This window comes from Callithrix jacchus, chromosome X, assembly GCF_049354715.1.
Source record: "Callithrix jacchus isolate 240 chromosome X, calJac240_pri, whole genome shotgun sequence".
NCBI lineage: Eukaryota > Metazoa > Chordata > Mammalia > Primates > Cebidae > Callithrix > Callithrix jacchus.
The window spans coordinates 115,426,328-115,487,275 of NC_133524.1; the positions used below are offsets into that span (position 1 = coordinate 115,426,328).

Below are 60,948 nucleotides of genomic sequence, written 5' to 3' on the forward strand. Positions count from 1 at the left end.
AACCGTAACCCAATCCAGAACAAAGCACTGATTCCAGCCTGGCACAAATTCCAGAAGATCCTGCCAGGAGCGGTGGCTCGTGCCTGTAATCCCAGCACTTTGGGAGGCCGAGGTGGGTGGGTCACTTGAGGTCAGGAGTTTGAGACCAGTCTGGCCAACATGGTGAAACCCCGTCTCTACTAAAAATACAAAAATTCGCCGGGTGTGGTGCCATACATCTGTAATTTCAGCTACTCAGGAGGCTGAAACATGAGAATTGCTTGAGTCTGGGAGGCAGAGGTTGTGGTGAGCCGAGATTGCACCACCGCACTCCAGACTGGGAGACAGAGGGAGACTGTGTCAAAAAAAGAAGAAGAAGAAGAAGAAAGAGAGAGAGAGGGGGAGAGAGAGAGAGAGAGAGAGAGAGAGAGAGAGAGAGAGAGAGAGAGAGAGAGAGAGAGAGAAATGCTGATTCCATTTGGTTGTTTTCTAAAGGAAAAATTAATGGTATTTGTCTTAAAACGAAAATGACCGTTTTGGGAAAGTCTAAGTTTACCATCCCTGGAGACTTTAAAGCAAAGGCTGAACGAATATGTGTCTAGGAGGTTACACAGGAAATTCCTATACAGAAGAGAAGGTTAGAGGGTATGACATTTAAGGTCTTTCATCTTTTCTAAACTTGAGGGATGAAGATCCTGTGACTCTGAGTTTCTATAAATCCTATTACTGCACCGTGCACAGTGGCTCGTCTGTGAGTTCAAGAAGAGGGGAATGGGTCTGAGAGCAAATCGACAAATGACCAGCCTGTATTTAGAGGAGGAGGAAATAATCATCTGCCAAATATCACAGACAAGATGAGGACTTGGAATGACCACTGCATTTAGCAATGGGGAGGTCATTGTTGACTTTCACAACCAGTTTGAATGGAGAGGCATAAGCAAAAGCCTAGCAGGACTGAGTTCAAGAGAGAATGAGAGAAGAGGAATTGGAGGCAGTAAATATAGGTGCTTTTTTTTTTTTTTTTTTTTGGAGTTTTGCTATGAAAGGGAAGAGAAATGGAGTGGTATTTGGAGGAGAAGTAAGATTACCAGTATTTTAAAGATGGAAGAAATAACAGCATATTTGAATGCTGATGAGGAAAAATCCAAGATAGAAGTAAAAACTGATAATGCAGGAAAGAGAAAATAACTGAAGCAATATACTTGAGTAGGCAGGAGGGAATGGGATCTGGTGCAGAAGCAGTACAATAATCAGATTTTTTTTTTTTTTTTGAGATGGAATCTCACTCTGTCACCCAGGCTGGAGTGAAGTGACACAATCTCAGCTCACCACAACCTCCACCTCCCGTGTACAAGTGATTCTCCTGCCTCACCCTCCCAAGTAGTTGGGATTACAGGTGTGCACCACTATGCCCGGCTAATTTTTATATTTTTAGTAGAGATGGGGTTTCGCCATGTTAGCCAGGCTGGTCTCAAACTCCTGACTCCAGGTGATTCGCCTGCCTTGGCCTCCCAAAGTGCTGGGATTACAGGTATGAGCCACCGCGCCCGACTTCGTTCCCCTCTTCTGTGCTGCTGTATGCGGCGGACAACTACATTTCCCAGGCTCCTTTCCCTCCTGACTTCCTGATAGGTTTCACCTATGTATGGGAATCTTTGGCAGAAGATTGGAGAGCAAGAGGAGAGAAGCCAGGGTATTTCCTCCCTTTCTCTCTGTTTTAAGTGTCATCTCCAGCACGGACTGTATCTGGAGGTTATCTCTGTGGTTCCCACTGGATAGTCACTCCCTCCATGAACCAAGCTCCTGGTGGGTTGGCATTCCTGCTTCTGCTGGGTGGTCCTTGATCACAGACTTGGGCGATACCATCTTCTGCTTTTGTCCCTCTACCCCCAGAGGTGAAGCAGCTTCCTGCTGTTGCTAAATCTCTGGATCAATTCATCATCCCTTCCTGGAATTCTAAGGTCTTCTATCACCTGAGTACCAGCTCCTCATGTTAAATTGTTTACAATTCTGAATGTTTTCTGTTTTTGTTTTTTTTTTTAAGCAGGAGTTGGTAATGTATTCTTAAAGACTTCACCGGCCGGGCGCGGTGGCTCAAGCCTGTAATTCTAGCACTTTGGGAGGCCGAGGCGGGTGGATCACGAGGTCAACAGATCGAGACCATCCTGGTCAACATGGTGAAACCCCGTCTCTACTAAAAATTACAAAAAGTTAGCTGGGCACGGTGGCGCGTGCCTGTAATCCCAGCTACTCAGGAGGCTGAGGCAGGAGAATTGCCTGAACCCAGGGGGCGGAGGTTGCGGTGAGCCGAGATTGCGCCATTGCACTCCAGCCTGGGTAACAAGAGCGAAACTCCGTCTCAAAAAAAAAAAAAAAAAAAAAAAAAAGACTTCACCTTTGGAACTTAAGCAGTATATTCATTAAAAGATAGTTTACTTTAAAAAAAGAAGTTTACTTTTGCAATACAGGTAGTCTTTAAATTTTTTGTCTATAAAATGTTATTAAATATTCTAATGATCTTAAAATAACCTTGGGAGGCACAGGAAAGGTCAAAGAGACTGAATTTTTATGTCACAGTCTCTGATCAGTGCTTTTAGTACAATCCAGTCAAGTAAATAAAGGTTCATAGAAAAAATTGTTTTATAAAATCATAGTGATGAAAAAAAATTCCAGCCTAGGATCATCCCATCCAAGAAAAAGACTGAGAAAACAGCTTGTAAAAAAAGAAGATAATATAATCAAATTATACTCATAAAACTCTACACCTAAAAACAGGAATACATAATATAAAAATAATTCTTACCATTTATTCCACACCTATCATTTCCCAGGCACTGTACTAGATGCTTTACAATCATTTTTTTTTTTTTTTTGAGATGGAGTCTTGCTTTGTCACCCAGGCTGGAGTGTGATGGCATGGATCTCAGCTTACTGCAACCTCTGCCTCCCGGGTTCAAGCCATTCTCCTGCCTCAGCCTCCCAAGTAATTAGGACTATAGGTGTGTGCCACTAAACCTGGCCAATATTCTTGTATTTTTAGTAGAGGCGGAGTTTCACCATGTTGGCCAGGCTGGCCTCAAACTCCTGATCTCAAGGGATCTGCCCACCTTGGCCTCCCAAAGTGCTGGGATTAAAGGCATGAGCCATCGTGCCCAGCCTACAATCATGATTTCTAATTCTCAGATGGCCAAAGCTGTTTTTTAAATTTTGTGTCTTTTAATTTTTTTGAGACAGAGTTTTGCTCTTTTTGCCCAGTCTGGAGTGCAATGGCACAATCTTGGCTTACCACAACCTCTGCCTCTTGGGTTCAAGTGATTCTCCCTCCCAAGTAGCTGGGATTACAGGCATGTGCCACCACGCCAAACTAATTTTGTATTTTTAGTACAGACAGGGTTTCTCCATGTTGGTCAGGCTGGTCTCGAATTCATTCAGGTGATCTGTTCACCTCAGCCTCCCAAAGTGCTGGGATTACAGGCGTGAGCCACCACACCCAGCAAGTTTTGTGTCTTTTTAAACAGAAGAAAATGAACCTTATCAAAGCTGAATGACTCATTCAAGGCCGTATAGCTGGTAGTTGGCAGGCTGTTTTTTTTTTTTTTGGTTTTTTTTTTTCTGAGACGGAGTCTTGCTCTGTCACCCAGGCTGGAGTGCGATGGCACGATCTCGGCTTGCTGCAACCTCCGCCTCCTGGGTTCAAGCGATTCTCCTGCCCCAGCCTCCTGAGTAGCTGGGACTACAGGCACATGCTACCACACCCAGCTAATTTTTGTATTTTTAGTAGAGACGGGGTTCCATTGTGTTAGCCAGGATGATATTGAACTCCTGACCTCATGATCTGCCCACCTCAGCTTCCCAAAGTGCTGGGATTACAGGCATGAGCCACCATGCCTGGCCAGAACTGGGGTTTGAACCCATTTATCTTCCGTACCACACAGCACTTACTGTATAGAAAAATAGCTGAATAAATTGCTCTTATTTTAGCCAAATTTCATTTGTAAAACTCCACGTGGCTACTATTCTGATAGCAATGTCTATCTTTCATATTAATGAAAAAGAAAATCCATGTGTTCTTATGAGTTTAGAAAACGAAGTGTTATCACAGATAACAATAATTCTTGTTCCTAGTTCCAATGATTTTGAACTTATTTCTTAGAACAAGAAGCCCTCTGATTCAAATATGAAAGAATATTCTATTTTGTGAACCCCCATTTTAAAGCTATCTCTATATACAATAAGAATCCAGCCTGTACTTGTTAGTGACAGAGAATACAGTAAACTAAGAAGTCCCTGGAGAGGTCAGAGTGTTGACAAAATGCAACATGATGGTAGAGTCTACACAAACACAGGAAACAAAGCTCAGCTTCCACACAGCTGCCTGTCCTTGCAACGACTTTAAGTCAACGTCTCTTCATGTCACACGTACGTCCCAATGTCTGCTTGATGAAATTTCACAGTTGCCATGAGGTCACTTTTCTGCAGTCTTGTGTAGATTTTGCTGCCACCCCAAAACCCAAAGGGATGGCTGCCATGGAGTACACCACCACTCCCTGGTACTGAGAAGTATTTTCGGTGATTCGACCCAGACCAGATTTCAACACATGGTTCCCATATAGGAAGGACTGCTCTGCACCTGGCTTTATCCATACTTTATACTTGGCATAAGGTGCCAGTTAATCCAGGCCTGTGATGTGCAATGGAAACTTGTGGGTCTTAGTGAATTTTCCAAAGAAGGTCCTCAGTAACACTGGCCTATCCCCAGAGATATTGGTGGGCAGCTTCATAATCTTCTCACTCATATAGTACACCTGTCATTGTGCAGTCAGAAACAGTAGGTGCCATCGGGCCGGTCCACCAGCAGCTGAAGATTCTCCTTGATGAATTTTGCTATCTTCTCAAACGTGACACGGGTCTCCGCTTCAGTCAAAGGCCCCATTTTCCCACTGGGTTGGAACACGGGATCCTCATGCCTCAGTAACTGGAAATGGAAGTCCTGTTTTGTTTTCTTAACTGGACCTTGAGTCATGTAAAACACTTGCCTCTCTTCGCTCTTAGTTTTACTCTGTCTCATCCAGTCTTAGTAGCCATTCCTCTCTTGACCATTAAATTATGTCCCAGGACTCAATCTTTGGATTTCTTCCTTTTGCTATTTGTACTTACATCTTTGGCAATTTCATTCTGTCTCATGGCTTTAAGTAATATCTATATACTGACAACTTTCTAATTTATATTTCTAGCTACACCTTCCCAGTTGAGCCGCCTACATATCCAACTGCCTACCTGACAACTCCACTTGGATAATCAATAGGCTTTTCAAACATAACATGTTCAAAATGGTGCTTGGCTTTCCCTTGAAAGCTGTTCTTCCCCATCTCAGTAAATGGCACTTCAATTTGCCCAGTTATTCTAGCCACAGTTGAGGAGTTATCCTTGATTCCCCACTTCCCTTCACTTCCCACACCAAAACTATCAGCTGGTCCTGATAACAAAACCTCCAAAACACATCTCAAATCCATTCACTTTCTCCAATTCTTCTTTTACTACCCTGTTCCAACCACTCTCACCTCTCACCTGGACTACTGCCATGGTCTCCTAATTGGTCTCTCTGCTTCACTTCTTGTCCCCCAACAAGCCACTCTCCATGTATCAACTAGACTGACTTTAATTTTTTTTTTGACACAGAGCCTTGCTCTGTTGCCCAGGCTGGAGTGCAGTGGCACGATCTCGGCTCACCGCAGCCTTTGCCTACCCAGTTCAAGCAATTGTCGTGCCTCCGCCTTGGAGGAGCTGGGACTACAGGTGTGTGCCACCACACCTGGCTAATTTTTGTATTTTTAGTAGATGTGGGGTGTCACCATGTTGCCTAGGCTGGTCTTGAACTCCTGACCTCAAGTGATTGTTCTGCCTCAGCCTTCCAAAGTGCTGGGATTACAGGCGTGGGCCACCACACCCAGCCTAAAATTACTTTAAAACATAAATTGGCTGGGCATGGTGGCATACATCTGTAATCCAGCACTTTGAGAGGCCATGGTGGGAGGATCACTTGAGCCGAGGAGTTTGAGACCAGCCAGGGCAACATACTGGGGAGAAAGAAAAGAAAAAGAAAAAGAAAAGAGAAAAGAAAAGAAAAGGGGAAAGGGAAACGAAGGAAAAGAAAATAAATTCTTTCTACAAAAAATAGAAAAAATTAGCCAGGTGTGGAGGCACACACCTGTAGTCCCAGCTACTACTTGGGAGGCTGAGGTAGGAGGATTGCTTGAGCCCAGAAGTTGGGGCTACAGTGAACCATGATAGTGCCACTACACTCCAGCCTGGGCAACAGAGACCCTGCGTCCAAAAAAACCCCCATAAATTATATCATGTTACTGCTCTGCTTAACTGTTCAATCAATAACTTCTCACTGTATTTTTAAGATCCAAATCCTTAATCAGGCCTGCAAGGACCTATATGGCCTGGTTCTGTTCACTCCTCTGATCTCACCTCCTTCTGCTCGCTTGCTCTCTTACTCACTACAACTTTGTCACACTGGCCTTCTTTCTGTTCCTCCAACATGTAAACTTATTCCCTCTGTAGGGCCTTTGTCCCTTCTAATGCCATCATCACCTGGAATGCTTTCCCCTGATCCTTATATGGCTGGCTGATTCAGATCCTTCAGGTCTTATATGGCTCAAGGGTCCCCTCCTCAGAGCCCATCCCTGATTACTCATCACTCTCTATCATATCACACTATTTTCACTGATAGTTTTCTTGTTCACTTGCTCATCTGTCACCCCTGCCCTCAGAATATGAGCTGCTTTGTTTGCTACTATGCCCCCAGCTCCTAGTGCAACATCTGGCATATAATAGATCAATGTATACTAGTTAAATGACTAAAAGGTAGTAGATTCGCCTTAAGTAGGAAGAGGGGGATCTTTTCCTCTGAGATTTGAAAGAGAAAAAGGTGGAGGCAGACGCAACTAAGTGTGCCCTTAAGTTGTTGGTGCTTTGGAGATACCTCTCTAATCATCTGCCGAGAGAGAGCTAGCAAGGAGAGGCTTGAAGAAAGCGGCTGTACACTGCTCCTTAGGGAAATAGGAGAATTGTTGACCCAAAACATACAGAAGGATTGACTAGCTGTGGTGAGAACCCATCTGACACTGGAATCATAAATTCAGTGCCAAATATCCACTCACTGACAAGACATGAACACTCAACTATTTGGGTAAGACATTAGACAAAGTATGTTGTAGGGCTGATTCTAAATTGAGAGTTTGTAGGACAGATGTTACAGTTTTAAAAGAAGGTAAGGTTTACAATAGCACTGGAAAAATGAAGTACTTAGGTATAAATTTAAACAAAATATCTGCAGGATCTATACATGAAAAACAGTAAAACACTGATAAAAAAATCAAAGATCTAAATAAATGGAAAGATACACTTTGCTTATGGGTTGGAAGATATTGATTTTTTAGGTTTGGTTTGTTTGCTTGTTTGTTTTCTGAGATGGAGTTTCACTCTTGTTTCCTGGCTGGAGTGCAATGGTACGATCTTGGCTCACCTCACCGCACCTCACAGCAACCTCCCCCTCCCGAGTTCAAGCGATCCTCCTGCTTCAGCCTCTTGAGTAGCTGGGATTACAGGAATGCGCCACCATACCTGGCTAATTTTGTATTTTTAGTAGAGATGGAGTTTCTCCATGTTGGTCAGGCTGGTCTCAAACTCCCAACCTCAGGTGATTTGTCTGCCTCATCCTTCCAAAGTGCTAGGATTACAGGTGTGAGCCACCACACCTGGCCAATATAATATTGTTAAGATGTCAATTTTCTCTGATGTGATTTTTAGATTTTACACGATCCCAATCAAAATCCCAGAAAGAATACTGGAGATACCAACAAGCCAATTCTAAAATTTATACTGGAGGCCGGGAGCAGTGGCTCACGCCTGTAATCCCAGCACTTTGGGCGGTCGAGGTGGTGGATCACTTGAGGTCAAGAGTTCGAGACCACCCTGGCCAACATGGTAAAACCCCGTCTCTACTAAAAATATAAAAATTAGTCAGGGGTGGTGGCATACACCTGTAGTCCCACTTACTTGGGAGGCTGAGGCAGGAAAATCACTTGAACCTGGGATGCAGAGGTTGCAGTGAGCCGAGATCATGCCATTGCACTCCAGCCTGGGTGACAGAGCAAGACTCTGTCTCAAAAATAATAATAATAATAAAATAAATAAATACATTAACAAAAAAGTCAAATAATCCAATTTTAAAATGGTCAAAAGAACTTGAAAAATTTCTCTAAAGATGATATACAAATGGCCAACAAGTATGAAAAGATTATCAACATCACTAATCATTAGAGAAATACAAAAAAGAAATCTACAATGAGACATCACCTCACATCCATTAGGATGGTTACTATAAAACAAACAAACAGAAAATAACAAGTGTTGGTGAGGATATGAAGAAATTAGAACCTTTGTGTACTGTTGATAAGATTGCAAAATGAGGTGGGGCACGGTAGTTCATTCCTGTAATCCCAGCACTTTGGGAGGCTGAGGTGGGTGGATCACTTGAAGTCAGGAGTTTGAGACCAGCCTGGCCAACATGGTTGAACTCTGTCTCTACTAATAATACAAAAATTAGCTGGGCCTGGTGGCACACACTGTAATCCCAGCTACTTGGGAGGCTGAGGTGAGAGAATCGCTTGAGCCTAGGAGGTGGAGGTTACAGTGAGCTGAGACTGCACCACTGCACTCCAGCCTGGGTGATAGAGTGAGACTCTGTCTCAAAAACAAACAAAAGAAAAAGATTGTAAAATGGTACAAGTGCTGTGGAAAACAGTATATATGGAGGCTCCTCAAAAAATTAAAAATAGAACTACCAGCAATTTCATTTCTGGGTATATATCAGAATTGAAAGCAGGGTCTCAGAGATATTTGCACACTCATGTTCGTAGTGCCACTATTCCACAATATCAAGAGGTAGAAGCAACCCAAATGAACCCAAATGTCCACTGACGGATGAATGGATAAACAAAATGTGTGTGTGTGTGTGTGCACACACACACACACACACACACAAGCAAATATTAGCCTTCCTTAGAAAGGAAGGCATTCTTGTCACATACAACATGATTTAACATTGAGGACGTTATGCTAAGTGAAATAAGTCAGTCACAAAAAGATAAATGCTATACGTTTCCACTTATATGAGATCTCTAAAGTAGTCAAACTCATAAAAACACAAAGTAGAATGGTGGTTAGCAGGGATTGTGGGGAGAGAGAAAAGGAGTTGTTACTTAATGGGTATAGAGTTTCAGATTTATGACATGAAAAAGTTCTGGAAATCTGTATCACAACAATGCAAACATACTTAACACTGTTGAAGTACACAATTAAAAATGGTTAAGATGGTAAACTGGGTTGTTTTTTTTTTAACCACAGTTAAAAAAGAAAAACAAGATGTTCAACACCATCTGTCATTAGGGAAATGCAAATTAAAATGATGAGACACCATGAAGAAACTTACAAATCAGAGACCAAGGAGACATGGGCAGAGTGACAAGGAACTGAAAATGGCCCAGGCAAGCTAGTTTTCTAAAAAGCTTTTCAATTTATCTTAAACAATAAAGTGACATTTCCAAATGTCACTAATTATTAGAGTGAGAACATTTTGCAACATTTTAATGTTTTGTCACAGCTAATTTGCAAAAACAAAACCAAAAATAGAGTAAGACTCTCCCAAATGTCAACATGGCTCTTCATACTAACATTAAAATGCTGTATTTGCTGTTAAAATACAAGTTAATAAGAAAATAGAGAAACTAAATACTAACATTCATGTTATTTTAATAACTATTTCAACATGAAAGAATAAAACATAATGAAGAGCATATGCTTGCTTGGCGCTAATGACGCTTTGCAGTCCTATAGATGAAGCAACATGCATAATTTCAACCAGATGTTGAAATGGTTTAGGATAAGTATCTAAAGACAAGTATTTCAGAAAATATGTAGACAGGTAACCACACGTTTGCTACAGGGCGTCCTCTACGCAAGTGTCTTGACTTTGCAGTTTTCTTGATTTTTCAAAATGAAATTATAATCTGTTCTGAATAATGTATATTTTTTAAATTCATAGAGGCAGTTCAGCATATAGTTAAGAGCTCAGGTTTTAGACTCTGATTTTTGGCTTTATCATTTATTGGCTATGAGATCTTGAGAAACTTAAACTCTCTGAGCCTCCGAGTATTCATTTCTAAAACAAGGATCGTCACAGTTAATCCTGTCTCATAGGATATTGTGTTGTTGAGATTAATACCTGAAAAGTGCTTTCCATGGTATCCAACACATAGTAAGTACTCAATAAAAGGCAGCTAGTATTACTGTTGCTATTCTTACTACTATTTTTCATTATTACTGTTAATCAAATAATCCCCCTTCAAATCTAAAAACAAAATAAAATAGGTTTAGAGGAAGTAAGTGGATGAGAGTAGCAAAGATAGGTTGTGGTCAGAGAGCAGAGTACTGGATTTTGGAGGCGGTGTGGATGACATCCAGGCTGTGGTATGGGAGTTTGTGGCTAAAGTGCAGGAAAGGTAAAGGTCACTGTCTGGAGTTGAGGTTAAGGAACTGTAAGGAGGTTATGGTTTGTCATCCACATGACAGTTCTCTCTCAGAATACAGGAAACGAGGTGGAGAGGAAGAACTGGTTGCAAAGACTTCATTGGATATAGGAAAATAACCGGGCAGATGGTAACACAGCCCCATCCTGGGCCTTCCTGGGACCTCCACCCCTCTTTTTCCCAGTACTTGCTAGCTCATATCTAACCTACTTTGCCTTGCAATTCAGGAGATCAGAAAAAAAGAAAAAAAAAGAAACCTGTTCTACTACCCTACTATCATCTCCCAGTAGCTAGCACCTCACAAACCTGCCTTGGGCACCTACTAAGTGCAACTTAATGTATAAAATACAAAAAGGTCAACACAACTCCTGTCCCAACATCTTTTAATATAGGTGAATGGATAAAAACATAAATACAAACACACGGATATAGGTATCACTGAAGCAGAGTGACATAAAATAATATCTATATATACAACACTCCTCTGTAAATAGGAAATGTAAACTAAAAGATACCCAACAGATCATTTTGTTTATCTCGCTATCATTTCTTAATCTATAACATCTTCCTCCCATGTATGAATCCACACAAGGAAGCGGTACTAGCTGCCTGACTAGATGGTAGCTCCTTTGGGTGACTTATGGAGACCCTATTTTCATTCGGATCTGAGCTGTCCTACCCTCTTCACTGCAATCTGGCTTTCCCTTCTCTGAGTATAAAGTCTGACATGGGATGGCTCACCTATAGCTTCCGTGTTTGAAGCAAAGAAAGCTTTATGCAGATTCTGCCTTTTAATGGGTCTCCTCTGACAGTAGAAAGATTCAAACCACAGCCAATTCCAAGAACCCTTCTAAGAACAGAGACAGAGTCACTTCAAAGGATCTGACTTGCTATACCTAAATATAATTCACACTGCTTTTCTCTATGACACACTATAATATTTTGTCCAAAAATCTTGAAACATGTTATTAACTTTGAAGAAAGAATAAAAGCAGCCACTTTAGAGACTGGAGACACTCAAGCACTGATCTATTCATAAAGTTTCTACACAGCTGAAGAAGTTTGCATCAAATGGACAAAAAATAGTACAGAAAACCTAAGTAGAGAAAAATTTTTAAAACTCTATCTCCTAGAAAGCAGGTCAAATGGACTCAGTTAAAGACCTCACTGAATGCAGGACAATCAATGGGAAACAACGTAAAGACTTCTGCTAGGACATAAATAGGAACCAGTCTATGTAATCAAGAAATTACTTAGCCTCCTGATCTAAATGTTTGCCTCCAGTCTAGGGCTCAGAAAACAGTCTGGTTATTTGAACTGGTTGTCAATCAAGGTCCCCTTCATTTTCGCTTTCTTGGCTTCCAGTTCAGCCTAGAAAGAAAAAAATAGTGTTATGTCTTGACACATGACACGAAATTATGTTCCTTCCTTTTTCTAACCACCCCAAACACTCTTCCTTAATGTTCCTTTAGTGTACAAACTAGAATCATGGTTCCCAAATCATTATATACCTCTAACATCTACTTTCCAACCTTTCTGATTTTATAGCACACATAAAAAATGCTATTTGTAGGCAAAATGGGTAAAAAGACAAGGCTGTGGCCACGGGAAATCAGTGCAGGGATTCCAGCAGCCCCAGCGCCCCCCCCATGGGCTGAGGGAATCAATACTGTGGCATACCAGTATCCTATTCTTGGCAGAACAGGAAGAACACCATTCTAGAACAGTGCTACTTAAAGTTATATGGTCTATGAACTATTTGTTATTGGTCCACACAGAATATGTCCAAAAACTGACAGTAACCATTTAGAAGCTTTTATAGCAATCTGACACAATAGTAATTTTTAAAATCTGACAAAAATTGAGACAATTCATTTTTATTGTATTTTATAAATTACAAATCTGTTCATGCCAAATTGGAAATTTGAGAAAAGGAAAGCACTGGTCTTTCTACCTTTGAAAGGTTGAGAAGCACTGCTCTAAACCACTATGGCAAGGTAAAGCAGCTCCCAGGACCCACCCCTTCTGTTACCAAAAACTCATTACAGACACTAGAAGAGATTGGTATATCTTTTGATGAGACACCAACATAGTGATGTCTGATTCTGATGAAATATTTTAAGTAATGATTAAAAAAAAAACGAAAATATAGGCAACATCATATACAGATGCGTATGCTCTAAGATGAGCCCATGAATAGTGCAGAAAACCACCAGTGCTTTAAGAAGCAATGACCAGCCCCAGTCCTGGTACTGCCAAGGTAACCCTGTCATGTGCCATTACATCCTGGGAGAATGACCAGAAACCTGACCTTGGACCACAAGTAGCAGATTAAAATATCATCCTGGCAGGGCACAGTGGCTCACGCCTGAAATCCTGCACTCTGGGACGCCGAGGTGGGTGGATCACCAAAGTCAGGAGTCCAAGACCAGCCTGGCCAACATGGTGAAATCTCATCTCTACTAGAAATACCAAAAATAGTCAGGTGTGGTGGTGTGCACCTGTAATCCTAGCTACTCAGGAGGCTGAGGGTGGAGAATTCCTTGAACCTAGGAGGCGGAGGTTGCAGTGAGCCAAAATCACATCACGGCACTCCAGTCTGGGCAACAGAGCAAAATTCCATCTCCAAAAAAAAAAAAAAGATAAAATAAAATAAAATATCCTACTTAGGGCTATAACAAATATGATGATTTAGGACTGAGATCCTAGGGTCACTACTACAGAGTAGGGTATACTGACAGTCACAGACCAGGGTTACAAAACCGGCAGCCAACTACCCTAGAAACCCCCAAGAGATTTCCTAAAGGATTTCCCTGCCTGCTGGGAAGGTCTTTCAGACCAAGAAATCCAAACAATCAGGCCCCAGCACCTTGCTACCCCCTGCTACTCACCAGCTCCTGCAGTCGCCTCTTGCTCATGCCTTTGCGCTCTAGCTGTTTTTCAATCACTTTGGCATTCTGTGCATACGAATCAGCAACTTCCCTCTGAAGGAAAAAGGGAGCATCCTTAAAGCAGAAGTGTCACCAAGGAATAACAACAAAGACCTTAAGTATACTACTCAAACCATGAAATCATGACCAAAATGCCAGGACTCTGTTCCTTTTCCATTCTCCATCTTTTCAGTAGGAATCCAGGAGCATTTAGGGTTTTATTTAGTTTGTTTGTTTCTTTTGGGGTGGCGGGCCAGAGACTGACTCTGTCACCCAGGCTGGAGTACAGTGGCACAATCTCAGCTCACTGCAACCTCCACCTCCCGGGTTCAAGTGATTCTACAGTAGCATTTACCCTTTAACCGAAACATACGTAAAACAGCAGATGACATCTCACCATCAATACCATTATACTGAAGAACCATAAAGGTAATTGCTGCTACAACTGATGACAGACTCACAAACTATCACAGCTGGACTGGAAGGAACCTGAAATAATTCAGTCTAGTAGTTTTTCAAATGAAGAGGGATGCCCTATAGGGCATCTCTAAAAATAGTATGGGGGAAAAAAAATCACTGATCTCATCCAACTCCTTCATTTTTATTTTACAGATGTCCCTAAGATTCAAGGAAACAGGAGCTAGCCCACTGTCATAGTTTCTTTTTGTTTTTTTTTTGAGACAGGGTTTTGCTCTGTTGCCAGGCTGGAGTGTAGTGGCATGATCTTGGCTCACTGCAGCCTCCACCTTCCAGGTTCAAGAGATTCTCATGCCTCAGCCTCCTGAGTAGCTGGGATTACAGGTGCGTACTGGATTACAGGTGCGTACCACCACGCCCAGCTAATTTTTTGTATTTTTAGTAGAAATGGGGTTTCACCATGTTGGCCAGGCTGGTCTCGATCTCCTTATCCCATGTCACCCAAAGTGCTGGGATTACAGGCTTAAGCCACGACGTCTGGCCCATAGTTTCTTATCAGCAGAGCAGGGTCTAAAATTGAAGTCTCTAATTTTTCCAGTATTCCAAGGCTCCAGTTCTAGGGTCCCCTTTCCTCGCACCCTTCCCCACCAAATTCCAGTTTCCTTAAGGCCAGAGGCACTTACAGCCTCAATCTCTTCTTCTTCTTCATCGATGGTAGACACAGTGACAGAACTGAACTTGCCCATGTCTTTGGTCCGTTTGGTCATCATCACCTGGAATGCCAGGCACGAAGAAGTCAGTCCGGTTCACCACAAGAGGATCCATGAGCCATGAGTGTGTGCGCACATACCTGTGTGAGGGCTATGGGTACTGGGGGAAACACTACCTCTCTGGGACAGGCTGACCTATTTAAAAGTGCCAAAGTTTTTATTTACATATTTTTCTAAGATTTGCCATCAAAGGCTTTTTTTTTGAAACAGAGTCTCACGCTTGTTGTCCAGGCTGGAATAAAGTGGCACAATCATAGCTCACTACAACCTCGAATTCTGGGCTCAAGTGATCCTCCTGCCTCAGCCTCCCACGTAGCTGGGATTATAGCCATGTGCCACTAGGCCTGGCTAATTTTAGAGACTGGGTCTCACCAAAAAAAAAAAGGATGGAAGGTATAAAGAAGCATCCTTAGCGCTTAATGTCTCAGGTTTGTATCCTAGCCTCAGGCAATCCTCCTGCCTCAGCCTCCCAAAGTGCCAGGATTACAGGTGAGAGACACTATGCATGGCCCATTATGGGTTCTTAAATTTATTTTTAATTAGTTTTTTTAAAAGACAGAGTCTCACTGCCACCCAGGCTGGAGTGTAGTGGCACAGTCATAGCTGACTGTAACCTCAAACTTCTGGGCTCAAGTGATCCTCCCACCTCAGTCTCCTGAGTAGCTAGAACTATAGTTGCAGCTATAGAACACCCAGCCAATTTACTTTTTATTTTTGTAGAGATAGAGTCTCGCCATGCTGCCCAGGCTGGTCTCAAACTCCTGGCCTCGAGCGATCCTCCCACTTCCGCCTCCCACAGTGTTGGGATTACAGGCATGAGCCACCGTGCCCAGCTTGGAATACATTTTTTAATTAGCCTAATTCATTGTTTTTAATTGTTTAAAGAAACCCATTTGTAAAATAACGGATGACATCTCTCCATAAAAAGAGGAAAATTTGAAGAAAATTAATGTGAGTTAAAAACCATACAATTTCTAATCTTACTCATAGGGCAACTGTAGAAAAGAGAAAACACATAACAGGTGTTACAATCACATAGCGTCTGTTTATACACAAAATGGCACCCCATTAATAAAGAATGCATTAATATATATGCTCAAGGGAATGAATACCCCATTTCCCATGATGTGACCATTACACATTGCATACCTGTATGAAAATATCTCATGTACCCCATAAATATGCACATCTATGTACCCCCAATTTTTAACTTTTAAAATATAAAGTATAAGAATATATCCATAAAGAGCAGTTTCTCATGCACTATAATCTTACTTCAAAACGTGAGCTAAATCTGTAGCTATATTAAGCAGTCTCTCCTTCAGTGATAATTACCTTCTTAGGAGGCTCTTGTTTCTGAGTATATATGTTCGTTTTTCCAAAGCCCTGGCCAAACTTGACTACTGCTCCATCCACGATGAAGGTAACAGGAGCATTCTTTGGCTGGGATTGGTAGAAGAGCAGCAGTCCACACCTGCAATGGCACAGTGAATCTCTGGGATGTCTCATAATCCAAATTCCCAAAATAGCAATTTGCAAAGTGTGCTTAGACTCGGAATATTCGTGCTTGTGGTGTAAACTAATGATTGGCTCTTCTGAGTGTTTCCCAAAACTACCTCTACCTAATAAGAATCACTTAGGCCGGGCATGGTGGCTCACGCCTATAGTCCCAGCATTTTGGGAGGCCAAGGCGAGTGGATCACCTGAGGTCAGGAGTTCGAGGCCAGCCTGGACAACATGGTGAAACCCTGTCTCTACTAAAAATACAAAAAATTATCCAGGTGTGGTGGTGGGCGCCTGTAATCCCAGCTACTCAGGAGGCTGAGGGAGGAGAATCGCTTGAAGCTGGGAGGTAGAGTTTGCAGTGAGTGGAGATCGCGCCACTGCACTCCAGCCCAGGCAACAAGAGCCAGACAAGAAAGAAGAAAGAAAAGAAAAGAAAAATTCATTTTTCTGGCCAGCTGGTTGAAGATGTAATTTTGACTAGCCTCTTTGGGGAACATATTGGTATTTGTGCATAGTTGAAGTCTGAAGGCAGTTGAGATTATAAGGATAAGGACATAATAGAGGCCGGGCACGGTGGCTCAGGCCTGTAATCCCAGCAGTTCTGGAGGCTGAGGCAGGCAGATCAACTGAGGTCAGGAGTGCGAAACCAGCCTGACCAACATGGCAAAATCCCATCTGTACTAAAAATACAAAAATTAGCCAGGCATGGTGGCATGTGCTTGTAATCCCAACTACTAGGGAGGCTGAGGCAGGAGAAATCGCATGAACCCAGGAAGCAGAGGTTGCGGTGAGCCGAGATTGCACCACTGCACTCCAGCCTGGGTGACAGAGCAAGACTCTGTCTCCAAAGAAAAAAAAAAAAAAAAGACATAATGGAGAGTTGTATCCAAATAATTATTTTCCTAGCACATGCCTCTACTTGTCTATGCTTGGAGAAACCCACATTGTTAATACTTACTTTGCACATTTCTTCCTGTACTGTCGTTCAATGCCTTCAGGTCTGCACAGAAAATGGAAGTTAAAAAATTGTGAACAAATCTCACAATGTATCAACCTTATTGATACTATCCCATTTCTTCAAACCTTGTTGATACTATCCCATTTCTTCAAATGCTAAGAGGGCCTTTCAAAAGTTTTCATTTCATAGATCAACTCATTAAATATTCCCCACTTCCTGCAACAAACATTTACAGAGCCCCTGATACAGGTCAGGTATCTCCCTGACAAAGGAAGAGGAGGAGGAGCAGCGGAGTAGTCCTAATTATAGGTAGCAATAGTAGTTGTTGTAATAACAACAATAATAGCAGGAACCACTTATAAACCTTTTACTATGTGCCAAGAGCTATTCTAAAGCATACATGTTAACATTAACTCGACTGGGCACAGTGGCTCACGCCTGTAATCCTAGCACTCTGGGAGGCCGAGGCGGGTAGACCACTTGAGGTCAGAAGTTCGAGATCAGCCTGGCCAACATGGAGAAACCCCATCAATACTAAAAGCACAAAAATTAGCTGAGCATGCTGGCAGGCACCTTGTAATCCCAGCTACTCAGGAGGCTGAGGCAGGAGAACTGCCTGAACCCAGGAGGCGGAGGTTGCAGTGAGCCAAGTTCATGCCATTGCACTCCAGCCTGGGTGATAGAGAAAGACTGTCTCAAAAAAAAAAAAAAAGTATACATGTATTAACTCATTTAATCGTTACAACAACTATGTGAGGTAGGTCATATTATTATTCTCACTTTACAGATGAGGAGCCTAGGCCCAAAGCATTACATGGCTTGCCCAAAGTCGTGGAGCTAGGAAGCAGAAGTTGAATTTAAGCCCAGGCAGTCAAGCTCAAGAGCCCACACAATACCACCTTAGGCACCAAGTCATATACACAAGGACTCAATTCCACCTGCACAGCTGCTTAACAGAAACCTGGGACTCATCCTTGATTCTTCTCTTTCCCTCATCTCCCACACCTACTTCATCAGCAAATCCTACAGATTTTATCTCCAAGAAAAGACCTTGAATCTGTCTGCTTGTGTCCACCTTCCTGCCACTATCTTGGCCTAAACCACCAGTATCAACTCCCTGGACTACTGTAAAAGCTGGTCCTGACTGGTGTCCTCACTTCCCCTCCCCTTGTTTCAACTTTTTAATAGACAATATATGCATATGGTATACATAAGAGTATAAAACAAAAAATATCATCCCCATTCATCTTCCACCCACCCAGTTCCCTTCCCCAGAGGCAAATACTGTTTCTGGTTTCTTCTGTTCATCCTAGAGATAGCTGACACATATACAAGCAAAGAACTCTGATTGGTACATAAAGAAAATATTTTTTTCTTTTTTAGACAAATGTACACTGTTCTCTACTTTCCTTCACTTAAAAATATAACTTGGTTACATATAATACATTTAGATATTCCATATCAATAGATAGAGAGCTACTTCATTCTTTACAAGGACCACATTGTATTCTTTTGTATAAATTAACCAAAATGTCTTTTATGTGTTGAATAAATTCCTAGAAGTGTGTACATTTTAAATTCTGGTAGATGCTGCCAAATTTCTCTCTAAAGAAGTTGAACCAATTTAGACTCCCACTACCAATTGAGAGTTCCTGTTTCTTTACAGTCTCATGGACACTGTATTTTGTTAAATTGTATCACTGCTATTCTCACACGTGAAAAATGGAACCTTATCATTTGTATCTCTTTTTTTAGGATTAAAGTTACACATCTTTTCATACATTTAATAGTCATTTGCATTTTCTTTGTTTTGAACTGCTAGTTCATATACTTTGTTTATTCGATTACCTTTTAATTTCATATTAAGGAGTCTTGCAAATAATTAAGGGGCCTTGTTTCTTCTCTTGTCATTTGTCTTTGACTTTTTCCACCATGTGGAAATTTTAGGTTTTTCTGTGGTCAAAGCAATCTTCTTTTTTCACATAGTAATTCATACAACTCAATAGCAAATAAATAAATAACCTGATTTTTAAATGGGCAATGGACCTGAATAGACATTTCTCCAAGATATACAAATGGTGTATGAAAAGACTAATCATTGGGGAAATGCAACTCAAAACCATAATTAGGGCTGGGTGCAGTGGCTCACGCCTGTAATGCCAGCATTTTGGGAAGCCAAGGCGACTTGAGGTCAGGATTTTGAGACCAGCCTGGCCAACATGACGAAACCCCTTTTACTAAAAATACAAAAATTAGCCCGGCATTGTGGCATATGCCTGTAGTCCCAGCTACTTGGAAGGCTGAGGCAGGAGAATCGCTTGAGCCTGGGAGGCAGAGGTTGCAGTGAGCCAAGATCACATCACTGAACTCCAGCCTGGGTGACAGAGAGCAAGACCCTGTCTCAAAAGCAAACAAACAAACAAAAAAACCATAATGAGATATTCCCTCACTCCAGTTAGAATGGCCATTATCAAAAAGACAAAAGGTAAGTGTTGGTAAGGATGTGGAGAAAAGGGAACTCTTACACACTGCTGGTGGAAATGTAAATTAGTACAGCCATCATGAAACACAGTATGGGAGGTTCCTCAGAAAATTATAGAACTACCCTATAATCCAGCAATCCCACTTCTTGGTATATATCCAAAGGAAATCAGCTGAGCACGTCAAAGAGTTATGTGCACTCCCATACTCATTGCAGCATTATTCATAGTAGCTAAGATATGGAAACAACCTAAATGTCTATCAATAGCTAATTGGATAAAGAATTATCCACGTACACACAATGGAACATTATTCAGCCTTACGAAAAGAAGGAAATCCTGCCATTTGTAATAGTATGGACAGACTTGGAGGACATTATGCTAAGTGAAAATAAGCCAAACACAGAAGAACAAATACTGCATGATCTCACTTGTTTGTGGAATCTAAAATAGTCAAACTCATAGAAGCAGAGAGTAGAATGGTGACTGCCAGGGGCTGAAGGTAGAGGAAACGGGAGGTTGTTCAATGGGTATAAAGTTGCTGTTACGCCAGATGAGTGAGTTTTGGAGATCTGATATACAGCATCATGACTACAGTTAACAACCTTGTATTGGACATTCTACATTTTTTAAGAGGGTAGATCTTAAAGTATTCTCACTGCCTACACACACAAAGAAAATGCTAGCTGTGAGGTGATACATTAGCTTAACTGTGATGATCATTTCACAAAGTATGTCAAAATATCAAGTTGTATACTGTAAACACATACAATTGTCAATTATACCTCAATAAAGCTGAAAAATTAACACATCATAATAGAATAAAAGAGAAAAAACATAATCATTTCAATGGACACATAGAAAAAGCAACTGACAAAATTCAAAGTCCCTTCAATATACTAAGAATAGAAGGGAACTTCCTCTACCTAATAAAGGGCATCTCTGAAAATCCCACATCTATTAACTCACATGTCAGCGCATTTTCTGTTGCTGTAACATTATACCACAGTGTGGATAATTTACAAAAAGAACTTTATTTCTCACAGTTCTGAAAGCTGGGAAGCATCAGAGCATGGCTCTGGCATCTGGCAAGGGCCTTCGTGCTGCAGCATAACATGGCAGAAGGGCAACTGAGTGTGAAAAAGCTCGGTTTTGAAACAAAGCCATTCCTGCAATAACAAACCCACTCACATGACAGCAACATCAATCCATTCATGAGAGCAGAGCCTCATTAATCCATTAATCCATTCATAGGGCAGACAGATTAAGTTTCTAACACATGAACTTTCGGGGAACACATTCAAATCATAGCACCACATAAACTAACATCATACTTAACGGTGAAAGACTGAAAGTTTACCCCCTAAAATCAGGAATAAGATAAAGACGCCGCTCTCACTACTTCTATTCAACACTTAGAATAAATTTAACAAAAGAACTGTAAGAAATGTAGACTGAAGGGAGGGATAACATTAGGAGAAACACCTAATGTAGATGACAGAGAGATGGATGCAGCAAAAAACTATGGCATGTGTATAACTATGTAACAATCCTGCACGAGTTGCACATGTACCCCAGAACTTACATAATAAAAAAATTTTTTAAAGAAATGTACACTGAAAACTAAAAAATATTATCAAAAGAAATTAAGACCTAAATAAATGTAAACACATTTTGATCTTCATGGATTGGAAGACTTAATATTGTTAAGGTGGCAATATTCCTCAAATGAATTTCCAGATTCAACACACTCCCTTTCAAAATCCTAGCTGGCTTTTTCACAGATATTTAAGCTGATCCTAAAATTGATATGGAATTGGAAGAAATCCAGTATAGCCAAAGCAATCTTGAAAAACAAGAACAAAGTTGGAGGACTCACACTTCCCAATTTCAAAATTGACTACAAAGCTACATTAATAGAGACAGGGTGGTACTGGCATAAGCATAGACATATAGGTAAATAAAATAGAACTGAGAGTCTAAAATAAATCCATACATATAGGGTTAACTTATCTTCAACTAGGGTGCCAAGACCACTAAGGGGGAAAATCCCAGTCTTTTTAACAAAAGGTGCTGAGACAACTGGAGAGCCACATGCAAAAAGGGGTGAATTTAGCTCCCTACCTCTTGCTATATATAAAAATTAACTCAAAATGAATGGAAGACCTAAATGTAAGAAGTGAAATTATAAAACTCTTAGAAGAAAATACAGCTGCAAATCTTTATATGCTTGGATTAGGCAAATATTTCCTCTTTCTTTATTTTTGAAACAGAGTTGGGCTGTGTCACCCAGTCTAGAATACAGTGGCATGATCCTGGCTGGCTCACTACAACCTCCACCTCTGGGGTTCAAGCAATTCTCCTACCTCAGCCTCCCAGTAGCTGAGTTTATAGGCATGGACCACACCTGGCTGTTTCTTAGATATGACACTGGGCTGGATGCAGTGGCTCACTTTCGGAGGCCAAGGAGGGTGGATCACCTGAGGTCAGAAGTTCAAGACCAGCCTGACCAACATGGTGAAACCTCGTCTCTACTAAAAAATACGAAAATTAGCTGCGCACGGTGCTGGGCGCCTATAATCCCAGCTACTCAGGAGGCTGAGGCAGAAGAATTGCTCAAACCTGGGAAGCGGAGGTTGCAGTGAGCCGAAATCACACTATTGCACTCCAGCCTGGGCGACAGACTAAGACTCTGTCTCAAAAAAAAAAAAAAAAAAATTCTACTTCCTCTGTTTCTCCTGTCCTTCCTAAGTTCCCCATCCAACTTGCCTGGCCAAGGCAGAAAGGAGGGAGGAACGAGGAAGCAGGCAGGCAGGCAGTACCACTGAGACAGATTATCTATTGGTGAATGCCAGCTGTTTGGGAAAAACTCTGTCAAACCGGGTTTTTCCTCTGCTCTCACACCACAGCAACAACCCTCAACACAGAAAACTTCTGCAACCAAATGTGTGGGGGTTTTTCCCACAATCCAATAAATGAATACCAGCTAGGTGTCCTCTGATTCAGTTCTGACACTGTCTACTCGGACATGGTGTCAGACAGTACAAGTTGAGGGCTTGGTCCCCAAGACTGGCCACCCACCAGATACCAGTCACAAGTTCAGACCTCTAGAACTGCTTTTTTTTTTGATACGGAGTCTCGCTCTGTTGCCAGGCTGGAGGGTAGTGGCACAATCTCAGCTCATAGCAACCTCTGCCTCCTGGGAGGCAATTCTTCTGTCTCAGCCTCTTGAGTAGCTGGGAACACAGGCACATGCCACCACACTTGGCTAATGTTTTTTATTTTTAGTAGAGACAAGGTTTCACTATGTTAGCCAGGATGGTCTCAATCTCCTAACCTCAAGTTCTACCTGCCTCTGCCTCCTAAGGTGCTGGGATTACAGGTGTGAGCCACCACACCCAGCTGCCCAGCTAATTTTTGTAAATTTTTTAATAGAGACAGGGTTTCACCATGTTGGCCAGGCTGGTCTCGAACTCCTGACCTCAAGTGGTCTGCCTGCCTCAGCCTCCCAAAGTGCTGGGACTGAGCCACCATGCCTAGCCAGGCCTCCAGAACTTCTGGCCAACCAGCTTCAAGTTTGGGTTCCCAAGACACCCTCTTTGGGTTCAATTAATTTTCTAGTGTGGCTCACAGAACTCAGGGAAATACTTAGTGTTTTACCAGTTAACTGTAGAGGATATCACAAAGGATACAGATGAAGAGATGTGAAGGGTGAGGTAAGGGGCAAGGGGCGTGGAGCTTCCATGCCCTACCTGGGCACACCAAACTTCAGGAACCTCCACGTGTTCAGCCATCCAGAAGCTTCCCAAACTCTGTCCTCTTGGGTTTTTATGGAAGCTGCATTACAGAGGCACGATTGACACATGCAGAAATGTGAATGGACAAAAAGCACATGATCTAAACCCAGCAAGGCCTGTCTGTTCAGACTTTTCTTGGCTTCTGTGCAGCATTCCTTTCTCTAGGGCAGAGGTGTCCAATCTTTTGTACAATCTTACAAACATACTAAAACCACTGAATCATACACTTTAAAATGGTGACTTTTATGGTATGAAAATTATAACTCAATTTAAAAGAAACTAAATCTTGCCCGGGTGTGGTGCCTCACGCCTGTAACCCCAGCACTTTGGGAGGCCAAGGTGGGCAGATCACCTGAGGTCAGCAGTTCAAGACCAGCCTAGCCAACATGGTCAAACCCCATCTCTACACAAATACAAAAATTAGCTGGGCATGATGGTGGGTGCCTGTAGTCTCAGCTACCCAGGAGGCTGAGGTGGGTGAATTGCTTGAATCTGGGAGGCAGAGGTTGCAGTGAGCTGAGATTGCGCCATTGTACTCCAGCCTGGGTGACAGAGTGAGACTCCATCTCAGAAAAAAAAAAAAAAAAAGAAAAGAAAAGAAAAGAAAAGAAACTAAATCTCTGAGGGTAAAGCTAAGGCATTCGAATTAAAAAAAAAAAAAAAAAAAAAAAACCTCCAGATAGACCCAGTGGCTCACAGCTATAATTTCAGCACTTTGGGGGACCAAGGTGGGTGGATCACGAGGTCAGGAGTTTGAGACCAGCCTGGTCAAGATGGTGACACCCCATCTCTACTAAAAATACAAAAATTAGCTGGGTGTGGTGGGGGGGGTCCCTGTAATCCCAGCTACTCGGGAGGCTGAGGCAGGAAAATTACTTGAACCCAGGAGGCGGAGGTCGCAATGAACTGAGACTGCGCCACCGCACTCTAGCCTGGGCGACAGAGCAAGACTCCGTTTCAAACAAAAACAAAAACTCCTTCAGATGATTCTAGCATACAGTGAAGGCTGAGAATCACTTTGCTAAGGTGCACATGAGAAGCAGAATTGCTGAGGCATACATTATGCGCATTTTTAGCTGTACTGGATGTTGCCAAAGTGCTTTCCAAAGTCATTATCACTATTTACGTCCTTCTGGTACTGTAGGAGACTTTCAGTTGCTCTTTGATAACACATGGGTATTATTTTCCCAGTTGAAGGATAAGGAAATTGGGGGCCTAAAAGATTACTCACCCGAAGTCACAAAGTGGTACTGCTTGGGATATAACTATACAGACTGTGCTGACCATCATCTTTAACATTCTGCCTCTCCACTTACCAGTATTATTTATGTCAAAGCTGCTCCAATTCACTGACATCACTGGACCAGGGCACTAACAATATTTTTGGTTCTGTATACCCTGTCTGGTCCCACTGGGAGTAAATTCAACCCCAGACTGAAGGGAGAGATTCACCAAACAAAGAAGGAACTTCTCCTTGAATCCCAAAGTCAGCCAATCCCATAAGTTCAAGTTTTCAAAACACACAGAAATATTAAATAAATGTGGCTCTGTATTTCTCAATGAGTTAAATCTTCAAGTACCAATGACAAACTGAATTTTGTCAAGTTTATAAAAATGTATCTATTTCTAACCATGTGCCAAGAAGCAGGCAAGATGTCTGTCATAAGGGTTTCAGAACTATAAGGCAGGGTCCCTGCTCCCAAAAAGTTCATCTTACTGAAATAATGAGACTTTAATGTAAATGGAGGTAAGGATTTTCAGTGGCATGATTATAAAGAACTGATTGATATGAACTAGATGTTTAAGATAATTGACCCTGATTTTCTTTCCTACCCTGAATCTCAAGGAATATATGAGATAGGGAAGACTCTGTGACCAAAAACAAAACAAAACATTCTCAGCCAGGCGCGGTGGCTCACGCCTGTAATCCCAGTGCTTTGGGAGGCCAAAGCATGTGGATCACCTCAGGTCAGGCCAGTTCGAGCCTGGCCAACATGGTGAAACACTGTCTCTACTGCAGGAGAGAAAAATTAGCCAGGTCTGGTGGTGCCTGTAATCCTAGCTACTCCGGAGGCTAAAGCAAGAGAATCGCTTGAACCCCAGAGGTGGAGGTTGCACTGAGCTAAGATTGCACTACTGCACTCCAGCCTGGGCAACAGAGCAAGACTTCGTATCAAAAAAAAAAAAAAAAAGAATTCTCCATTCTAGCTGTGGTAGCCAGCCTCTAAGACGGCCCCCAATGATCCTTGTACCTGGCACTACACTCTTGTACAGTCACCTCCCACAATGGATAGCACCGACTTGTGACAACAATAACAATAGGACATCACAGAAACGATTGTGTGTGCCTTCTGAGTCATAGCCATAAAAGACATTGCAGCTTCTGCCTTGCTCTCCTGAATCACTTACATTCTGGGAAGCCAGCTGCTATGTCATGAGGATACTCAAGCAGCCTTAAGGAAAGATCCCTGTGATAAGAAACTGAGACTTCCTGCCAGCAGTTAGCACTCAGCTGCCAACCACGTGAGACACCTTGGAAGAAGAATCTCCAGCCCTAATTAAGATTTCAGACCAGGCATGGTGGCTCACACCTGTAATCCCAGCATTTTGGGAGGACAAGGCAGGGGGATTGCTTGAGCCTAGGAATTCAAGACCAACCTGGGCAACATAGCAAGACCCTGTGTTTACAAAAGAATTTAAAAATTAGCCAGGCATGGTGGCACATGCCTATGGTCCCATCTACTCCAGAGGCTGAGGTGGGAAGATCACTTGAGCCCAGGAGTTCAAGGCTGACATGAGCTGTGATTGTGCCACTGCACTCAAGCCTGAGTGACAGAGTGGGACCCTGTCTCAAAAAAAAAAAAAAAGACTTCAGATGACTGTTCACATGGTCATCTTCTTAATCACAGTTTCATGAGAGACCAGAACCACCTAGCTAAGCTTGCTCTTGAATTCCTGACCCACAGAAAGTATATAAAATGATAAATATTTGTTCTTTTAAAAAGAATCAAAAGAGTACAGGAAGATGAGGATGGATAGATCATACAGCCCATTCAGGCTTAGATTTTTTTCTTTTCCTGAGACAGTCTTGTTCTGTTGCCCAGGCTGGAGTGCAATGGTGCGGTCTCGGCTCACCACAACCTCCGCCTTCCGGGTTCAAGCAATTCCCTGCCTCAGCCTCCCGAGTAGCTGTGATTACAGGTGCCCACCATGACACCCAGCTATTTTTGTATTTTTAGTAGAAACGGGGGTTTCACCATCTTGGCCAGGCTGGTCTTGAACTCCTGACCTTGTGATCCACTCACCTTAGCCTCCCAAAGTGCTGGGATTACAGGTGTGAGCCATAGCGTCCAGCCCAGGCTTATATTTTATCCAGCTAACTAGGAGTTTTTTCCTTGTACCCCACAATGATCCCTAACTGAAATCAGATGGGGAGGAGAGAGGAGTCCTTAATGGATTGGGCTAGATTCTTCCCCACTCGGAGTAGCTTTCTGCTTACCAGTCTTATATGTTTATACGCCTGGGTAAGAATTTAATTAAAGAAAGGATTTTTCATTTAAAAAGGTCTGAAAAGGCACTGCTGTAAGTGATGACGAGTCACTAACAGATTTGAAGCAGGTGATTGACATAATATGCATTTTAGATAATTCGGGCAGTAAAGGATAGACTGGAGGAGAGCAAAACTAGAGACCAAAAGACCAGGTAAGAGGCCGCTTCAGTAGTCTAAGCAAATGATCTGGGGTACTAGAATAATGGCAGTGCAGCAGGGCTGAACATGAGGAAGCAGCCACAAAAGAGATTAGACGGCAGAACCGACAGCACATGGTGACTGACTAGATATGTGCAGGGGATGGTGGGATGGTGGGAACAGATGAGACAAAGACCGACTGACTCCCAGATTTCTGGCTGGAGCCACTGCACGAATCCTGGTGTCATCATAGGAAGAAGGAAAAGAAGGACTAGCATTTCGCTAATAGTAATAGAGACCTGACTACAATGGCTTCAACAAAAGAGCTTGTTCTCTCATGTAAAAGACATCAGGAGGCAGGCAGTTCTGAGCACTGGTTGAGACCCAAGGGTAGCAGGACACAGGCTCTGCAATTCTTGTGGCCTCTCCTTCCCAGTCCCAGGCTGGCTTCTAGTGCTCCAATCATCATGTCCATTTTCCAAGAAGCAGGATGGAATGACAAAAGAGTAAAAAAGGCTTGAAGTTGCCCATCAGCTGACATCTACTTCCATCTCTTTTGTTTGGCAAAAGCTAAGACATATTCAGAATCTTAGTTGCTAGGGGGAAGGGGACTGGAATATGCACCCTAACTTTACAATCACTCTTGTACAAGGAGGGTATAGCAGAAGAGTGTTGGAGTGGTGCTGAGTGAATCAATCTGTGGTAGTCTCCACAGTAGAGAAATGATGAGTTTGGTCTTCGTCATGTTGGATCTGAGACGTAAGACAGCAGGTGAAGAGGGAGAGTAGGCAGTTAGCTATACAGTTCTGGGACACAGGAAGGCACAGCAGGCAGATTTAGATTTTATCATCCGCATAAAAGTATAAGTGTAACTAATGCCATGTAAGGTGACGAGAATGGCCAAGGAAGGCATAAAGACAGTGGGGACAAAAGCAAAGTCAGAACCGTGGGGAATACCAATACTTGAGGGGCAGGCAGAAGAAAAAGAATCCAAAAGATTGAGAAGGCCAAAGGAGGAGGAGACTCACAAGAGCATCTTCACAAAAATCAAGTAAAGAGACTACATCAAGGGACACATGGTCAACAAAGATGTGTACAGAAAAGCACTCACTCAATTTGCAACTGGGAGAGTGGTCGGTGAAGGGGAACAGGGTATTAGAGAATGACAGTGTCAAAGGAGGGTTACTTTAGAATGGAGAGCCTTGGAGGTAGAAAGTGATGAGCTCCAGTGCATGTGTTGGGAAATGGCTATTTTCTGTAACTGGTGCTTCCCATAGGCAGCTGGATTTTAAAAAGAGGAAAGGTAAGAGCAGACAAAAATTCCACCCTGACTGACAGAGAAGCCCACTGAGTGGGTTCTTGGAAAGACTATGATTAGAGCAGTAACTATAGCAACCAAGGGGGAAGTTTACCATGGCTTGCTGGTAAACTCTAAGAGCTATAGCCCAACAGAGTCATTTGGTGAGAGGCCACTGGCCTGAGCACTACCTGACAATAAGGCTAGGCCTAAAGCTGGCTCACCTCCAAGAGCAGGCAGGTTGAATTTGGGGTTTCTACTTCAATCTAGGGCTATCCAGCAGTTTTCTGGCCTAGAGGTAAGGGCATCTACTGTACAGTGCCTTAGGAACCTGTGGTCTAGTTGTGTTGTTAGATTACTTTCTATATTAACTAAATAATATATACTAAATTAATATATACAACACTTACATGTAATGATACATATATATAGATAATAAAAACTTAATGATCCTGAACATAGTCAGCTGATAATTTTCAAAATCACAAACCTAAGTAATAGAAGGAGACAAAGCACAAGAGAATGGATTAGCCTTCAATATTGGATGTTATTTAGGAACCTTCCGATATACCATACATAATGAACGATTTCCTGATGTTTCCTGGTGGGCCTTCCTTTGCAAATTTCCTAAGTTATATAATCTGTGCTTCCAGTTGTATCTTGTATATAACCAATTTTCTCTTCAGTTGCTCCATTCTAAAAACCCAGTTGTCATAATGGTGCCTGATGCCTGATTTGCTACCAAAAGTCACCTAGCAGTATTTTCTAACTCTTTTCATTAGTGTGGACTAACAACTGTTTGGCATCTTAAATTAAATGTAGCTAGGCCTGGCGCAGTGGCTCATGCCTGTAATCCCAGCACTTTGGGAGGCCAAGTTGGGCAGATCACCTGAAGTCAGGAGTTCGAGACCAGCCTGACCAACATGGCAAAACCCCATCTCTACTAAAATACAAAAATTAGCTGGGCATGGTGGTGCACAATTGTAATCCCAGCTACATCAGAGGCTGAGGCAGGAGGATCACTTGAACTCAGGAGGCAGAGGTTGCAATGAGCTGAGATCACACCACTGCACTCCAGCTTGGGTGACAGAGCGAGACTCCATCTCAAAAAAAAAAAAAGAAAATACGTAGCTAGATGTCAGCCTATAGCTTTCTCTGGTTCATCATTAAAGTTCAATAAGGGCAGGATTCTTTGCTGTTTACTGGTTGTACTGGGTTAGATAGTGACCCTTAAAAACTTACATTCTGGGCCAGGCGAGTTGGCTCACTCCTGTAATCCCAGCACTTTGGGAGGCCGAGTTGGGCCTATCACCTGAGGTTAGGAGTTCGAGACCAGCCTGACCAACATGGCAAAACCCCATCTCTACTAAAATACAAAAATTAGCTGGGCATGTTGGTGGGTGCCTGTAATCCCAACTATTCAGGAAGCTGAGGCAGGAGAACTGCTTGAACCCGGGAGGCAGAGGTTGCAATGAGCTGAGATCACTCCATTGTACTCCAGCCTGGGCAACAGAGCAAGACTCAGTTAAAAAAAAAAAATTCGCCACATTCTGGCCAAACATAGTGTCTCATGCCTATGAGTCCAGCACTCTGGGAGGCCAAGGTGGGAGAATCACTTGAGTCCAGGAGTTCGAGACCAACCTGGGCAACATGATGACACCCATCTCTACAAACAATAAAAAATTAGCTGGGCGTGGTGGCACACACCTGTAGTCCCAGCTACTAGGGAAGCTGAGGTGGGAGGATTGCTTGAGCCCAGAAGGACAGGGCTACGGTGAGCTGTGACTGTGCCACTGCACTTCAGCCTGGGTGACAGAGCAAGACCCTGCCTTAAAAAAAAAAGGCTGGGTCCAGTGGCTCACACCTATAATCCCAGCACTTTGGGAGACTAAGGCAGATGGATCACTTGAGGTCAACAGTTCAAGAACAGCCTGGCCAACATGGTGAAACCCCGTCTCTACTAAAAACACAAAAACTAGCTAGGTGTGGTAGCAAGCACCATCTCAAAAAAAAAAAAAGAAAACAAAAGAAAAAAAAATTCACCTCCATCTAGGAACCTCGGAATGTGACCTTATTTGGAAATAGTGATGATGCAGATAAAATTATTTAAGTTAAAATGATGTCATACTGGTGTAGGATGGGCCCTTAATCCAATATGTTTGGTGTCCTTATAAGAAAAGAACAGACAAAGGGAGAATGCCATGTGAGGATGCAAGCACTGACTGGAGTGATGCATTTACAATACAAGCCAAGGAATGCCAACGATTGCTGGCAAACACCAAAAGCCAGGAATGAGGCAAGGCAGGATTCTAACCTACAATCTCCAGAGAGAGCAGGGCCTTACCAGCACCTTGATTTCAGACTTCTAGCCTCCACAATTATTGAACAATTTCTATTGTTTTAGGCCACCCAGTTTGGACTACTTTCTTTTTTTTGAGACGGAGTCTCACTGTGTCACCCAGGCTAGAGTGCAGTGGCACAATCTCACCTCACTGCAACCTCTGCCTCCCCATTCAAGCAATTCTCCTATCTCAGCCTCCCGAGTAGCTGGGATTACAGGCTCACAAGCCACCATGTCCAGCTAATTTTTGTATTTTTAGTAGAGATGGGGTTTCAGCACATTGGCCAGCCTGGTCTCAAACTCCTGGCCTCAAGTGATCCACCCAACTCAGCCTCCCAAAGTGCTGGGATTGCAGGCATGAGCCACCACACCCAGGCTGTAGTACTTTATTATGGCAGCTCTAGTAAACTAATACACTGGTATATTCCAGACTTCTAGGATAGCACTTGGAACACAGTAGGAACTCGGTAAATGAAATATTTGTTGCATGAATGGATGGATTTTTCTAATTCCCTAGGACTGACCTTTCCATGACTTCTGGCACCTGTTACTGACCGTCCCCTAGCCATACCCCCTAGCCACACACTTCTTGATACTCTCTCCTGTCTTCCCCATCACCAGGTTCTTCTGGTTCTGTTCCAACTCTTTTGTCTGCCTTTTAAATATTCAGTCTTCTCTGCTTGCTCCACACTCTGTAATTGTATCCCTTCCCAGGTTTCAATTTCACATATATACCAAGGACTCCCAAATCTAAAACAGAGCTAACCACATCACTCCCCTGCTTAAAAAACAGAGATGGCTCTTCATTGCTTACAGATTAAGGCCAGACTTGTCCACTTGTGCACTTTACTCTGTCCTCACCCCAGTATGCATGAATCCCTTCCTGTAAAGTAACCTGTGCTCCAGTCACGAAGGACAATTCAGATTTCTAAAGCACATCGTGTTTGATGTTTCTGATGCTTCCATATTCCTTCCACCTGGAATGCTCCTCATTCCCTTCATCTCCTTGGGAAATCCTAGTTTGGGCTAAACACAAATGCCATCATCTTTAGAAGGCTTTCCTGGCTACCATTCAGGAAAAATGACCCACTCCCAGCTGTTTTTCCTTTTGTTCAGAAGATCAGTATTTTTTCCTATCACAACAGGAGTCATTCCCTCAAAGTCATGAACTCTTTAATAGTAAAAATCAGGCAGGGCGCGGTGGCTCATGCCTGTAATTCCAGCACTTTGAGAGGTTGAGGCAGGTGGATCACAAGGTCAGGAGATCGAGCCCATCCTTGTCAACATGGTGAAACCCCATCTCTACTAAAATACAAAAAAACCAGCAGGGCATGGTGGCACACACCTGTAGTCCCAGCTACTCAGGAGGCTGAGGCAGGAGAATTGCTTGAACCTGGGAGGTGGAGGTTGCAGTGAGCCACGACTGCACGACTGCACCACTGCACTCTAGCCAGGCAACAGAGTGAGACTCCCTCTCAAAAAAAAAAATTGTAAAAATCATACCTTATTCATCTTCACAGATCTAGTACCTAGATCAACGCCTGGCACATGGTATGCTACACAAGATTACAGGTTGAATGAACTCATTTAAACCTGTATTTGTAAACAAACTACAGCACTTTGGGAGGCCAAGGAGGGAGGATCACTTGAGGCCAGGAGTTCGAGACCAGCCTGGCCAACATGGTGAAACCTCATCTTTACTAAAAATACAAAACTTAGCTGGGCGTGGTGGTGCATGTCTGTAATCCCAGCTACTGGGGAGGATGAGGCAGGAGAGTTGCTTGAACCTAGGAGGTAGAGATTGTAGTAAGCCGAGATCACGCCATTATACTCCAGCCTGAGCAATAGAGTGAGTGAGACTCCATTTCAAAAACAAAAAAAAAAGCAACGTAATCACATCTGAGCACCATTTCAACAAAGCACACTAAAGATATTACTGCATTAACAGAGGTTAGAAAACCACCACAAATGTCAAAGTATTGGGCCCAACTGACCGGTTCAACAACAGATGTGACTTTTTTTCTTTTTGAGACAGAGTCCTGATCTGTCGCCCAGGCTGGAGTGCAATGGTGCAGTCTCGGTTCACTGCAACTTCTGCCTCCTGGGTTCAAGCAATTCTCCTGCCTCAGCCTCCCGGGTACCTGAGATTACAGGTACCCACCATCACACCAGCTAATTTTTGTATTTTTAGTAGAGACAGGGTTTCATCATGTTGGCCAGGCTGCTCTCGAACTCCTGACCTCGCGATCTACCCACCTTGGCCTCCCAAAATGCTGGGATTACCGGCATGAGCCACTGTGCCTAGCCTTAGATGTGATATTTATATTCTTCAGAAATAGACTCCAACACAATAGGAAAATCCTAAACAGGGAGCATCAGCCTCTTACCTCCGCAGATACGTAGTCTCCTCATCTTCTGTGTTACAAAACTTATGCGCATGTTTGGCAGCATCAATCACACGGGACCGGTCCCGGGGTCTCATGGGCAATTTCTCTAACTGGCAGTCTGAAGGAATAGAGAGATTGTGTCACTAGAGTCACTGCAAAATACCCTGAGACGTTTTCAGTGGGGCCCCTGGCACTAGAATTTGCTACTATAATTACTATGCTTATTGAAGCCTATTATTGAATGTTCCAACTAAAAATGACTTGCTGTTAGGAGATCTTGGTTTTGGTTCCAGCTCTGTTACTACCTTGGTGATCTTTGGCAAATCACTTCCTCTTTCACTTTTGCCTCATTTGAAAGATGAGTAGATGATATTATCTCAAAAGTCCTTCCCAGTACTGCAATTCTGTGATCATAGTACACTTGGTTTGTGTTATAATGCATGAATCAGGAGACACAATCAAGCATACTGGAATGCCTACAAGGAAGCACGGGGAAAAGTAGGTATGTGCTAAGAAAAGGAGAAAGGCTGGGCGAGGTGGCGTGCACCTATAGTCCTAGCTACTCGGGAAGATGAGGCAGGATGATTGCTTGAGGACAGGAGTGCAATGCTATCATGTGCCATGATTGTGCCTGTGAATAGCCACTGTACTCCTGCCTGGGCAACATGGTGAGATCCTGTCTCTGTTTAAAAAAAAAAAAAAAAAGAGACCAGGCATGGTGGCTCACACCTGTAATCCCAGCACTTTGGGAGGCTGAGGCAGGCAGATCACCTGAGGTCAGGAGTTGAAGATCAGTATGGCCAACATGGTGAAACCTCATCTCTACAAAAATATAAAAATTAACCAGGCATGATGGCAGGGCCTGTAATCCCAGCTACTTGGGAGGCTGAGGTGGGAGAATCACTTGAACCTGAGAGGCGGAGGCTTCAGTGAGCTGATATCACACCATTGCACTCCAGCCTGGGCAACAGAGCAAGACTCTATCAAAAAAAACAAAAAGAGGAGGAGGAGGGTAAGTGATATGATACATAAAGGATACAAATGATCCATCCTATTTGGAGGAGTTTTAATATGAAAATGCAGTAAACAAATTAGGTACAGTTGTAAAGCAGATTGAAAACTGATATAACAGGCCAGACACAGTGGCTCATGCCTGAAATCCAGCACTTTGGGAGGCTGAGGTGGCCAGATCACCTGAGGTCAGGAATTGGAGACCAGCCTGGCCAACATGGTGAAACCCCATCACTATTAAAAATACAAAAATTAGCCGGGCATGGTGGCAGTCACCTGTAATCCCAGCTACTCAGGAGGCTGAGGCAGGAGAATCGCTTGAACCTGTGAGGAGGAGGTTGCTGTGAGCCACAATCGTGCCATTGCACTCCAGCCCGGGCAACAAGAGCTAGACCCTGTCTCAAAAAAGAAAGAAAGAAAGTCCCCGCCCTGATAAAGCTTACATTCTAGTGGAAGAGGTAACATATTTTAAAATAATAATATGATCTTCGGCAATGATAACCACTAATTTAAAAAATTAGGTTGGGTAAGAGGACAAAGTGACAGGGATGCTGTTTTAGATAAGGTTATCAGGGAAGAGTTCTCTAAGGAAATGACATTTCAGCAGAGACCTGAATGAAGTAAGGAGGCACTGAGGGAAAAGTTTTTGGGGCAGAAGAAATACCAATTCCAAAGGCGCTACGGAGCAGGAACACTTTTGATATGATGGAGAAAAAGCAAGAAAGCCACTGTGGCTGGAGTGCAATCAGCAAGGGGAAGACTGTTAGGAGATGAAGCCTGAGAGGTAGCCAGAGGCCCAATCATGAAGGGTTTTGGTATGGATGGACTTTAGTTTTATTCTCAGTGTTATACGAAAACATTGGTTTTGAACAGGACTCTGGCTACTATGTGGAAGAGTGGAAGCAGTGAAAGCAAGAGACTATTGAGCCAATCCAGGTGAAAGATGGTGGTAGCTTGGACTAGAGTGTTCGAAGTGTAGGTGGTAGGCCAGGCGCAGTGGCTCACGCCTATAATCCCAGCACTATGGGAGGCCTAGGCGGGTGGATTACTTGAGATCAGGAGTTCAAGACCAGACTGGCCAACACGGTGAAACTCCGTCTCTACTAAAAATAAAAAAATTAGCTGGGCCTGGTGGCATGCACCTGTAATCTCAGCTATTTGGGAGGCTGAGGCAGGATAATTGCTTGAACCTGGGAGGCAGAGGTTGCAGTGAGCCAAGACCACACCACTGCACCCCAGCCTGGGTGACAGAGGGAGACTCCATCTAAAAAACGAAAGAAAAGAAAGAAAGAAAGAAAGAAAGAAGAAAGAAAGAAAGAAAGAAAGAAAGAAAGAAAGAAAGAAAGAAAGAAAGAAAGAAAGAAATGGAGGTGGTAAGAAGCAGTCACATCCTGCATACATTCTCAAGAAAGCACCTGCAGGATTTCTTGATGGACTGGACAGATGTAAGGTATGTGACAGAGAGCAGTAAAGAGTGGTTCGAAGCAGGTGAGAGAGGACGCTGGAGAGGCATGTGGGGGCCCATCTTGGCCAGGAGGATTTTGTTCTTTAAGATGTATGAAAAGCCAAGAGAGATCCAAGATGGCCATCTAGCAGCAGCTCAGGGTTGCAGCTCCCAGTGAAGGTGCGGGGAGAGAGTGGATACCAGACTTCCAAATTTTTGTTGCTTACGGACCAGGAGATTCCCAGCAGAGGAGCCCCACAGGTCACCAGCGCAACTCTTTTGGCCGGCGCAGCTGTTTTGCTGGCGTCCTGGTAGCACGGTTCTCAGTGCAGAGTATGCGGGACTGGGTGCCCTTTTAGTTGGCATTTGGAGTTCCGAGAAGGCAGAGTCACCCATTCAGCTGATTAGGAGGGGGACTGAAGCCGGGAGCCAGACCGGGAGATTCCCAGGCAGAAAAGTGTCACAAATCTCAATGCCGCTGTTTCAGCCGGTGCAGTTGCTGCACGGAAAACTGCACAGATCCTGGCACCTTTTTGGCAGGTGACTGGGGCACCTGGGAGAGAATCAACTGTTCAGTTAGGAAAAGAATAAAAGGGGACTCCGAGGCAGGGAGCCAGGAGATCGGGCTCAGCTGGTCCCACCCCCACAAAAAAATAGCAATTGGAAACACTGATGATTGAGAGTTTCACAGCAAGCACAGCTGAACCTGGGAAGGTCCAGCTCTGTGGAGGAGGGGTGTCTGCTGAGGGAAAACAAAGAAACAGAAATAACATCATCATCAACAAACTGGACGTCCACTCAGAGACCCAATCTGAAAGTCAGCAATTACAAAGATGACAGGTGGATAAATCCACAAAGATGGGAAGAAACCAGCACAAAAAGGCAGAAAGCATCCAAAATCAGAATGCGTCTCCTAGAGGATTGTAGCTCCTCATCAACAAGGCAACAAGGCCTGATGGAGAATGAGTGTGATGAATTCTCAGAATCAGGCTTCAGAAGGTGGATAATAAGAAACTTCTGTGAGCTAAAAAGAACCTGTTCTAACCCAATGCAAAAAACTAAGAACCTTGAAAAAAAGTTTGATGAAATGCTAACCAGAATAGACAATTTAGAGAGGAATATAAGTGAATTAATGGAGCTGAAAAACACAACATGAGAACTTTGCAAAGCATGCACAAGTTTTAACAGTCAAATTGATCAAGCAGAAGAAAGGATATCAGAGGTTGAAGACCAACTCAATGAAATAAAACAAGAAGACAAGATTAAAGAAAAAAGGATAAAAAGGAATGAGCAAAGTCCCCAAGAAATATGGGACTATATGAAAAGACCTAATGTACATTTGATAGGTGTACCTGAATGTGACGAAGAGAATGAATCCAAGCTGGAAAATACTCTTCAGGATATTATTCAGGAAAACTTTCCCAACCTAGCAAGGTAGGACAATATTCAACTCCAGGTAATACAGAGAACACCACAAAGATATTCTTCAAGAAGAGCAACCCCAAGGCACATAATCATCAGATTCACCAGGGTTGAAATGAAGGAGAAAATGCTAAGGGCAGCCAGAGAGAAGGGTCAGGTTACCCACAAAGGGAAGCCTATCAGACTCACAGCAGATCTCTCAGCAGAAATCCTACAAGCCAGAAGAGAGTGGGGGCCAATATTCAACATCCTTAAAGAAAAGAACTTTCAACCCAGAATTTCATATCCAGCCAAACTAAGCTTCACAAGCGAAGGAAAAATAAAATATTTTGTGAACAAGCAAGTACTTAGAGATTTCATCACCACCAGGCCTGCTTTACAAGAGCTTCTGAAAGAAGCACTACACATAGAAAGGAACAACCAGTATCAGCCTTTCCAAAAATATAACAAAAAGTAAAGAGCATCAACATAATGAAGAATTTACATTAACTAATGGGCAAAACAGCCAGCTAGCATCAAATGGCAGTATTAAACTCACATATATTGTTATTAATCCTAAATTTAAATTGACTAATCACCCAATCAAAAGACACAAGACAGGCAAATTGGATAAAAAGCCAAAACCCATCGGTATGCTGCATCCAGACCCATCTCACATGCAAGGATACACAAAGACTCAAAATAAAGGGATGAAGGAAGATTTACCAATCAAATGGAGAGCAAAAATAAACAAATAAATAAAAAGCAGGAGTTGCAATTCTCGCCTCTGAGAAAACAGACTTTAAAGCAATAAAGATCAAAAGAAGCAAAGAAGGACATTACATAATGGTAAAAGGATCAATGCAACAAGAAGAGCTAACGATCCTAAATATATACACACCCAATACAGGAGCACCCAGATACATAAGACAAGTTCTTAATGACTTATAAAGAGACTTAGACTCCCACACAATAATAGTGGGAGACTTTAACATCACATTGTCAATATTAGATCAATGAGACAGAAAATTAACAAGGATATCCAGGACTTGAACTCAGACCCGGAACAAGTAAACTTAATAAACATTTATAGAACTTCCCACCCCAAATACACAAAACATCCATTCTTATCAGTACCACATCACACCTACTCTAAAAGTGACCACATAATTGGAAGTAAATCACTCCTCAGTAATTGCATAGCATTTCACAGGTTTAAATGAAATATTGGTTGGCTGCTTGTTTGTTATTTTCCTCCCTTAATCCTTCCTGTCTCCATTGTTAAGCACAATTATTGGCTTAAAAGAGGTTTTCAATACCCATTTTTAGACTGCATTCTAGCCTGGGCAATAAAGTAACACTCCCGTTCACTCTCCCTCTTTCTTCCTCTCTTTCATTCTTTTTTTCAAATTCTTTTTCTTTCTTTTTTTCTCAAAAGAAAAAAAAGAGTGGTTCCAGGTTTTAGTCTGAGATACTGGATGAATAGAAGTACTACTGACTGCAATAGCGATGACTACAAGAGGAGCAATTGGAGAGCAGGTGTAGAGGGTCATGAATTCAATTTTCAACATGATATACTTGAGAGGCCCATTAGATGTTCAATTGGAAATGTTGAATAGGCAACTGCAGTCTGAGAAGATGTGCAGGTTAAAGATGAACATCTGGGAGTTACCAGGATGTAACTATTTATTTAAAGTTTGGGAATGACTAAGATCACCGAAGGGGTGGGTACAGAGTGAGGAAAGGTGAGAGTACTGAGCTCTAGGGCCATGGATCCCTAAAAGTCTGAGAGAAAAGAGAGCCAGACAAGAAGGGGAAAAATCTGAGGTGGAAAGAAAATCAGGAGAGTATGGAGTCTTGGAAGCAAATAAAAAACGTGTTGCAAGAATAATAGAATAATTACCTCTGTCAAATGCCATTGAGAGAAGAACTAAAATGAAGATTGATAATTGACCAATAGAACTGTTAACATGGAGTTCAGTTAGTAATATTGCCAAATACGTTTTAGATGATGAGGTGGGAAAGAAAGCCTACCTGAAGTGAGGTCAGGAGAGAATGAGAAGTCAGGATGCAGAGACAGCCAATATAGGCAACTCTTTTTTGTTGTTGTTAACTTTTTTTCTCTCTTTTTTTTATTGCATTTTAGGTTTTGGGGTACATGTGCAGAACATGCAAGATAGTTGCATAGGTACACACGTGGCAGTGTGATTTGCTGCCTTCCTCCCCTTCACCCACATCTGGCATTTATCCCCATGCTGTCCCTCCCCTATTCCCCCCAACAGACCCCAGTGTGTAGGGCTCCCCTCCCTGTGTCAATGTGTTCTCCTTGTTCATCACCCGCCTGAGAAGTTCTGCTATAAAAGCAGCAACGAAATGGGTTATAGCTGGAGGGGAATACAGGATCAAGGGAGGGTTTTATTTTCATTTATCGTAAGATAAGAGCAATACAGCATCTTGGTATCCAGCAGAAATGTTACAAAGTTTCTAGAGGCAGTAGTTTTTGAAGGCAGTAGCGTAAGAGGGAAATACAATGTTTGTGCTTCTATTTTTGTTTTCCTGAAGAAGTTTAGTTTTGAGGAAGGTCTGGATACAGTCACAAGCTAAACAAAAAGCAGGAAAAAAAAATATGCCCTGGAGTGGGGCGGGGATGTGTAGGGAGGATTTCGACGGAGAGAGAAAACCCACCAATCTTTATTGAGAAGTGGCTCCCAGATCACAGCCGGAGGCAATTCGCCTTCACGAACAGGAAGTCTAGCTCCTTGCAGACGCCCCCGCAGTTCCCAGCTACTCACCCAGCACTAGGACCATCTGGCCGCACAAACAGTAGTACACATGGAGAGGCTTCTCGCCGTCGTCATATTCCTCTCGGTCCCGAGTGTCAGAGCAGACTACTGACCTAGACACTACTTTCGGCATAGTTCCCAGGAGCAACCTGAAAACTCTACGCCAAGAAGAGGGTCGCGCAGAAATGACGTCACGACCGGGCCTTGCGCCTTTCCCCTGCGGCTATGCTGGTCACGTGTTAGTAGTAGTCTTATAAACTTCCGGGCTATTCTATCAGGCTAAGATATACGGGGGTGCGCCTGGAACCTCCCAGAACTTCCTGTGATCTGGGAGCCTTTTCTCAACGAAGATTGGTGGGCTTTCTCAGAACACCCTTAATAGTATATAAATTGTTTATATTTCTATAACACGTGCATATATATGTATATATACACATATGTATATATAAGACCAGCTAAATAAAGGACTATACATTATATATTCTATATATGAGATTTCACAGTGGGTGTCCCTGCCAATACCAGGTCATACCACATTTGTTGGTGGGTCACCCTGATGGGCTCCTTGGCTTTCTCCTTTCCTTAGGCTCCCTTGTCTCTTACCCAGTAGCAAATTTTAAAATTTTTTAAAATAAAAAAAAAGGGCCGGCAGCCAGGTGTGGTTATTCACGCCTGTAATCCAAACACTTTGGAGGCCAAGGTGGGCAGATCACCTGAGGTCTGGAGTTCAAGACCAGCCTGACCAACATGGTGAAACCCTGTCTTTAAAAAAAAATAAAATAAATAAAAATAAAAGAAAAAAAAAGAGGGCCGGGTGCGGTGGCTCACACCTGTAATCCCAGCACTTTGGGAGGCCGAGGATAAAAGAGATATTGGTTTATGTGTATTTCTAAATAGGATTTTGATTTTAATGATTATTCTGGATGAGTACCTAATTTTTTAGGTATCTTATTTTTTAGTTGACAAAATTCACCCTTTTAAAATGTGTAATTGAGTGGTTTTTAGTGTATTCACAAAGTTGTATAAACATCACTACTACTTCCAGAACATTTCCATCATCTCAAAAAGAAATCTCATACCATTAGTAGTCACCACCACCCCACCCCTCAACTTCCCAGCCCCGGGCAACCACTAATCTACTTTTTGTCTCTGTGGATTTGCCTATTCTGGAAATTTCATAGAAATGGAATCCTGCAATATGTGGCCATTTGTCTGGCTTCTTTCATTTACCATAATGTTTTCAAGATTCATCCATGTTACAGGACTTTTTTCCTTTTTGTGGCTGAATAATATTTCCTCACATTTTGTTCATCCATTCATCAGTTGGTGGGCAACAGGGATGTTTTCACTTTTGGTTATTATATAGATAATGCTGCTATGAACATTCATGTACACAACTACATCCACTACAAATTTGTGTGGGACTATAAATCTAGATTTTTAACTTTTGACAGCATGCAAAGTTATTAAAGCACTTTGACAGTGTTTGTGATTCAAACAATGTTAGTTGTCATTGAATGACTTTACTGCTGTACAAGTTTCACGTACAAACACTGTTTTACATTATAATTCTAGGTTAAATTCATTAAGGAACTTTACTAAGTCTATGGCAAAAGCCATTTTTAAAAACCATTCATGTTCAATAACAGTGATCAAAGTTGGTTCTTCTCATTTAGATAATTTTCTTTTTGCTTTTTTATTTTTTTCTGGGACAAAGTCTTGCTCTGTCCCCCAGGCACCATCTCAACTCACTGCAACCTCCACCTCCTGGATTCAAGTAATTCTCCTGCCTCAGCCTCTCAAGTAACTAGGATTACAGGTAACACATCACCACGCCCAGCTAGTTATAGACGGGGTTTCACCATGTTGGCCAGCCTGGTCTTAAACTCCTGGCCTCCAGTGATCCGCCCACCTCAGCCTCCCAAAGTGCTGAGATTACAGGCATGAACCACAACACCTGGACTAGAAAATTTTCAGTCTCAGCCCTGAATTCAAGAAAGTTTCAAAACCTCACCACAGCTAAGCTTTTGAATTGCTATTCATAGGGCAAGTCAGAAATATTTAACTTCTGTTTCTGAAAAAAAAATTCATGGAATTAACAATGGTTTAGTCCATGAGAGTGAATGAACTTCACTGTTGACACTACTGTCAACAATAACACAAGACAGATTCAAGTATTTTTTTTTTGCAAAGTACCTGCTATTTAATAATACAATTAATAACTATAGGATTTCAAACAACTACATTTTGACAAGTTTTTTACATTTGTCTAAGCCTTTTCTGCTCCATACATGTTCGTAATACATCTTAGCAGATTCTGCTTTAGAGTGAATTGAATTAGTGTTTTTTTTATTTCTTTGAAAATACTCTCCTCTGCAGTTGTCCCACACAAACCATACACACAGGCCAACTCTTTTTTTTTTTTTTTTTTTTGAGACAGGGTCTCATTCTGTCACCTAGGTTGGAATACAGTGGCAGAATCTTGGCTTACTGCAACCTCCATCTCCCAGGTTCAATCAATTCTCCTGCCTCAGCCTCCCCAGTAGCTGGGGTTACAGGAGTGTGCCACCACACCCAGCTGATTTTATATTTTTAGTAAAGATGGGGTTTCTCCATGTTGGTCAGGCTGGTCTTGAACTCCCGACCTCAGATGATCCGCCCTCCTCAGCCTCCCAAAGTGCTGGGATTACAGGCATGAGCCACCGTGCTCGTGCCCGACAGTTTTCTATATTCTTAAATGGTTGACAAGTCAAAAGATTTAACAGTATTTCATAACACATGAAATTCAAATGTCAATGCCCATAAGTGAAGTTTCACTAGGACACAGCCATGCTCTTTCATTTATATACAGTTGTCCCTTGGTATCCATAGGGGATTGGTTCCAGGGTCCCTCTCAGATACCAAAATCCACAGATGCTAACATCCCCCAGTCGGCCCTCCGTATCTGTGGGTCCTGCATTCACAGATGTGGAGGGCCTACTGTATTGGTCGTGGCTGCATCTGTGCTACAATGGCAGAGTTGAGTGACAGACTGTGTGTGGTGCTCTCATCACCTTATACTGCTGCTCCTAATACTATAAATTGCAGGAATGCAGCATAACTCCACAGTGTTTTGAATACCACATGTATCAACCATGGCATTTTAAAAACTTACATGCATACCTATTGTGCCAAAAGTAAAGAACGTGGACTTTGAAGGTCTCGCTTTTAAGGTATGATGGAGTGTGGATTACTTAGTCACCAAATTAGATGTAGGAGCATTGTTTATTACATAATGACATCACCGCATTTCTACAAGGTTATTATGTATATCAATGTTACCAGTCTAAGCATTCATCACAATATTCCCAACTCAGAGGAGAGCAATGGCTAGCAAAATTAGAAATTTTAAATAGAATATCTTATTATAGTAAAATTCATTATGAAAGTAAAAAATAGGCCAGGCGTGGTGACTCATGCCTGTAATCCCAGCACTTTGGGAGGCCCAGGTGGGCAGATCAGATCACGAGGTCAGGAGTTCCAGACCAGCTTGGCCAACATAGTGAAACCCCATCTCTACTAAAATGCAAAGATTAGCTGGGCATGATGGTGCGCGCTGGTAGTCCCAGCTACTCAGGAGGCCGAGGCAGGAGAATCGCTTGAACCTGGGAGGCGGAGGTTGCAGTGAGCTGAGATCAAGCCATTGCACTCTGGCCTGGGCGACAGAGCATGATTCCAACTTGAAAAAAAAAAAAGAAAAAGAAAAAAAATGAGCCTGTAGCCAAAGTAAGTTTCTGAGTGGCTCGTTTGTTAGCCGAGCAAGGAAAGCTGTTTATTGATATTGAGCTAAATTGTGTTTGGTTGCAGAAGTCAAAGAAATATGCTCAAGAAAAGTAAAATTTATTGAAGACTATTCACCTTTCAGCAAGAACAGTGGCTTCAAGAGCCACTTCAAAAAAAAAAAAAAAAAAAAAAAGACTATGGAAAACCATTCTTAGTTTGTAGGCCATAGAAAAATAATGGCAGATTAGGTTTGGCTGTAGTTTGCTGATCTGTAGTCTGGTGGATGTGGCTGGTTTGATTGGATTCCCATGTACAACATGGTAGACATGGTATTAGTTTCATATTACTGCTATAACAAGTTACCACAAACTTGGTGACCTGAGACAACACAAATTTATTATCTTAAGAGTTTTGGACATCAGAATCCAAAACCAACGTCATCAGTCCAAAGTCAAGGTGTCAGCATGTCTGATTGCTTCTGAGGGCTTCAGGTTTCCATCTTCTGCCTCTTTCAGCTCCTACTGCCGACATGCTTTGCCTTCTTGGCTGGTGGCCGCATCACTCCAATCTCTGCTTCAGTCATCACATGGCCTCCTCTTTGACTCCTACTTCATCCCCCGTAAAAGGACTGGTGTGATTGCCTCAGCCCCACCCCTTTAACCCAGGATAATATCACCATCTCAAGATTCTTAATTTAACCACATCTGCAAAGTCCCTTTTGCAGGATGTAAGGTAACATATTCACCAGTTACAGGGATAAGGAAATGGAGATCTTGGGGGGTAGTGGGGTAGAACTGTGCATTATTCAACGTACCATACCATGCCTTTGTTTTCTTTGATTCAGTAATTTAGCAGGTAGTGAAATCCCCCCCACTCCTTTTTTTTTTTTTTTAAGACAGAGTCTCTCTCTGTCACCCAGGCTGTAGTGCAGTGGTGTGATCTCAGCTCACTGCAGGCTCTGCCTCTGAGGTTCCAGCAATTCTCCTGCCTCAGTCTCCTGGGTAGCTGGGATTATAGGCACACGCCACCATGCCTAGCTAATTTTTTGTATTTTTAGTAGAGATGGAGTTTCACCATGTTGGCCAGGCTGGTCTAAAACTCCTGACCTCTAGTGATCTGCCCACCTTGGCCTCCCAAAGTGCTGGGATTACGGGCATGAGCCACTATGCCCAGACTGAAACCCCATTTTCAAGGCCTTAATTTCCCCATTTCTCTCAGCTTTGATATTCCCCTCCCTCCAGCTCTCTCTGTCTCTCTCTCTCTGTCTCTCTCTCTTCTCCTCCTCCTCATCCCACTTATGTCATACCCTCCAGCTCTCTGTTTCTCTCTCTCTCTCTCTCTCTCTCTCTTTCTCTCTCTTCTCCTCCTCCTCGTCCCACTTATGTCATAGGGGCTGAAGATGAACAACATACTACAAGATCTCGAGAGCAAGAGCACACCCTTTGCTAAGTGTTGCTTCCTAAAGTGTTGATTCTCTTGAAATATTTTCTGAGATTATTGGAGTCAAGAAAGACCTTTCAATTTTATTTTCTGTTGTTGCTTGGTTGCCGTTTGTACTTAATTTTCTCAACAGAGATGAAAGCCATAGGAAAATAAAGTTCCTTTGCCTTCACTGGATAACAGAAATACAAATTTACAGCCCAATAAGGCAAGAAATGATCTTTAATTTGGTCTCTTCTCCTAACCCAAAATTATTCAGGAAAATTAAAATCGATTTTGCATGTTGAAATCTTCATGAATGAAATTTCACAATCTTTTTGGTTTTTTTTTTGAGACAAACTCTTGCATTTTTGCCCAGACTGATCGCAAACTCCTTACTTCCAGCAATCCTCCCACTGCCACCTCCCAAAATGATGGGATTACAGGTATGAGCCACTGTGCCCAGCCCACTTTTCTTTAAATTGAGGAGACTTGTCCTTTGTGGGCCCCTGCTCTTGGGTAGTGGTGATGCTTGGCTGTGAGGAAGGTGTTTCTTCAAGATGTCAAGGTGAAAAGAGGGTAGAAAGAATGCTTGGCCAAACTGTGCTATAGTTAGTATGTTCTAGCCTGATAATCATACTGGAAAGCAATCTTCTGTATCGCTGCTTGCTATGACAACCCGGCTTCTGCTGAGGAATGTGGGGGCACAATGTTCCTGTAATGCAGTTCCATTTCTTAGAGAATGCCACTCCCATCCAGGTGCCTGGGGGCTTCCAACCATCTGGGTCATGCTCCTGACTTTTCTTGATTATGTAGTCCAAGGAAGGAAGAAAAAAGCAGGTTTTTCTGAAAGCAGGTTTCAAAAAACAGACAAGTTCATGACAAACTTCCATACATCTATATCCTTCAATACATTTCAGACATGCATATCCAGTAACAGGAGCTTCTCAGACCCTTTCATACTCTCCAGTTTGGTACATGACACTTCTTTTTTTTTTCCTGGAGACAGAGTCTTGCTCTGTAGCCCAGGCTGGAGTGCAGTGGCACGATCTCAGCTCACTGCGACCTCCGCCTCCCGGGTCTTGGTTCAAGCAATTCTCCTGCCTCAGCCTCCCCAGTAGCTGGGATTACAGGCACGCGCCACTATGCCCAGCTAATTTTTGTATTTTTAGTAGATACAAGGTTTCACCATGTTGGCCAGGCTGGTCTTAAACTCCTGACTTCCTAATCCACCCGCCTCTGCCTCCCAAAGTGCTGGAATTACAGGCATGAGCCACCATGCCCGTACAAGCCGCTTCTTCATAGGATATTTTCTTTCTCTTTTGTCTCGTTTTGTTGCCCAGGCTGGAGTGTGGTGGCATGATCTCCACTCACTGCAACCTCCACCTCCTGGATTCAAGTGATTCTCCTGCCTCAGCCTCCAGAGTAGCTGGGATTACAGGCATGTGCCACCACGCCCGGCTAATTTTGTATTTTTAGTAGAGATGGGGTTTCTCCATGTTGGTCAGGGTGGTCTTTATATATATTTTTTATGACAACCTTTAATCCATCTTGAATTAGGCTGGTCTTTAACTCCCAACCTCAGGTGATCCACCTGCCTTGTCCTCTCAAAGTGCTGGGATTACAGGCGTGAGCCACTGCACCTGGCCTCTCCCAGTTATTAAATGAAAAACTAATGTAGATTCTGCAGTGGCAAAATTTAACAGACGTAATTAAGGTTCCAAATTAGATGTTTTTAAGATAGGGAGATTATCCACAGGGTGGGCCTGACATGATCTGATAAGCCTTTAAAGTAGACTGGGCTTTTCCTGAAAACAAGATTCAAAGAAGGAGAAGGATGCGGTGGGAGAGAAATTCTCTGTTGATGACTTTGAAGATGGAGTAGGCCATATGGCAAGGAATGTAGGTGGTCTCTAGGAGCTAAGAGTAGTTCCCAGGTGGCAGCTAGCAAGGAAATAGGGACCAAAGTCTCACAATTGCAATGAACTGGGCTTGGCCAACAACTTGTAATTTGTTAAGCAGTGATGAATACCAATGCATTTGCTTTTGTAGATCTTGCTTTTGTTCATTTCATATGTGTGTATGTGTGTGTTAGTAGACTGCAAGTTCCTAGATGAGAGGAAGAGGATTCTAAAAAAAATGTTTGTACTCCCTTCCTACTACAGCCATAATGTGATGCTATTAGGGCGACTTGACTTAACTGATATGTTGGAGTTAATGGGAGATAAGAAATACTTGACCATGAAAGTACCTGTTGTTAAGCAGCAGCTAGAATCACTACCATTGTCAAGTGCCTCCTGCCTCTCATGTTAGAAACAAACTCCTGCACATCTGATATCTTCTGGACATCTTCACAGGGATGTCTGACCAGTCCCATGAACTCAGTAAGTCCCACTCAAAATTTCCTCTCCCAAACTTGTCCCTCTCTCTCTATTCTGTAATTCTGCTAATGGCACCTTAAGATCCCCAGTTAACTTGGGGTTTAGAGTTTCAGCCACTGTTAACTCCTTCCTCTCTCTCGCCTCCATATTCAACCTGTTGCCAGGTCTTCCCCATTCACTCATATCCTACTCGCCTTTATTGTCACTGCCTGGTTCAGTATCTCACACCTAGAATACTGCAAGAGTCTCCTGCCTGCTCTCTTGAGATCAATTTCTGATAAGCACAGCTCTAATGATGTCACTTCCCTGCTCAATGGACTTCCAAGGAATCCATTAGGTTGGTATTCGAAACTCTTGACGGTTTAACCCAAGCCTACCTTTCTATTTTCAATAATTTTTAAATGTGTATTATGCCTATCTTCTAAGTTATTTTGAGTTGACCTTTAAAAATTCTCCTTTAAAACTGTTATTGCTTTTGCAGGTCCACCTACTGCGACTCTTCCTGCCACCTGCAGCTCTTCTAAGTGCATCTTACCATTCCTTTGACTTCAGACCCACTGTCCCTGCAGTCGGATAGTCTCATACCTTGGATTCTTCTGAACATATAATAGCCGCTTGGCTTGTTGAACTACCAAGGGAAAAATGTGGTTCCAGAGCCAAATTGTGAGTGCCCAAAGCGGAAAAAAAAAAAACCAAAAAACAGAAAACAACCTACTGTGCCTGCCTTAAGCTCCCATTTCATTCTCCTCTGGGGTAATCATTGGCATAAGCGTTGAGCGCCCAAGCCTGCATTTAGTCCCACAGCACCCCCCCAACAGAGTCAACGCCGATTTATTCTTTTGATTTTCCGTGATTTTAACCAATCACCTCCCCTCCCCACCTCTGCCCTCAGTCTCCGACGTCCGCAGGGCTTGGGCGCCCTAGAGTTGCCACTTTTTGAGAACCGGTTTTGCCTCCGCCCACTCCTCCGTCCTCTGGTTTGGGACTTCCAAACTTCTCCTCTCCTCCTCCCGGGGTATGGTGCGCATTTTCGTGAATGATCTGGTCACAAAACAACAACAACAACAACAAAAAGAATAGAGAAAGAAAAATTTAAAAAGCCAAAAACTTCCCAAGGGCTGCCTTAGAATTGGCAGGTAGGAATGGACCCCCGTTCCACCACGAGGTCCTCGAGCGCCCGGGGGTCCCGCGTACCCAGCACCTCTGCCCTCGGCCCCGCCCCGGGCCTCCCGCGGGGCTTTAATGACATAAGCAACTTTCCTCTAGCACCCCCCGCCCCGTCTTGGTACGGCCTGTCCGGCGCTCGACGTTCCACCCCCCCCCTCTCTGCTTTCAGGTTGGTTCATCCCCCGTCTACACTGGGGTGGTGCTTAGCCGGCGCCAGACCGACCCTCGACTTCGGAGAGGTAGCGCGGTACCTTTGGGTGCTTCCGCCTCCCCTTCTCCGGCTTCTTCTGCCTCCTCGGCCTCCTCGCCCGCCGCGGGAACCCGAGACCCTAGTGTATGCCCCACCCCTGACCCGGTTCGCGATATGTCCACCCCGGCTCGCCGGCGCCTCATGCGGGACTTCAAGAGGTAAACTGAGGGGACGGCCGAGGCCGGGGGCTGCGAGCCGGGGCACAGGGCGGGTCCCGAGGCGCGCCGGGCGGGGAGGGCTGGGGAGCAGCCGGGAGCGGGCGCCAGTGACGGCCTAGGGGGACCCTTGTCTGTGTTCCGGAAGGTTACAGGAGGATCCTCCAGCCGGAGTCAGCGGGGCTCCGTCCGAGAACAACATAATGGTGTGGAACGCGGTTATTTTCGGGTGAGTCTGCGTTCGTGGCGGTGGCGAGAGACCTGGGGACGTGAGCCGCCTTGGACTGCTCTCCGAGGCCGGCCCCCCGCGGAGGCCAAGGGGGTCGGGGAGAATGTTTGGGTCTGGCTGGGCCTAGGCGCCTCCCCGGAGCCTGTGCCTCGATTAGCTCAGTTCCCGCTGCTAGGGGGGAATCGCTTGGGGTTCTAGGGGGGCGGGGCGGGGAGTGGTGGCGGTTATAACGGCGCGGCGGCCTGCACTGTGTCTCTGAACCCAGGACATCTATTTGTAGTGGCTTCCGACCCAGGCAGCAGTGCTGGAGATGGCAGGGCTTGGGATAGCCATCTCACATGAAGCAGGGAGAAGGGGGCCCCTTAAGCGGGAACTGACCATTTTTCTCTGTGTTGCAGGCCTGAAGGGACCCCATTTGAGGATGGTAAGAGAGTTTTTCTTTACCCACTTTTCAGGAGCCTGATCACCTGGGGAAAGGGTTCCCAGTCATCCTGAAGTGTCTCCTACTTAGGAACCTGCCTCTGCCTAGCCTCTATCTGCTAAAGGCTTGAGTGGAGTGCAGTGTGTGGCTGTTCTGGATATTGTATGCTTGACTAGAACTGCACCTTTCTTCTTGCTTTCTTTTTAAAATAGTCTGGGTAAGGCAGTCACTTTTTAAAAGGAGCAATCATAGCACTGGTATTAAGGATTTTTGAAGCTTGGGCTGTGATTCTGCTAAATTCAGCCCTACATCGCTGAATTAGTATAAACCCAACCAGTTGCTGACAGTCAGCAGAGACCCCAAAGACTGTCTGGTTCAGAATTCTACCCCATGGGCAGGAATTGTGTTTAGCAGGGGCTTGATAGGTGTGTGTTGGATGTTGAATCCCTTACATACAACTGTCTGGTTTCTACAATCTGACATTGAATGCCTATCAGCCTCACTGCTCTAAGATGGTCTTTATGCCTTAGTTGAATATAGTATTCTTTCTTATTTGTCTTTTTTTTTTTTTTTTTTGAGACAGAGTCTTGCTCTGTTGCCCAGGCTGGAGTGCAATGGCACGATCTCAGCTCACTGTAACCTCCGCCTCCCGGGTTAAAGCAATTCTCCTGCCTCAGGCTCCTGAGTAGCTGGGATTACAGTCCCACACCACCACGCCCAGCTAATTTTTGTACTTTTAGTAGAGACAGGGTTTCACCATGTTGGTCATGCTGACCTTGTGATCTGCCCGCCTTGGCCTCCCAAAGTGCTGGCATTACAGAGGTGCGCCACTGCGCCTGGCCATTCTTTCTTATTTTTAAATGAATATACAGTGTGTGTTTTCATCAAGACATTATGGTCAGTAATTTCAAAGCAGCTTCACAATTGAAGTTCGCCTTAATGTACCCTTTTGATCAGTGTCCAGCCTACTTGAAGATACTGCATGTACCAGTAGCTACATAATTTGTAACTGATTTAGGTTTGTCTTTTAAAAACACATATGTAAATTGCTTTTTAAAAACCTTATGGGTTTAGATAATTATAGATTCATGTGCAGTTGCAAGAAATAATAGAGACACCCTTTATACACTTAACTCAGTCCTCTCCCCAAACCCTCTCGTTTGGTAACATCTTGAATGACTATACCCTATCACAACCAGGAAAATGACATTGATTGTTCTATACTCAGGTGTGTGTGTATGGTGTGGTGTGTGTGTGTGTGTGTGTGGTTATTTTTTCAAAGTTTCATACATTTAAATGATGATTAAAGTATTGGAACTCATGAAATTCTTTAATATTTGAGGTGTTTAAAAAAAAGGAAAAGGGTCTGTTTTTTCCTCAATGATTTATCTTCCTTCGATCACATAGCATTTACACACACACACACACACATGCTTCAGTTTGAAGATGGGAACAAAAACATTTATGCAAACTACTTAATACATACTTATGTTGCTGAGACGGATTGCATTTTGATGCCACCAGTCTGCAAAATGTTGTGAGGTAAGTCAATATAAACTAAGTCTATAATTCATCTCAAATACTTAGATTTCCCCAGGAAACTGTGGACAATCACCTGAATATTTTCAACTTCCTCTCTGCCTTTACCTGCTGGGTAAATATCTTTGCTCGTCAGGGATGCAATGAAAAGAAATGATAGCAGGAGACAGTGATTGTAAGGGCATACTACTTTGGCTTAGTTAATAATTTGAACTGATCTGTAGCAAGAAAACTATAGCTAGACCTAATTTTCCTCTACCAGATTGGCACTAGTTCTTTATTCCTGAGCTTTAAATGTACAGATTAACTGTGTATTTGCTTTAGCTCTAGAAGGCTTTGTTTTCTTGTTTTCTTTCTTTTGAGACAGGTCTTTTTCTATCACCCAGGATAGAGTGCAGGCGTGCGATCTCAGCTCACTGCAACCTCTGCCTCCTGGGTTGAAGCGATTCTCCTGCCTCAGCCTGAGTAGCTGGGATTACAGGCACATGCCACTACACCTGGCTAATTTTTGTATTTTTAATAGAGACGGGGTTTTACCATGTCGTTCAGGCTGGTCTCGAACTCCTGACCTCATGGTCTGCCTGCCTGGGCTTCCCAAAGTGCTGGGATTACAGGCGTGAGCCACCATTCCCGGCCTCAGCTTTGTTTTCATTGGCTTCTTTTTTCCTCATTTACTCTGTTTTATACTGGGCACAGCTTTATTAATAGTACATCACTTTGTTGGCGGTTGGCTACCTAGGTATTTCAACGGTGCTTCTCTTAAGTGGTATGAATTGAGGAGGTACTTACTGAATCCATTATCTGCCAGGACTGTCGGCTTTGACATTACTGACTATTTTTGATGACGTGTATCTCCATCCCAGCATTACTGACTCAGGCTGGCTTATTTGTTCTGTTGAACAGTCTGCTACCCATGGATGCTTCCTCAGGTGTTTGGAACACTGTGGCTCCCCAAAACTATTTTTTAAACCTTTTTTTTTTTGAGATGGAGTTTTGCTCTTCTCACCCAGGCTGGAGTGCAATCGCACGATCTTGGCTCATTGCAACCTCTGCCTCCTAGGCTCAAGCAATTCTCCTGCCTCAGCCTCCCAAGTAGCTGAGATTACAGGCATCCGACACCACACCCAACTAATTTTTGTCTTTTTAATAGAAGGTTTCACTATGTTGGCCATGTTGGTCTCGAACTCCTGACCTTAGGTGATCTGCCCGCCTTGGCCTCCCAAAGTGCTGGGATTACAGGCATGAGCTGCTGTGTCCGGCCTTAACCATTTTTTTGAGTACCCTTTATTTACAGTTGGGGAATTTACAGTTAGAGAAAAGACTGATTAGGGATAAGTGGCCTAGTTGGTTTTGCTGTTTCCAATGTATTATGTAAATTAAGAGCCCCAAAACTACCTTTGCTTCTTCGTTGTAAACCATTTGTTATGGAAGTTTCTGGAACAGCCAGGCCCTAGTTAGAGTGATGAAATCTTAAGAAAAGCAACACTTACAGGTATTTTGGTTTAACTTCACACACTTGAAGTAAGAGGAATATAGTCTCAAGAGCTTACACTACCAAAACATTGGGGAGAAATGCTTTCTCATCAGAATATCTTGGTATACATGCTAAATACAAAGGTTATGGAATATAATCTTCATCACATAATCTAAAAATTGTTAATAGATGTGGTAAGGTATTGGTATTTGCTTTTCATAATAAATGTGTTCTTTAGGATTGGTGTATAAATCTTTTTTCTTTTGTTTTTCTGTTGGAGTTCGTTGCCCAGGCTGGAGTGCAATGGCACGATCTCAGCTCACTGCAACCTCCACCTCCTGGTTTCAAGTGATTCTCCTGTATCATCCTCCTGAGTAGCTGGGATTACAGACAAGCACCAGCACACCCGGCTAATTTTTGTATTTTTAGTAGAGATGGGGTTTCTCCATGTTGGCCAGGCTGGTCTTGAACTCCCAACCTCAGGTGATCCACCTGCTTCAGCCTCTCAAAGTGCTGGGATTACAGGTGTGAGCTACCATGCCTGGCCTTTTTTTTTTTTTTTAATTTTTAGAAATGTTAGAGTCATAAAATCTTTTTCAAAATGAATCTCTAAAGTCCACTAAGAGTGTTTTTAAGGTAAATCCTATGATAAAGAGTTTTGGATTATGACCTTAAAAATTGATTTTCAGTCATCAGAAATGCTTTTGAAGTATATGTATTTTCCTTTCTTCTCAGGGGTCACAAACTGGTGGCCAAATGGCAGAAAACACCTGCAAGTGTGTTTTCCTTGGCCAACACAGTGTTTTCCAAAACTTGACTTTGTGAATGTCTTTAGGCAGAAAATATACCCCTTCTAGTTCAACCATATCCTTACTGCTATACACCAGTCACTTAACACATTTATATCAGTTCCATGGTCTCACTGTATAGATGGATTAATTGATACTTTCCTTACAATGTTTTAGCCTCCTCAGGAAGATGAAGAAAATTAGTATACATTATGTATAACAATGGTGAGGCTTAAATTTTCAGTTATTTCAAAGCCTAGCCTTCTAAATATTCAGAGGGTAAGCTGTAGTCTCAGGCTGCATAATACTGATTCTGGGATTTTAAATTCCCTTAACATTTGTTTTAGAGCTCAGAAATTACATTGAAGGTTATACTAAACAGGTTCTGATTAATGTGGCTAAAAGTGTGAAGTACCCTCTTTTTAATGTGTACCTTGAATACGATTTGGGTTAAGTCTTAATTTATATTCAAGTAGACATAAATAGATTGCTTCACTGTTCTCAAGACATTAAATGAACTGCTTTAAAAGACTTGCGATTAACTTCTTTGGTAACTAGGTAGTCACCTTTTGAACTTCTGGGCAAGTGTTATGCAGAAAGCTCAAGTTAAGGAACTTGTGAGCCACCAGCATAGGTACTCAACTTGCATTGAACTGTGAGTGTGAGTGTCTGATATAGACCAGAAAGTACTATTTAATGTTTGAATGCCTTAATTGTATATTTCTTACTGATAGTGAAGTTCTGATTTTGGGGTTTTGCCTCCTTCAGCTGAGTCTAGAGATGTGAAACTTTAGAATTATTATAGCAAAAATAGTTGCTCATGGTTTTGGAGCACTTACTTTGTGGTATTATGCATATCTCCGTCATGTAAATCTCACAGCAATGCTGTGTGGTGGGTACTATTATTAATCTCATTTTAAAAATGAGGAATTTAAGGTTTAGTCAAGGAGAGAACACCTTCCCTAGAGTCTCACAGCTAGTAAGTAGCAAAGCAAGGACTCGGGCCCAGAACTGTCTGACGGCAGAGCTCATGCTCTTAACCAGTATGGTTTACTGTTTTTGCCTACGGCTTCCCTATGTCCTGCTTTACTACCTTTAGATATCATATTTAGTGATGGTTTTAAAGTTGCTGGGATCTCCATGTGCTATTACATCTGCCCAGTTTTGGAGCAGTGTCTCTTACCCATAATTTAGTCAGATGGCAACATTGATCCAAGTGTATTTACATTTGAGATCATAATACATAAGGACACTCAAAATTTTGAACTCTAACACATTGCTTCTTTTTCTTGCCTATTAAAATGTCAATTAATACTGAAAAGGAAGAACTGTGCTTTCTTCCTCAAAAAGAGGAAAATTTGGCTGGGCGCGGTGGCTCAAGCCTGTAATCCCAGCACTTTGGGAGGCTGAGGCGGATGGATCATGAGGTCAAGAGATCGAGACCATCCTGGTCAACATGGTGAAACCCCGTCTCTACTAAAAATACAAAAAAAAAGAAAAATTAGCTGGGCATGGTGGCGCGTGCCTGTAATCCCAGCTACTCAGGAGGCTGAGGCAGGAGAATTGCTTGAACCCAGGAGGCGGAGGTTGCCGAGATCGCGCCGTTGCACTCCAGCCTGGGTAACGAGCGAGTCTCTGTCTAAGAAAAAAAAAAAAGGAAAATTTATGACCAGGTGGTGATAAAGGTGAAGTATGTTCTGATGAACATACTTCCATACTTTTTTTTTTTTAAGACAGTTTCACTCTTGTTGCCCAGGCTGGAGTGTAGTGGTGCGATCTCAGCTCACTGCAACCTCTGCCTCCCAGGTTCAAGCAATTCTCCTGCCTTAGCCTCCCAAGTAGCTGGGATCACAGGCATGTGCCCCCATGCCTAGCTAATTTAGTATTTTTAGTAGAGATGGGGTTTCTCCATGTTGGTCAGGCTGGTCTTGAACTCCCGACCTCAGGTGATCTGCCCGCCTAGGCCTCCCAAAGTACTGGAATTACAGGCATGAGCAACTGTGCCTGGCCATACTTCCATATTTCTAATGGACATTTCCATAAGATTTTACTTTCTTTCCTTAGATATAATACATAGTTTCTTCAGGGCTGGCCTTGAAAAGAAAATAAGGAGTAACAATAGTTTGAGGAATACAATGTCTCCATATGTTGCATTTTATATTACTCTGAAACTTAGACACATGTTTGTACAAGGGCAGCTTTGTTAGCAAATTGTTTCCAATGAGCTTGCTAAAGACAAACTTTTTTTTTTTTTTTTTTTTTGAGACGGAGTTTCGCTCTTGTTACTCAGGCTGGAGTGCAATGGTGCAATCTCGGCTCACTGCAACCTCCGCCTCCTGGGTTCAGGCAATTCTCCTGCCTCAGCCTCCTGAGTAGCTGGGATTACAGGCACTCACCACCATGCCCAGCTAATTTTTTGTATTTTTAGTAGAGACGGGGTTTCACCATGTTGACCAGGATGGTCTCAATCTCTTGACCTCATGATCCACCCGCCTCGGCCTCCCAAAGTGCTGGATGACAGGCGTGAGCCATCGCGCCCGGCCTTTTTTTTTTTTTTTTTTTTTTTTTTTGAAATGGAGTCTCACTCTCTCACCCAGGCTGGAGTGCAGTGGTACAGTCTCAGCTCACTGCAACCTCCACCTCCTGGGTTGAAGTGATTCTCCTGCCTCAGACTCCTGAGTAGCTGGGGTTACAGGTGCTCACCACCAAGCCAAGCTAATTTCTTGTATTTTTAGTAGAGATGGGGTTTCACCATGTTAGCCAGGCTGGTCTTGAACTCCTGACCTCAGACAATCCACCCACCTTGGGCTCCCAAAGTGCTGGGATTACAGGTGTGAGGCACTGTACCTGGCCAAAACAAACTTTTTAATATAGTTTTGTCACAGATCTAGTCATAGAATGATTATAGTCTTCTCTCTTTTTCTTAAGCAGTGATAAACCTTTTAATGGGAACAAAAGTGAAATAAATTGCTAACTGAAGGAACCAGTAAGAAATACGCTGAAGTATGGTCTATTGTTTTAGAATAATTTGTTAAATGGACCAAAGTAATATAGTGCAACATGCATCACCTTATACCAGATAATGACTGATTGTCTTAAGTTTACTTGAAGAGAATTCAGTCAGGAAAAAACCTTGCTCAACTGTTTTCTTGAATTTATTCAACAAACAATTGAAAATAATATTCTAAAGGACATAATCTCCTGAGATTACATCTTACAATGATTGAATGAGATCCAGTTTGTACATGCCATGTAAGTAAGTTTATAACCTACTATGGTTTAGGGCCTCTTGCTACCTTAGATTGACACATATTTAAGAAAAATAATTTCATTTCAATAGTAGTGTAATCAGACATCATTAGAAAGATCAAACATCGTTAGAAATTTGCTGGAAATATGAATGCAGTCTAAACCAAATGTGATTTTAAAATTATTTCTGCCATTAACTCCCTCCATACCTGTGAATTTATAGTGAAATACCTTATGAGCCATTCTTAGGGTTTCTGAGAGGGACTGTGAAGTTTTTCCTGGCTTAAATTCAATTAAGTTTTCATTACAGTCACTATGACATGAAAAGGAACCAGTGTGAATGCTATTATACATATTCCCCTCTATTTTAAAAATAACTTGATTATGGATTTGTACTTCTGGCATTGGTTTTTGGATCCTTGTTCTTTCATTCTTTCTAGTCTGTTTAAAAATCACTGGAGAGTTTAAGATGGCAGCTGACTAAAATAGGCCTTTGAAGTCTTTTGGTCTTCTAAAGGAGGAAGGCCACATTTTAGGCCCAGTTTCTTATTTGAAGGATGTTTTCAAAATGTATAGTGGCTAAAGTTTTCTTGTAAGCTGTAATTTTGAGTTTATGATGGTTGTCTTCAAGTTTGGGGGGAAATAGTGGCAAAACAAAAAACAAATCACATTCGAGTAGTTCGTAGAGCAATTCCTAGAGATGTATTTCTTATCTGACCTCTTCTGTCTACCCTGTATCTTTGCATTATTTAATACTTGGAAAAACCCACATAGCATTAAAAACAAAGTACTGCTGAACAAAGTGATAAATATGTTTTCTTAAATCTTTCTTTTCTAACTACAGGAACATTTAAACTTACAATAGAATTCACTGAAGAATATCCAAATAAGCCACCTACAGTTAGATTTGTCTCTAAGATGTTCCATCCAAATGGCAAGTATCACTTTTAGTACAGTTTTAAACTACTACAGTGTTTATTATAAAGTATTCCACATTTCCTGTGTATTTTGTGGTGCCTGAGTATTTGTTTAGGCAGCTTGCTGCTTCCTGAAAGCCGAACTTGTTCTTGGTTGTCTGTGACTGTCTTGTCCTAGAACGGATGCAGTGCAGGTATTTTTCCCTTTGCTTGGAGTCTGGGACCCTCCTGACTTTGATGATCTTTTTCATTTACTTATTAAACAACGAAGGATGCTCTTGAGGTCTCCTTTTAATGCCAAGCCAGATTGGGATAGTCTTGTGTTGTAATGATTTTCACTAGCAGTTAGAAAAGTCAGTTTCATTGGATGCATATCAGAATTACTGTGGAACATTTTCAAAACACAGATGACTTGGCCCCACTCCAGTCCTACCGAATATCAGATTCTATTGTTGAGGGCCAGGCATACATGATCAGAAAAGCACCACAGGTGATTCTAACTTACCACTTTGCACTTTTAAAAATAGTGGTAAGCCTAGAACAGCTTGCCTTTTATTTAGGTTAATGAAGTATTTTTCAGGGTATCAGATATTTTTATCTTTTTGCCAAACTGAAAGCTTGTGAACTCTGAGCCATCTTTTGTTATTTCAGTTAGGGGATACAGCCTACAAATTTGGTGGAATGAATTTCCCATATGTCTGTGGAGAGCTAAGGACCCTGTTCAAAAATGTTTCTGATTTCCTGGATAATAGGACAGCCTTTTTCAAAGAATGAACACAAAGTATCTTCCAGTTTTTTACTGGTCACATCTGACATTCTCTGATCATCCCGATTATTTCACTAGTAATGGTTATGACTCATCTTTTTAGGCAGTTAACTGGGAAGCAATCTAGGAATCTTTAAACTTCAGAAGTAAAGTATTCTTGACTATTTTTGTTTTGTCTAAAATGTTAAAACCTTAGTGGTCTTGTTAGGTTTAATGGACCTACTTCTTTGTTCATAGTCTATGCAGATGGTAGTATATGTCTGGATATACTTCAAAACCGTTGGAGTCCAACCTATGATGTGTCTTCGATTTTAACATCCATACAGGTGAATTTTTCCTTAATGTGACAAACCTATAACTTTTAATATGTTTATATTAGCAATTGAATTGTTTTTGAAAGTCATAATGTAATAGACCATTTTATTTTTGGTCAAAGCTTGTTTGTTTTATAGATGAAAAGTAGACCATTAAGACCCAAGCTGGGGCCAGGGGTGGTGGCTCACGCCTGTAATCCCAGCACTCTGGGAGGCCGAGGTGGGTGAATCATGAGGTCAGGAATTCAAGAGCAGCCTGGCCAAGATGGTGAAACCCCATGTCTATTTAAAATACAAAAATTAGCCAGGTGTGGTGGCAGGTGCCTGTAATCCCAGCTACTCAGGAGGCTGAGGCAGAGAATTGCTTGAACCTGGGAGGCTGAGGTTGCAGTGAGCCGAGATGGTGCCATTGCACTCCAGCCTGGGTGACAGAGCAAGACTCCGTCTCAAAAAAAAAAGACCCAAGCCACATATATTTTCCTAGCTACTAGCAGATTCATATAACTCTGGGTTTATGTGCTGAAGAAATGTACCTGTACTTAGGACAATTCAGTTGAGTGTCACTACCTTATAAAATAGCTGTTTGGTTTGCAATAAGGACCTGACATTTAAAAAATTGTCTTTCTAGTCTCTATTGGATGAACCCAATCCCAATAGTCCAGCAAACAGCCAGGCTGCTCAGCTGTACCAGGAGAACAAGCGGGAATATGAAAAGCGTGTTTCTGCAATAGTAGAACAAAGCTGGCGCGATTGTTGACCCCGGGTACAGTTAAAGAAGAAGCCAGCCATAAGAAAAATATATATTGATGTGTTTGTCACCTCCCTACTCTTGTCATTACATTTACTTTATTAAAAGCAAAATAGCTGTTGTGCTGTTTCCATCTTCCCTCGCCAAGTTTTCCTACCCCTTCTACCTTCTCCTTAAACATCAGAAAACACCTTCTTTGAAATCAAATGTACTGTACCTGGGTTACTTGCAAAAAAATTACTAATGCTTAAGTTTTTCTGTTGTATTTCATTTCCAGTTTTCAGACAGTTATTTTTATTATTGTACTTTAAGATTTAAGGTAAATTGTTATACACGAGGTGCATATGCATAGCTTGATGACCAGGATGTTATTTTTAACAAAATGATTGCTTAAGTATTTCATCCTGGCTGGTCTTTCACTTCTGTTGGATTTAGAAGTGAATGTGTTTGGAATATGATCTACAGAGAATAGAAACAAATCCATGTAAACAATTTTGAGAAGAATGAGAGCTAAAAATCCTATTGGTACTAGGATCTCACTCATATGAATTACTAGATAGTATTTACTGGCAAGAAGGAGAATGTTGAAGGACTCAACTAAAGGAGTACAGCAATTGTAGTAACTGACAAATCCTCTCTTTGCAAGCTACTGACTGGGCACACCCTTGCTAAGTTTCAGAATATTGGTCTTCTGGGGTTTTGCTTTTTAAAAAGAGGTGTGGGAACAGAATGGAAACAACCATCAGTTTTTGAGCTAGGGAAAGTTGGAGATCCTTTCATCTTTTTAAAGGATCATTGCTGCCCTAAATGAATAAACTCAATTCTCCATCTTTATTTTATAGTCTTAATGAATTCAAGGAAGGGAGCATAGCATATCTGTGGCAAACTGTTTTCCACTCAAATCCTGAGTTATTGCTGCATGCTTTAATTTCTTCCCTTTCAACATCTGAGAACCTTAAAGCCAACATCTGCAATCTTTTTTTGGATATTTATGCTTTTAGATATATAGTACCTTTAAGTAGCAGTATGGGACAAGGCTTTTAAATGTTTTGTCTAATGTTCTATTGTCACCTTTTATGCATTTATCACTTCTAAATCTAACTTTGCACAAGTAACCCATGTAAAAAAAAATGTACATTTTTCAAAAGTTGTAAATAAAAATAACCTTAAAATTTCATAGTCAAGGTATAATTTTATTTTAGCTCAGTAGAAACTTTTTGTATTGGTTTCTTATTGGGATCTCATATGTGCTTATTTCGCCCCCTTAAACATTAAGGTAAAAGCAAAAATACTCATTCTGGGAGTGGAAAAGCCAAGATATACTCTTGGAGAGAACCTTTTTTTTCTTTTCAGTCCTAAGTGGTGATGCTTTTTAAACATTTTAACAGAATATAAAAGTATTAAATAAAACAAAGTTACCTCAGTATGCATTATAGTCAATCAAGGGAATGAAGTTCCGAGGGGGGAGTGGAGGGGGAATGAACTAACTTGGGTATTTATCAGCACCATCAGAGACCAAAATCTAACTTGTTGATCCTGACATTCCACCTCTTTAAAAGCCCTAGCTCAAAAAGAAACTACC

At 42.5% G+C, this 60,948-nt stretch overlaps 2 protein-coding genes and 1 pseudogene across 2 annotated transcripts; 1 reads left to right on the plus strand and 2 right to left on the minus strand.

Annotated features, from left to right (window-relative positions):
- Positions 1–4,238: 4,238 nt before the first annotated feature.
- LOC144581025 (60S ribosome subunit biogenesis protein NIP7 homolog pseudogene) lies at positions 4,239–5,169 on the minus strand (annotated as a pseudogene).
- A 5,774-nt stretch (positions 5,170–10,943) lies between these two features.
- On the minus strand, positions 10,944–39,949 carry STEEP1 (STING1 ER exit protein 1). Its single transcript, XM_035288350.2, has 7 exons — positions 39,797–39,949; positions 33,149–33,266; positions 17,159–17,200; positions 16,030–16,168; positions 14,608–14,697; positions 13,469–13,561; positions 10,944–11,948 (listed from the first exon to the last, which is right to left on the minus strand). The coding sequence occupies exons 1-7, from the start codon at positions 39,918–39,920 to the stop codon at positions 11,886–11,888; spliced, it is 669 nt and encodes a 222-aa protein (XP_035144241.1). The 5' UTR covers positions 39,921–39,949; the 3' UTR covers positions 10,944–11,885.
- An 8,755-nt stretch (positions 39,950–48,704) lies between these two features.
- Positions 48,705–60,543, plus strand: UBE2A (ubiquitin conjugating enzyme E2 A). The gene is made up of 6 exons (XM_002763212.7): positions 48,705–48,924; positions 49,070–49,150; positions 49,549–49,574; positions 57,466–57,555; positions 58,542–58,630; positions 59,247–60,543. Exons 1-6 carry the CDS (start codon positions 48,881–48,883, stop codon positions 59,373–59,375), a joined length of 459 nt encoding a protein of 152 aa, XP_002763258.1. The 5' UTR covers positions 48,705–48,880; the 3' UTR covers positions 59,376–60,543.
- Positions 60,544–60,948: the final 405 nt, after the last annotated feature.

Excerpts from the sequence above, each read along its gene's own strand:
- STEEP1 (XM_035288350.2), bottom strand. The coding sequence starts at position 39,920 with ATGCCGAAAGTAGTGTCTAGGTCAGTAGTCTGCTCTGACACTCGGGAC. Across the intron at positions 17,201-33,148 it reads GAGACTACGTATCTGCGGAG|ACCTGAAGGCATTGAACGAC; the intron begins GTAAGAGGCTGA and ends TTTTCTGTGCAG. Across the intron at positions 14,698-16,029 it reads AACAAGAGCCTCCTAAGAAG|GTGATGATGACCAAACGGAC; the intron begins GTAATTATCACT and ends CTGGCATTCCAG.
- UBE2A (XM_002763212.7), top strand. The coding sequence starts at position 48,881 with ATGTCCACCCCGGCTCGCCGGCGCCTCATGCGGGACTTCAAGAG. Across the intron at positions 49,151-49,548 it reads TGGAACGCGGTTATTTTCGG|GCCTGAAGGGACCCCATTTG; the intron begins GTGAGTCTGCGT and ends TCTGTGTTGCAG. Across the intron at positions 49,575-57,465 it reads AGGGACCCCATTTGAGGATG|GAACATTTAAACTTACAATA; the intron begins GTAAGAGAGTTT and ends TTCTAACTACAG.